The sequence below is a fragment of the Chelonoidis abingdonii genome, chromosome 15, assembly GCF_003597395.2.
Source record: "Chelonoidis abingdonii isolate Lonesome George chromosome 15, CheloAbing_2.0, whole genome shotgun sequence".
Lineage (NCBI taxonomy): Eukaryota > Metazoa > Chordata > Testudines > Testudinidae > Chelonoidis > Chelonoidis abingdonii.
This window is the reverse complement of record NC_133783.1, coordinates 56,270,571-56,342,659: the sequence shown is the minus strand read 5'-3', so window position 1 is coordinate 56,342,659 and position 72,089 is coordinate 56,270,571.

The following is a 72,089-nucleotide window of genomic DNA, read 5'->3' as shown; positions in this document are numbered from 1 at the left end:
AAGGGACCACTATGATTATCTAGTCTGAGCTCCTGAATAAGACAAGGCCATAACTTCTAGTTGAGCTACAGCATTATTATGTAGATACTATTATTAAGATACTAAGTCTTCATTTAAAGACTTCAAGCAACAAAAAAAATCCACTATATCCTTAGGTAAATTGTTCCACTGGTTACTTGCCTGAACTATTAAAATCTGCAATGTATTGATACTCTGAGTTATTTATCTTCAGATTCCAGTTATTGGACTTTGTTGCGCCTTTACTTGCTATGTTAAAAGTCTTCTAGTTTCAGAAGTCTTCTCCCCATGCAGCTACTTAAAAACAGTGGTCAAGTCCCTTTGTAGCCTTTTCTTGGATAAACTAAAAAGTTAGACTTTCTTTAGTCTCATTGTAAAGCATGTTTTCCTGACCTAGAATCATTCTAGGAGCTCTTTCTGAACCTTTTCCAACTCGTCAACATCCTTTTTAAAGCATGGGCACCAGAACAGGACACAGTATTCCAGTCGTAGTCTCCCTAATGTCATGTGCAGTTGTAATGGCATCTCTTGACTTTAACTCACTATCCCTCTGCTTATACACTTCAGTAGTCTGCTCAGCTTCAGGGGGCTGTTAAGATGATTCAAAGAAGGGGGATAGAAGTATGGATTAGCGATTACAGAGCTTTAAAGAGAAACCATTCTGAGGAAGAGAGAAAACATCTGCAAATCAGGAGCAGCATAAGAGTTGTCAAATATGCAGTGGGGACCCAGTGCCCCCTAGTGGAATCAAATGAGGAGGATGTGGCAGAGGAACATCTCATGCAAATAATTTACACCCAGAGAGGATATCAATAGAGCCAAGGAAGCTGAGGAGAGTTTGATAGAGAGGACAGATCTGGTGGAGCGTTACAGTAGAGTGATGGAGAGCAGAATATGGGCCCATGTATGAATAGATGCTCATGAACCTGAATTGCTTTTGCAAGTCCAAACAATAGCTTCAGAAGTTTGCAAAGGCTCATGCATTCTGAAACACTAATGTAATTATTGCAGAGTTTATAAAACAATAAGCAAGTGGCTGTTTTGGCTGCCAGCTGAGGACAGAGGTTGGGGAAAAGCAGATACAAATATTCTAGAGCCCAAATACCCATAATGAATTGTTCTGCTGACCAAAGTGATTGGCAGGAATTGCAGCTGGCAGCATTAAGAGGCAAAAGGGGGCAAGAGATAAGGATGCATGCACACTGCATGTGTAATTGAGCCTTTGGTAAATCTTTTATAACTGGTGCCAAAGAGACACACTTGGAAGGGGTGTACCCATGTCAGGGGTATGGGATGCCCTTATCAAAGAGCCTCCAAGGACAAATTTATTCATTATGAATTATTTGTTCAGGTTCAGCAAATGTATTCTCTCTACTGTAGAAAATAATAACGGTGCATATTTTATGTCATGTTCTGAAATAACCCCTCTTTTTGGGGATGAGACACCCCACCATTTACAAACAATCCAGTGACGGTGGACATTTATCAAGGGTAAATGTGTTAATCCTGGCACAGTGCTGAGTGCCCTTTAATTCCATGGATTCGGTTTATGACAATATCAAATGGCAGTTTAAAAAATTAAGTCTGATACTCCATCCTTCAGGTGACGCAGAGCCATTTTGCCATTAGCCATGCCACAGGGGAGCCAGGAAAGAGTGCGACAGGCTAACAGCAGTTGGCTCTAAGGAAATCATATAGACCACCCATCCAGGTAAGATGAAGCCATGCTTTCAGCTCAGAGATAGTCCATAGGGAATGGGAATAGACAAGACGATACTTTCAAACACTGTAATGCTGAAATGAGCTAATGGCTACCAGCAGGTGAATCCAAAAACACTCACAAGACCTCAGTAAAGGCCAAGCATGCTCCTTCAGAATCAACAGAAGGAGCAATCAAGTCCTTTTGTCTGTAAAAATATCTAGGTTTCATCTACACTGCATAGTAAGCCTGGGCCCACGGGGGACACACCTGAAGAGTAGGTGTTTCTAAGCCTGCACTTGAGCAATCCACACTCTATTGTAAACCTTGGCTCCCAACTGTGTTGAAGCATCCATACTGCACTATGCAGACCCAAGTCAGAGCTTTTGCCTCTGGGGGCGTATCCCAGGGTTCCTAGTGCCCTTGTCAACTGTAGCCACTCTAGGACTTCATTGGTAGTAGATTGTGGGAGAACCTGTCTGTCCATCCTGCCTGATGGAACCCTAGGAGTGGTTTGAGCCTGCCAATACTTCCAGCTGAGCCATTTTTAAATCCTAGCAACCAGAGTCACCAGCATGGAGCCCAACCCAGTGGAAGAACCTCTCCAGCTCACACTGTCAGTCCTATTTCGGGACTCATCAGGCAGAGTATTTGAGAAACACTGGCGGACATTTTGACAGTGGTATTTGAGCTACTGAAAGCACCTGTCAGAAGGGGGCACTGGCACATCAGGTGTGATCCCCCGATGCTGCTCATGCCTATTGCCAGAGTCACACATTCCCCATACATAGATCTGCATTTCTGGAGAAGGGTCACAAGCAGATTGATGGGATCACATTGTCATACAGACTGGTATGACCAGCAGTGGCTCCAGAACTTTTGCATGAAGAAGCAGACTTCCTGGAGAATTGTCATTATCTTGCCTCTACCCTTCAGTTCCAGGACACACATCAAGGAGGCCATGCCAGTCCAGAAGCAGGTCACTATAGCCATCTGGTATTCACTCTGCTGATTGGTTTTATCGAGATTCTCTCCTGTAACTCATCTCAAACTCTTTCTCCTTCCCCAGAGATGGGGGGCCTGCTGCCCCAGGCTGCTGGTATTGTGTATTTTCCCTGCAGGGGTGGGAGGGCCTTGCAGGGAAAGTGAAAGAGCACACTATTGTCTCACCATAATAAAAAAATTACATTTTCTAATGTTTCATGGGGGCCTGGCTTTACCTCAAGGTCAAAAAATTATACTTTTTTAAATAATTAGCTTTATACTGTTCTCACAAAAACACTGGCCACTGCAGATGTCCTTTGGAACAACACTGAATGCCATCACACATCATGGTAAGATACATATACAAAAGTCAACTGAAATCATTTATAAATCCCCACCGCTTTTCCCAGTGTCATAAGGGGTGTTTTCACTAGCTATAGGATTATGAAACCAGGGAGGGCAATCTCTAGAAAACATTGCAATTTCTGGAGGTCCCTGAGTGGAAGTGTAAACTTTTGTTTCAGGCCATCATCCATGGACACCAAGGAGATTTTTAGGTATCTGATGACTGACCAGCACATCTCCAAATGGAGGGGCCTCATGGGTTACAGAGGTGGCCCTAATAAGTATATGCTGCCTGGAACGTAAAGCAACCATCTGGAGTTCCTACTCCATGAGAAGTTTGCATTCATCACAAGCCAGCAATGGGTGAAAATTCATGCTAAAACCAACGAGATGCTGATTTAGTATGGAGAAACAATGGAGCCCCTTCACAAGCATCCTACATCCATGGACAGTCTGACTGACTGCCAGCCATTGGGATGCCTAACACAGACAGGTGGCCACTTTCTGCTGTAATTGGGACTCATTTCAGCCAGCTATGGACCCAATAGGCAGTCTGGTTTTGTTTGGAATCATTACAGCTAGCTTTTTTTGGGACACAGTTTACTGGCAGAGCAGGACAGTGTGGGTGTGGCAGATGGATAAGGTTCATAGATTCATCAATTCCAAGGCCAGAATGGTCCATTGTGATCATCTAGTCTGATCTCCTCTGCAACACACATCAGAGAACAAGCCCCAAATAATTCCTAGAGCAGATTTTTTGGAAAAATATCCAATCTCAATTTAAAAGCTATCAGTGATGGAGAATTCACCATGAGCCTTGGTAAATTGTTGCAATCGTTAATTACTCTCACTGTAAGCTAATTACTCACAGGTGCACTGTTTAGCAGGGATGGGCACATGATGCCCCAATCCATGTCTAACAATCAGTGAATAACTAGTACAAATTTAATCATCACTGTTTGTCTAACTCCCCCTCCGCCCCTCATTTCCTGGCATCCATAGTATCACAGGGAAGGGGGGTGAGCCTAAGGGAATGGCATGGGTTACACCATGGATGGAAACACAGCATAAACCTAGCTTGTATTAATAAGTGAATAGGGCCATAAGCCAGAAATGCCTCCAATCCATATATTAACAAACATGGCAGCAGAAATTTACCAGTCTATGACTCAGGTGGCTCTTCCTTTTCTGCTGGTTTTGCTGCGGGCTGCTTCTCAGGGCCACCCCCAAACAGTTCCTCTGGGGACCCAGGATGTGATGCAGCTGTTCCAGAGGCATAGCCTCCTCCATGACCAGTCTCAGCACTAGGACCACTTCTTGCCCTTCATCCGGGGGTTGGCTCATTTCCTCCGATGCTGTCTGTTATTTATAATCTCTGCTCAGCAGATTGCTATGTATCTTTGTGGGCTCAGTGATAACTAAGGTTTCCAGCACCTAGTTGGATTTCTCATAAATGAGGCAGGAAGACAGGGAGTTCCCACAGGTGCTGTTGGCATTCTTAACTTTGTGGTAGTCTGTTTTCAGCTGCTTACTTTGCTTTCTGCATTGTTCTATGTGCTGTCCAGTGCTGATATAGCTTTGTAGACATGATTTCTTGTGCTCTAGATGAAGATAACTGTCTTACTTTCCTTACACTAGAGGTTAACCGGAAACTGGCTGTATTTCTCTGACCTGTCAGCAGCATGCTTGACACAGGACTTTCTGGTTAATGCCGACCATAGCTCACACATCTAAAGGTTAACTGTGTTTCTAATTGAGCAGTCCACACGGAAGTGAAGGGTTAAATGCTGAGCAGCTGTATTTGAACCAGGAGGTTATTTCCAGTTCCTGGGAGTTGAGTGGGAAGCTTTGGGCTGGAAGGGCTGGCAAACGCAGGCCCAGGGACCTGTTTGATAGCGTTGGCAGACTCTCCAACTTGAGTCTGATGACTTGGACTTGAGCTGCATCCACACTGCAAAATGCCTGGGCTTGGAACTGCACCACACTGAGACTTGGACCCTGGCCGAGTCCTGAGGGCTTCCAGGTCCAAGTTAGACAGATCTGCGTAGGAGATGATTGGGCTTATATGTGAGTCACAGCTTGGATTCCTATGCAGAGTAGGCAGACCCCTAGGGGCTGGATGCCTACCGCTCAAGCCACTAGGTCTCATGGCAAGCTGTACAGACTGAGGAGTTTCCTTGGGAGCAAACACAGAGGCAAGGATATTGGTGTCAGGCTGTATGTGTGAGAAGGAGAAAGCCAAGAGGACCTATGAGCTTTACTCTGAGAGGAAGCAGGAGGAGGTTTCCTGGGCCCAGAGCTCACTAGAGTGGCAGTCTTGGGGATTGTGTGTTTCTATTGTCTTCAGGGGAACGTTGTGTACTTTTGTAAATAGAAAAGATTATACCTGACTCATCTCACCAATGTGTCATCCAACCAGAAAAAACGCTGTGAAGCCCTGATGTTTGGATAACCGCCAAACAAAAGGGACAATAGTACTTTGAACTACAGCTACATCCCAGGACTACAGAAACTTTATTGGCTACCAGCCTGCTGACCTGAAAGTATCCAGCTTGTAGGACTGACTCACATTTCAGAGAGATGATCCCACTTCTGAAAATCCCAGAGTTCCAAGCAGTATTTGCTACTCACATGTTCTGATGAGCTCAATGAGAGGGTTTTATGCATGAGGTTCATTGCTACTATATATATAATCATGAAGCATTTCTCAATTTTTAGTTGAATGTTGAGACCCATGGATTCTGGATGCTTGGAAAATGCCCTATTTTACTAATCTCCTCCATTAAAAAAAAAAGGTAGTAAAAGTAAGTTTTTCTGTGAATTTCTATGGCCTTTTTATATGCCTCAAGGATTTTTCAGGTTCTTAGGAGTTTTAAGTGTTTGAGGTTGAGCAAAGAACTGTGTGTCCAACAAGCTGAAAAACCATAAAGGCAACAGCAAGATGTGTATAAGACAGATAGCTGTGATGGATAGTTTTTGTGAATACAAAAGCCCTTGTTAGTTATCCATATGTCTTGCCAAATGTCTTTGTTGATGAAACATTTTTTCCTGAAGCTACAGATGAAAGGTTCCTCACTGCTTCACATATCCTGCTTTTTACAATCCGCCCCATCAAAATGACACACAGACTAGTTCCCACAGGAGACAGTTGAAAGTATGAAGTCAAAGACAAAGATGGTGTGGGAAGAGAGAGAAACCTAGTACCAGGTAACAATCTGCTCTCTCTCTCCAGGTCAAAAAGAGGACAGATCAGGAAACTCAGAAAAACAAGATCTGAGCTATGAACCAGAACATTGTGTGCAGTGAATTCAGTTTCATGGACATGGCCTGGAATATGAAACAGCAGAAGGACTGAGGAAATGTTTCCAAAGTTAGCCTGGCACCACCTTTTAATTGTCCTGCCTATAGAAATGGATGAAAAAAATTGATAGCATTGCCTGTTATTAAGAAAATGGAACTGATTATGAACCTTGCTCAGCCGCTTGTGACAAAGAGGAGGATGTTAAATGTGACTTGTTCTCATTTGCATAGTCCAAAAAAGCAGACAAAGGAGGGTGCAACCATGGGCAATTGTTCTCACGTTTGTTTCAATTATTTTAGGCTGAAATAGTTGGAGTAGTGGCTCTCAAACTTTTACACACTGGAGTTCCTGGATTCTCCCTCCAATCTAGCCAGACTCTAGGTGGGACCTCCACTCATATGGGAAGAACAAGTTTGCTGTGACCTATCCCTGGAGGTTTGTCCATTACCCTTGCATTGAAAATCCATATAAGAAAATAGAGTGAAGTTTCATGAAGCTGTCATGCTGTACTGTGAATAAATGAGCTCACTTCAAAATTAGTCATTGTAGCAAGCAAAGTAGCTGGAAAAGAGAAGGGTTTGAAAGCTTTAAGAGTCGAGGCAAAGACTAGCATAGAACTGGACTCTGCTGGGAGTAGCTGAGTATTCAGGAAGGGATGGGGCAGCAAGTTACTGACCACACTCCAAGATGACAGGCTACATGTTGTCTTAATGGCTCCTCTTGATTAGGATCTTATTTCATAGGTGCCATTAAATACTTATTTTTGTGATGGCCCTGACAAATTTTTTTGGTCCAATCACTCCCATCCCTGAGGACATTCAGATCCGGATTCAAACTCTGTAGTTTGGCCACTTCCCCATTTATTTCATTTATATATGTCCTGGCTATTATACACTTCTAACAATTGCCAGATTCAATATCAATAATTGTCATAAATCACAGGCACTAACAAAAATATCCCAGTGTTACCAGAAGCTGAGACTGGGATAAATGCCTGAGCAAACAGCTGAACCTTGCACTGTAACCCAAAGGATTACAAGCCCAATTAGGTTCTGATGAGCCAGCAAGGGAAGCCAGTTCCAGAGTCAAGGAACCTGCCTTGCCAACAGCCTCTGAAATATTTAGTCTTGCAGCTTGTTGAGTGCTTGGGTGCTCTGCAAGAAGGAGGCCCACACACACAGTGAGTTATTTGGCTTTAATGAAGGGAAAGTGACACATCCGCAACGGGGACTCCGGGCGTTGCTGTCACTTTGGCAGGGAACCCAGCACCGAAGCTCAGCTTGACCTGGGTCGGAGTCCAAAGGTGGTACCGGGAGCATACAGCTATATAGACACAATACAAAAGCAACTCATACATATGCAAAAAGGGACTTCCCACAGGCTATGTCCGCCCCTTGGCCAAAGGCCAGGGACTGTCCACGGGCGGTGTACACCCTTTGGCCTAAGGCCATACAAACTGGTTTTAACCAGTTAAAAGCAAGTTATAACTGGCATGCCGTGTCCTACAATGACTGGCCACTTAGCAAGCAGGGGCTTTCCACAAGGCCGCCGAGAAAGCGGAAATACCCTAGCTAGGCCATGACACAGTCTTCCGCAGTCCCCTACACAGCTGATATCCTCTCTTGGAGGGTGCATGAGGAAGACGGTTAGCCTTTACGATAGCGAGAGCCAGACTATCTGGAGCCTTATACATTAACACAAACATCCTGAACGGCATTCCAGTGCCAATGAGCCAAAGGCAGAAGGTGGAGCATAGATGCAAGAACTTAAAATGACTGGCACCACTAATGCTACATTATATATTAGCTGAAGTCACCTGGTGGTCTTCAAGCATTGCTCAGATTGGAAGGCATGGCAGTAAGCAACCTAGAGATGGCAGAGATAAGGGAAATGGCCATAATCTGCTAGCTAATGACAACTGGAATAAGGGACTCTTCGTCATTGCTCCTTTTGATACTTCAGGAGCAGACAAAGGTCCAAATGAACCCCAGTGCAGTCTTTCACACATACACATTTTAAAGGAGGGATCAAAGAACAGGACCATGCAGAAACCATGCACAAAAGAGCCCAATGAGAAAAAGAGGTATTTCTCAGTTATACTATGGGAGATCTTGGGAGGAAAACAGAGACCATTAGAGCAACCTCAGCCACTCTTTTCGTAGTCCACAGGCAAGTCAGAAACACTCCATGACGAACAGTATTAAAACTAATTCTGACATCTGATAGCCTCTGTACTGACAGCTGACCACTGTCCATTGCCAGAAGCAAGTCATCAACCACATACGCTAGTCTCCGCACCATACCTAGGCTTAGATGCAGACTGACTTTAAACAAATACTTGAGAGAGAGCACAGCAAAGCCTGTTTGCTTTGCACCTTGTCACTGCCTAAAGTCCTCTGGAACATGGAATTAACCTGCTACAAGATGAAGGATTTCAGTGGAACCTTGTGAGAATATTGAAGTGGGGTTTGTAGCAATATGCTTGATGAAAAATAATGCTTATGCTGTAGGATGCAGGGATCTCAAGGAAAGAAAGGTCAAATTTTGATCCATTGCTATGTGCAGTTCACACTGGTTGACTTGACATTTAAAAACTCTATCTTGCTAGATGCAGAAGTGAGGGGAGCGGGAAAGTGTCCCACATTTCATAGCAAAACAGCACATGCGGACTGTTGGATTGTCCCACTCCAATTTCCAGCTTGAGTTCTATGCATACAGAGCTTGCCAGCTTCAGAAGAGAAAGTTATATGAAAGACACAGCTCATAGATCAAGACAGGCAGGATTATAAAATGTTTTCAATATATTAAAGGGACTGACCCAAAACCTATTAAATCAGAAGGCTTCCATTGACTTCAATGGGTCTTCAGTCAGGCCTGAATTCTATGGATATATTTCTTGTTTTTAAAAGGCAAACAAATAGCAGCAGTAGCAGCAGCAATAGATTATGATATTTAGAGATGGGCAAATGGCTCATTTCCCCCATACTATTTGCTTGGATGAGAAATTGGTCAGGCTGTGTTCATTACCCACAAATGTTCTAGCGAATATGCTCACAGGCAGGAATGGTCCTGGAAACAGTGGATTTTAAGAACATATGCATAAATAGTTTCATACTGTACATTTGGAACTCAAAGATTCAGGTCCTCAGCTGGTGTAGTTCCTCTGCCACCAAGACAGCTATGGCAACTTACATCAGCTGGGGAATCTAACCCTGAATGATGAGAATTCACACCACCCACTTGATCCTCCTCCGATTGCTATCAAAAGGTGAAATTCCTACTTAGAATTCCTTGAGTCTAAGAGTCCGGCTCAGAGCACAGGAACATGCTGCCTGACCCAATTCTGCATTGCCTTGTACTTTTTCTAGCCATATACTCCTATAGAGTGGCAAAGTCATATGCTGCCCACAGCAAATTCCCTAGCCGTTAAAGGCCAGTTCCTCTCATGGTGTAAAGTTGCATCAATTCAGTGACATTAATGAAATGATGCAAAAACACACCGCTGAGGCTCCAGCCTAGTGTTCATTGTCAAAATTACTTGCCGAGAACTAGTCACTCATCTACAGTGGGGGAGGGAGGCAGAAAGAGAGAGAGACACAGACAGCAAACAGACAGAATAGGGGGGAAAGGGGAATTCTTACTCCCTCTATCTCCCCAACATGGCTGCATAAAGGCTAACCATGCTCTAGCTTAGTACGAGGCCAGAGCTGCAGAGTTCAAATCCAAACTTTCCCCAAATTGGTGGAGAATAAAAGACTTTTAGGTACAGCTCAGCCTATTAGGCAAGAGGGTAGGCAGTGTTTGGATCCAAGGCTTTAGTTTGGGCACTATCTCTAAACTGTCTTAAAAAAATAATCCTTTATCCTTTCAGACCTTTGGATCTAGATGTTAGTAGTTATTACCAGTAGTAGCATCAATGAATAGTTTAGGCATCCAGGGCAAGAACTTCGGTCATTCTGCACCCAACACATCTTGGAGTTTCTGGGGCGTTGCAAATGAGAATTCATGCCATCTTTATGCCCCTCCACATCTCCATTCGTGGGGTCACCAGATGCCAGGTCAATTCCAAGGAACAATATAGAGAAGCCTTAAGGCTACTCTAAATTGCAGTAGGGTCCATGACAGGGATTAGTGAGATGTTGCAGCTGCCTGGCCACACCCCATAGGCTCGCAGCAAAGTGAGGGATTGGGTAGGAGCTGCTTTGTGGACACAGAAGACTGGTGGCTTTTGCTTTCCAGTGGAGCTGAACCAGTGGTAATACTAATAACAGCTCACAGGATCAGCCCCATTATAAGCACAAATGTATGCTGATCTTCCATTGTTTACCATAAACACTTGTAATCCTATCTGCCATCATCCCTCTCTCAAAAGCACTTGTGTACAATATAGCTAAACAGGGTGAAAGGGTCTCTTATTCATTCTTTCTTCCAGCTGTGGCAGACTGTGCTCATGAAAGTGAAAAATAAATATGTTCAGTGCTTAATAGCAACAAGCAAAATAATGTATCATTCTTCTGAGCATGGGAGTATGCTCGATGTGTGGTAACAATGCTCCCATTTCGTTGCTGTGGCGGGTATTCCAGTGCTGTATTTATTATAGCAACCCCAGAAGACACTATTCCTGCCAATGAGAGTCAGCATTGTGCTTGGAATAACAATTTCTTAATAATGTGGAGGCAAGTTAATAAACAGATGTTTACTTGCCTGAGAGCTGAATTCAAACTGCACAAGTAAAACGGAGCTAAAAAAGGGCTGGCTGGTTCTAGAACTCCACTCACACATCAGTCTGTTTGGGGACAGCACACCCAACCAATGAAACACAAGATGGAAGCATGACATCATGAGAAGCATTACATCAGAATACTTACACAAGTCAACCTTATATTCAGAGCAAATTTGTAGCAAATACTGAGAGATGCTGGCTTTATCAATGAACAATTCCCTGGAGTGTGACTTACACCAGTGGTGCTCAACCCATACAAACTACTCGAGGACATTAGCATTTTTCTGCAAGTTTACCACTGTTGCAATATCACGAGTGCAGCTCTATGGCAGGGGGCTCAGTGTAGATTGTTCTGTGATATTTTTTAACCACAACCCTACTCAGAACAGATCTAGACAACACTGTGGTTAAAGCACTGATGGCCAACACCAACTGTGTACACTAGTGATACTGGCTTAACTAGATACACCAGTGGCAAGGCAACGATGGGAAATACTAGTACAGCGAGCCATAGATGTCTCCTATGTTACCAGCTGTTGCAAAATAAGACACCTAACAGAATCCAGGGCCCGGCATGCAAGTGACGAAAACAGTGACTATAACTCCATAGTGTATATATCTTGCAGCCCTTACTCAAGTGAATAAGACATGAAAATAGTTTCCGTGACTTTAATGGGACTAACTAGGTAAGTGTTGTGTGATCAGCACATAGGTCCTGAGCCAGCAAGGTGATCCACTGGAGGCAAAGTCTGGCACCCATACACTGCACATTGACTTCAATGGGGCTCCACACCACAGGAGGCTTCAACTTGTGAAGATCCCATTCCAGGATGAAGGTGTAGTCTGTTAATCACACCGGATCTTAAACAGCAGGCGTTGCTTTTCCACAAAACCTTTCCACTCTGACTTGACCCTATGGCATAGCAGTTGTACATTAAATGGCTGAACCCCAATGTTATTTTAGTGCTTTTTAATTGCTTTTTCTTCTTAATAGAAGGTGAAGGGTGATAACTTCTTCATTGCAAGGAAAGCCAAAACAGACACATTATACAGCAGAACTGCGCAGTCTGAGGCCTTGACTTTGCTCACAGCAGTAGTCCCACTGAGGTCACTGGGAAAATGGATCTGCCTGAAGTTAAGAACTTGCATAACCGTTTGTTGGACAGGGACAGCGAAGCCTGACCCTGCAATGAGATCCATGCAGGATGGCCCCTGTCTGTGTCTGCATGGAGCCCCGCTGAAGTCAATAATGGAACTCATTTGTAGGATCAAGACCTTAGGCTGGAAAGTATTGAGTTTAGCTTAATTCTAACTGACCCTACTTACTGCTTTTTGGGGTCCTCTGATAATCCAGCAAACCTCTTAGCTCCCCATCTGTCTTTCCCAGTGTGCCTTCAGCTACACAAGTACTTGACAAGTCTCCAGTTTTCCCTTTTCACTTTAACATTAAAACCAGAGTTGGTTGAAGACGACAAAAAAAATCACCAGCAAAATTTTAGCTGAAAAAAGTTTCTTCTCTTGTAATGAAAGATTCCCGACCAGCTAGTTAGAAAGGGGAGTGGGGGAAGTGGCAGAATTACAAAGAAGTGGGTGTTGGAAAAAAAGATTTCAAAACTTTAAGCAACAAAACAACTATCTCACAAAATATTCCAACCAGCGCTAATTAAAAGACGAATTTTAAACCAAGGTGATGATATTATTTTGTATCGCAGTACCATCTAGCGACCCCAGACACAGAGTTGGAACTCATTGTGCTCAATACTGTACAAATCAGGGTGGGGGAAAAAAAATACACTTCCTGCCCAGAGCAGTTTAAAATCTGAGGAGAGAAGAGAACCACTCCTCTAACATGGGACACCAAACCCTGATATTAAAGATCTCCTGCTCTGACTGAGTTAGCTGAGGCACCTGTGACGCTAGCTAGGACACCAGCTGGCAACTTGCAAAAATATCCCTATGTCTTGATGAAATTTATTATTATTTACTGGAATTGCAGTAGTGCTCAAGGGATCCAACCAGGGATTAGAGTCCCATTGTGCCAGGAGTGCTACAGAAAAACGAAAAGATGGACTGGGCTAAACAGCTTCCAATGGAAATATAAGATGAGGCAACAAGTGAACGAATACAGGAGTGCAAAGTAACAATGTGGTGATTACAGTCAGCATGATAAACAGCCACAAATCTGAGTTTATAAGGAGAGTATGACAGACTCTTGGCAAAAAGGACGTTCTGATTCTGGGTTAAGCGGAGGCCAAGCAGAACTTGCTCAGGGTGAAGCAGGAAGGCTGGAGGCCCTGTTAAAGATATAGTTCAAGAAAGGCGCAAGGGGCTGGGGTGGGGGAACTTTTCTGAACATGTCAGCATGATTACAGCAGTGCTACTGGAGAGAAAAACTACTGCAGCTGTGATAAAATCATTCGCACATTTCCAGTTCATCACCATAAAGTAGCTCTTCAGTGCTTGTGTAATTTGAAGCAGAAAAGGGAAGACCAGCACGAAAAAAGAAAAATCACAAAGGCACCAAGTTACTATGTTAATGTCTGGAGACTGAGATGTAGCTTAGCAAATGTTAGTGTAGGGCTCATCACCTCTCTCACTCACATTTTCACCTTTCAGCTGTTGACTTACCCTCATTTTAGCACAATGCAAATAAAAACAGTGAAGTTCTGCATTCTTTAATGCAGCCAGAAACTCCCCTGCCCTCCCTCCCCACCCCATATTTCACAATACAGGCATTAAAATGGGTATCAGTGTCCGATCTCTTGCTTTCACAGATATCATTATTGCTAAATATTTGTACCAAACAAATATTAGAGACATCAGCTGAGATCAGAATCCATTGTGCCAAGCACTATACAGACACACATAAAATGACAATCTTTGTACTAAAGATCTCACAGATCAAAACAAACAAGTTATTGGAGGAAAAATGGAGCCACATGAATTGTCCCCAGGACACTGGCAGAGCTGGGAATAGAACAAATTCCCAATCCAGTGTATATCCACTAGACCACACTGCCTCACATAGACACACAACTTCAGTAAACAGACATGAAATAGGCAACATTTACCAGTGGTATCTAGAGCCGCTCAGATATGACAATAAAAGTACCAAGAGAGACAGAGAGTATTTCTCTATTCTGCGTATTTCCAGATACTTCAACAGGGTAACATGGTAAAAGTTGGCTACTTAGTGGATATCAGTGTGTCTGGCCTTTGTACCATCACTGAATTCAAGAAGTTACAAATGGAAAAAACTTAGCACCATGGGGTCATTAACCTGACTGGAGCCTCTGTGCACTATTACAATAAAAATATTAAATAATGCTAGTTTGAAAATCTGATCCAATATTAATAATATTAATTAGGTCTTCCAGTCTATCTCCCTGCCAGACTGGGATTTTCCTGTACTTTGTGTTCTTCATTGACTGACTTACCAAGGGTTTCTTGGCACATCTATGCCTCCTCCTGCTTCTCTCTCTCTGCTCTAACATAACAGAATGTCACAGTTTTTTAAACAGTTTTTGAAGGTGATTTTAGGGGTTTCTTTAGAAGACATTGACTTGCATGTATGCCGTTCAGCTACCAACCCCAGCTTTCTGTGGCCTATGATTTATTATGACACCTCCAAGAAACTCCACAAAATCTTTCTCCCAGTGGCTGCTGCTTTCCTCAACACTCTACCTCTTCTGTCTGTAACTGCACGTTCCTTTCTCTTTGGCAAGGTAATAGTGGCTGTGTCGTGAAGAAGGATGTAGATACCTGTGAATGTGCCTGGGGTCAAGGGGATATATACTGTAACCCATCTGAAAAGTGTCATGGAACATATGACACAAATGGAAATTGTCTTCTAATAAAGGCAGAGCAGAAATGAACTCACTACCTTAGGGATACCACAGATGGTCTCCAAACCTGGGGTGAGAGGGTGGTGGTTGGACAAGGTTCTACTTTTCAGGATTCACTGGACATTTCTTCTGAGAATGTGTGTTCCTATTGAGATCATGGCTGTCATGAATTCATGAGGGCCAAGCAGGTGGATTCTTGATTTAATTTCCTGGCTGCTGTCTGATTTCTTGGCTGCATGAAGATTAAGGTTTGTTGGTTTTCTGGTTTTGTTTTGTTTTGTTTTATTTTTATTAAGATAACTAAACTGGAGCAAATTCTTCCTGGTCTCTTCCACCCTCTGCAAACTGAGTTATAATCACTTATACACAGAACCAACTCTCTGATAATAGTTTGAGTGGGCTAGAAGCCGGATGCAATTCACATTAGCTTGATCCAGCAGAGGTTTGCTGTTTGTCTTTGTTTTTAATCAAATGAGGAGAATGCAGCTGGTTGGGATGGCTTAGTGGCTCCTGTGAGTTTAATCTGGCCTTTGAGATGTTTATTCTTACAGGATTGAGATACAGTCATACAGATGGAGTTCAAAGTGGTGTGGGATATTTCTTCTATGCTGTGATTTTCTGTGGGGCATGCAGGAAGCCGCCACTGAGCCACTTGTGCTTTTGGGTCAGCACTAGTTGGTGAAGAAAGCTCCTAGTGCCTGTCCTTACATTTGTGCAAAAGCCAGGTACAATCTGTCCCTGTATTAGCCTGCAAACGGGAAGTTGTTGCAGCCTCAATTTAGAACTAACTGGAACTCCACCAGGTGTAAGGTAAGGCAAGAAGTGAACGCACTCCCAGCAAATTTAAACTGTAAAATAGCCATATTAACTCTTCATTAACTGAATCCTTACTGCATATTCAGTGCTAGAGATCAAATAGCTTCTTTCTCTGGAACTGCAAGTGGAATTCTGGTAAGGCCAGTTCAGCCCTTCATTTTTCTAAAGGGGAGAACACTGAGTTCCATGCAGTTTGCAACAAACCCACCATCACATACTGCTTGCTGTGGACGCTCAGACCTTTCATAGAATCATAGATTATTAGGGACCTCAGGAGATCATCTAGTCCAATCCCCTGCTCAAAGCAGGACCAATCCCCAAATGGCGCCCTCAAGGATTGAACTCACAACCCTGGGTTTAGTAGGCCAATGCTCAAACTACTGAGCTATCCCTCACCCAAGAAGGGTAGAAGCCACGTGCTTTTACTCCACAGCCATAGATCTGTACCCCATGAGGCAGAATAAAGGCATTAACTTTTAACCCACATTCTACTTCCCAGGCCCAGTGACATGCAGCTAACCAGTACCAATTCTATCCAATAGGAGGCAGTGGTGCATGCACACACATTCTAGCCTGATCATTTCAAGTATATGACAGGATAATCTGTGGGTTGTTCATTTATCATGTACTGTGCCTGCCAACAACCTCTAAGCTCTTGCCAAATATGTAAAACTCAGAGTGAAAAACAAAACAGATGAAATCAGTGAAAAGGCTTTTGAACCCCTTAAGCAGAAATCCCCTTCATGGCTGGGTGCGGCATAGCAGGCTCTCCTCTTCTGGCACCCACTGCCAACAGCTGCTCTGGTCTTTTGCTGGGAGTCTGCCTCTTCTCGTAACTCAGCTCTCTGGCCATCTCACATTTAGTCCCACCCCTTCCAGGGTAACAGACAGTCCCACAAACAATGGTGCACTGTCCTTATATCACATCTCCAGCCCCCAGCTCTTGAGGTTTCACATAGGGTGACCAGACAGCGAGCATGAAAAATTGGGCAGGGGATCGGGGAGTAATAGGCACCTATACAAGAGAAAGCCCTGACTATCAGAACTGTTCCTATAAGATCAGGACATCTGCTCACCCTAGTTTCACACTACCTTCCTCAGTGGGCAGTAGGGCAACCTAAGCCCTCCCTCTCATCAGGGTCCCAGTCCAGGGATCCTGTAGAAAGCAGCCAAGGTCCATCTACTCAGACCCCTTTCTTCCACCCTAGAACATTTCCTACCTTGGCCTGTTTCTCAACTTTTCCCACAGCCCCTTCCTGGGTTTAGTCCTCCATAGACTCTTCCCTCCTCCCAGGCTCTGACAAGTTGTTTTCTGCTCTCCTTCACAGCTCTACCTCTCTGGTCTTTCTCTCAGCTCTTACAAAGCATTGACACTTTGAGTTTCTTCCCTACTGTCCCTTCTCCTACTCTGTAGCCTCAATTTCAGTCTATCCCAAAGGCCATCTGCCAATGGATTTGCTTTCTCTCAGACCCACTTCCCAAGTCTCCTCTATTTTTGAGGCCCTCAGGGCTGGTCCCAGATTATCAATTTCCTTCAAAACTCCTCCCACCAACTGAGCTCTCTCAGCCTTTTGTGCAAACCTTCTCACTCTCTTAGCTGGGTCCAGCTGTTACTCAAGGCCACCTGATTCCCAGCCAGTTAGGAACAGCTGCCAGAGTAGCTGGTCGTCACAGGCAAGGCTGAGCTTGATTCCCCTTTAAGAGTCAGTCAGCCTGTAACACCTACCTATCACATAAGAATATTCCATAAGAAACCTCTCCAGCTGGAAACCAAATTTATTCCAATACTCACTCAAAAATAAACCCCATTGAACCCCTTTTCACAGGAAAAAAAAAGGCCTCTTGCACCATGCCCTTAACCTCAGCCACCAAATCCAAGCCCATTAACACTGCAAATCTTTCAGCTAGAACTTTAGAAAACCCTAGGCCCTATCTGGATATTAAAGATGCTATTGCACCTTGTGTGCATCTGAGTCTGCACTGCTCCCCTGTGCACAATAATTCAGAGTGCTGTTCTTTGATTGCTTACCTCCATCTGCTCTACCCCTTCTCAGTGATTGCATTTCACTGGTGGGTGAAGTGATCTCTATCAGTCATAGTTTTGGGAGTGCTTTGGGATAAAAGATATTATATAAAGTGAGCTATTACTGGAGCTGATTGAAAAAAATATTAAACAAAACTGTTTTTCTGTCAAAAAAATGTTGTTTCACTGAAACAGAAATGTTTCATGGAAATGTAGTTTGGAAGGTTTTTCAGGTCTGGGATGGAGTGAGGGACGAGAAAGAGAAATAAAGACATACACAAGCCTTGTGGTTAGGACACTTGAGGGATATGTGAGACCAAGGTTCAAGTTCCTGCTGTCCCTTATTTGGAGCAGGGACTTTGTGATGTTTTGAGGACTGTGCTGGAAATGCATCAAACTATCACTTTGAGAGTACGTGGGGGAAGGGAGCGGTTCCTGGTCCTGCTGGCAGATAAGAGGCCTCTGAGGGAAAAGGTGATCCAAATCAGTCTGAAAGAACCAGTCCAGAACCAGGTGGAGTGAGTTGTGCCCCTCTGACTTAAGGAGCAGCCTGCTTGCTCTCTCTCTGTGTTTGATTATTGTGTGTTATTGTTCAGGATTTAAAAATAAAAGTAGTGCTACAGTGCAACCTTCCAGCGAGAATATTTGTGTTTTTATCTAACTTCTCTGTATGTATGCAAGGAACACAACAGACTTGAACCCGAGTCTCTTGCTGCCCTAACTTTTTATGTCATGGTTTATTGTGAAAAAATTTGACAGGTCTCAGTTTTGTTCCATGTTCAAATGAAAACAAATTCCAAAATGTTGAAAAGTTTCTTGCAATGGAGCTGCTGTTTTGCATCCTGCCTTAATTATTGCTATTTGATTGGTCTGAGCTATAAGGAGGAACTTTGGGTTTCTTCTTTAAAAAAAAAAAATCATAAGAAAAGCCAGCCAGAAGAGTTATGTTAACAGTTTGCTAATGAGCTGAGAAGTTCTTAAAGAATCCCATTACACTGAAAAAGGGACTCAGAAAACAGCACCTATTTATCAGGTGGAAGAAATAAAAAAACCTCTACTCCTGTTTGAATGTGGTAACACTGCATCATCTGGGTATGCAGGCAAGGGGTCTTTAAATCTTGCTTTTAAAAATAGATCTATTGAATTTGTTCCTCCAAAGGAAGAAAAATTCTTGCAGAGTCAAAATTCATTGCAAATGATAGGCTTCTAAACCAGTCCAATAAATGCCACACAATAAACCAGACAGTTGCTAGGTACCTAATAATTTCTTATATCTTCATCCTGTTTACCACCACACTATGATGACATCCAGCAGCTCCTTACTGAAAAATCTGTTCGGTAATTACCAGACCAGCTCTTCACATATATTACACTTAGATAGCAGTCTCTCAGCCTTCGTTATCATTTTTTTCCCTTCTCCCCCGCCACCCTTCAGCTTAACTGTTACTTCTTATTTTATCTGGAAATTTCAGTGACTGGTGGAATAAATTTATCAAACGGCCACATTTTGAGAATGCTGATCCAAAACAAAAAGAGAATGGAACAGGAGGATACTAGGATCAACAGCAGCTAGGGGCAGGGACAGATTAAGTGGAAACGGGACTGGCATGTACAAAAATAAGAGGAATCCCAAAGCTGGGATGTTGTTTTATAGGTTGGGGCTTTCATGTATGTGAGGCTTCTTCAGAGAATGTTGGAATCCTCTTGGAATCATTGAGTTCAGACTGGTTGATGCATTCAGGTCTTCTTTAATCTGCCACTGGTAGCAACCCCCAAAAGTAGCCTGGAAAGATTTTCTACTAGTTATCAAGGGAAATAATAACAACTGACTAATGTTAAGACCAGGAGACCTCTGTAAACTGATTTTCAGCCGTTTTAAAAAGTTGCTTCACATGACTCTTACCTTAGAATGTGTTCAACATCCAAAATATCTTACTGGAATGGGGAAAGAAAAATGTACTTGAGTAATGCCCTAAATTATGACAAACTGCTGCTGTAATCTGACCCTGTGGATGAGGCTATTCCTAATGCAATTGGCATTCACATGGGAAAGTATTTCTATTCAGAGCTCACCAGGATGCTTCTCTTCAGACTACACTGGGATCTGAATGCACACTTACAGAAAATACTTGTCAGAGGGAATAGAAGTAGGTTCTTGCTTCTTAAAAATTGTATCTTAAGGACAAAATAATACTTTAAGGCATGAATGGTCAAAGTTGAAGCACCCATTTGAAAATCTCAGCCTACATAGTTTTCCTTGCACTTAGGATAAAGTAACATCAGTACTGCATGAAATCTTATACTCCAAAGTTGCTCTGAATATTAGTCAGACACTCTAGAAACAGAAAAACTTTTCAATTACTATTTTGTAACAGATTCAAAATACTTAACTGGATTGTCTGCCACAAAATTTGCATCAAGGCCACCACTTAATGCATCCATCTGGTGGCTCCTGGGATCTTTCTCACCACAGAGGTCAGAAAGAAGGTGCTTAGAGATGGGAAAGTGATCATTTATGTATCCTTGTGGCCTTGTTGCAGCATATGACATTGCCAAGTGGGAGAGTTGGGATATTTTAATATTCCAAGCACTTGGATTGGTGTTGGATGCTTAAGGTAACAATGAAAAACATTAAGCAGCAACGGGACACACAGTGCCAGATGAACTGAATGCACTTCCTCCATAATAAATTCCACTTGTACCTTACCACCTGCCATTAAACAGTAAACCATTATTAAATGAACTCATAAAGGGTTACTGTCAAAATACTCATTATGCAATGCACTTCTCATCAATCTCTATATTCATAAACCATTCACTGTTTAAAAACTACATCCCAAAATAATGCCAGCTGGCATTGTCACCGAAGAGGAACAGCCCCCTATTCCCAGCGAATTAAATCCTCAGGCCTTTAATCCACCCCTGGGTAATAAACACATAAGCCTTGCTACATTCTCTAAAGATCAACAGTTCTGAGTTGAGGGAAAGTAAGTAGCAGTGTTGAGGGTTCTCCTCCTCTGTAGAAGCAGACTCCACCCGCTAGACACGTTTAGCTCTAGTGGCAAAGTTGATCTTGCTTTCAATGAACCATGGGATGTTTGTTGGGTGAGGAGGATGAAGAAGCACCAATGCCTCTCCCCCCATCTTTTGACTTTTGCAGCTCCAGAGCACCACTCTTCCCAATTAGACATCCCTGCTGCGGAAAGCCTCACTATGCCCTCTGGTAAACCACTCATCCACCCCCTAGCATTCTCCCCCACCCCATATTCTAGCACTTCAAAGATTTTTTAAACTTTCACAATCTTGAACAGTAATATGTACTCAAGACCACTGATATGTGTCTTTTGCTTCGGCCAAGTTGTTTTAGGCGGGAATAGCTGTATATTTGGTTCAGATTACGTTGCTATCTGTCTTAAAAACAGGAGCGGCGCCAGGGTTTTTGGCGCCCTAGGCGGGGGTCCTTTCGCGCTCCCAGTCATTGGTGGCAATTCTGCGGCGGGGGGCGTCCTTCCGCGCTCCTGGTCTTTGGGGAACTTCGGCGGTGGGTCCTGGAGCCAGTGAAGGACCCGCCGCAGAATTGCTGATGACGACCCACAGCACGGAAGGACCCCCCGCCGCTGAATTGCCACCAAGGACAGGAAAATGTCGCCCTCCCAAATCCTGGTGCCCTAGGCGACCACCTAGGTCACCTAAATGGAAGCACCAGCCCTGCTCAAAACATAATGTACAGGGAAAAATGAAACAAAGCCCATCTCCACTGATTTTTGGACGGGAAAAAGTGTTTTTTTAGCAAATTCACGTCAATGGTGTTTGACTCTTTCCTGCTTCTTTTCTGAAATGTTCTAGCAACTTCGTTTCCCAGAAGGAATGCTTATCCATAAAGCAAATATTGCACTGAATTTCAAACTGCAGTTGCAAGAATCCACCCTTACATCCATCCACGCAGAGACCAGAAACATACTATGTGCAAAAAAGAGACATAGGACTGAAATAGATCAGACCGATGTCCATTTAGTCCAGTATCCCATCTCTGATGGTGGCTGGTACTTCCAAAGAAGGTGCAAGAACCCCTAGAGGACAATTGTTGACAACTGTGGGCAAATCTACATTTCATTAAGGGAGATGGAAACTTCTAGGGAGCTGGGCCCATGAGAGAATGGAAGACCGAACTACAACTCCCATAAGGCAATGTGCTGATAGGAAAATGCAGGTTTGTATTTTCTCAAAATGATTTGAAACTAAATGTTTTGGGTCATTTCAACAAAACGAAATATTCTGATTCTGGTCAAACTGACCCAAACCAAAATATTTCATTTTGATTTTCCTAATGGAAAAAAAAATCAAATTTTATATTGGAAAACCTGACGCGGGTGCAAGTTTGCCAAGTCTTTTTCCAGCAAATAAAAATTAACAGCAGAGAACGAAGCAGAATTTTCTATTTTTACTGTTCTTTTCATTTCCTTTTGAGTGTGTTTATCTTGTTTTGCCTTATAGGAAACAGGATCAGATTTTAATAACAGCAAGAATGACAGCTCCAACCCATCTCAGCTAATGTCGTCTATTTTTTCCCAAAAAGGGCAATTATTACCATCTTTAATACCATCTAAAAAATTGTGAGACAAGGGGGAGTCCCTTCTAAAAACGCTCTCCATCTAAAAGAAAGGGAACAAGGGGTTTTGTTAAAATAAAAGCTTTGCTTAATGTTTTACATGTTAAGTGCCTAAAGTGTTTTCATTCTTTTTTCTGTATCTTTAATAAAATGTTTAAATGATTTTCAACAGTGTTTGCCATGGTATGAAGCAGGCTGAGACTCTGTATACTGAACCCAAACCTTGTTTAACACGGTTTTAGGGTCATGTTAACACCTTTGACTCTGTGGGCCCTTTTATTTCATCTAAATTAATATAACACTACTCACAATAAATTGCTCATGTACAATCAATCTACAGGTTTTTAGCCAGAGGAAATTCTTTCACCAGTAATGTTGACTGACATTCAATTTGAGAAAGTAATGATTTGTTTGTGAAAAATTTGTGAAGAAAAAAAGACAAAATGCACTGAATTATAAATAATTTGTTATGAATCATTTACCCACGTGTACTTTCTAACACCCTCTCCTATTTGGGATGAATAAAGGTCTTTATTGCCCTCACTAACCTGACGGTTCTAAATGAATATGAAACTCTACAATCATGAGCCATTATGACTGTTGGACACGGGATTTTGCACTGAGATTACACTCATAGTATCACATTATCTCCTAATGACAATGCTGCTATTGAATGTCCCCAGTGGCTGATCCACTCACATACGCTCACACAGGCAGCTCTTGCAAAAGATGTTATGACCCGGTCTAAAAGCCATAAACAAGACGCTGCTAAGCAAACTCTAAGATCAAGGACAAAAGCAGATAGGGGAAAATAAACTACATGTATAAAAATACTGTGCTTGAAAAGGGCCCGGGGTGCCAGGATATAAAAGGAGAGGGAAATGGTTATAAATATAACCACCTATTTCAGGGGCATTATAATTAAGCACAAGAAGAAAGCAGCAAAGAGATGCTGAGAAGGTCTTAGAGAGAAAGACCCAAGAGGCTTTCAGCTTTACATTTTCAAATATAAACTAGATTTTATTATAAATCAATGGGATAGGTTTAAAATCCAGACATGATGGCCAGATGTAAATGCTATGCTCTAGGAATTATTTTGGGGAAATTCTATGGCCTATGCTATATAGGTCCTGGACTTAGAAACTATAAATCTGTGAAATCAATGGGCTCACATCAAAGTAGTGCAGTGGAGAATCATATAACTACATTTTTTATCTTTTAGTGGAAGGCTGCACAACAACCTGCTCGCAGCTGTGAGTGATTTAGGATGTCATCTGCAAACACATGGAAACATATTTCTTATTTCAGCTCAATCACTTGTATTTCTCCCCCTCTCTCTTTATATCACGGGAAGAGGAAATAATACAAATGACTCTTCCAAATTCTTTCAAATGACTAGAGTAATGTGTTAGCTCAAAGATGTTTTTTAAAAAGGCATCATCTCTCTTCCCATCACACATGCTAGAAGATGTAATGGGGAAGCATGAGGATGGGAATGTGTTTAAAGGCCACAAGCTCTAAATGGTTAAATTATTTAATGAACAGTTTGTTATGGTTAGTGGGAAAACTCTAGGGAACCATAATGAATTAAACAGCCTCAATATGTCTGACTGAAGTTTAATATACCCTGCAAGAGAAGATGATGGTAATGCAGTCTGCTCTAGCTAAAGGGTGAATTGTCCCTAATGGTGCTGGGAGGGCTGTATCAGCACACCTCTGGGTGGGTGAGTCACTGGCAGCCAGGACTGATCCTGGAACTTCTGGATTTTAACTGGATGAGCCTCCACTGCCAGAGCTATAAGATCTATGGCTAAAACAGCCTCATCAACTTCTGTATGTAGCCCAGCTACCACTAGAGGGGACAGACTGCCACACTGAGATGTCTGTACAGGGGGAATTGTCTCCACTTGATTTACCTGGGCTGAATCGCCTTCTACATATTGTAGAGGAAGAATCCATACTAGGCATCTTCTGTGATATGGCATCAGCAGGACCTCAGGCAGGACTCCTAGGTTTCGTTTGAACAACTCATCAGCCACACCAGAGAACAGGAGGACAGTTGCTAGTGACTGTAGTTAACAAGCTTATGTGAAACTAAATATGGTTACAGGGCGCACCTAAAGCTTTGCCCCAGATCTGCTACTTCCCTGGATGGTTAAAAGGTGGATCTGGAGCATTCTGCCTAATGGAATCCATGGAGTACTAGTGTTTGCAAAGGATTTGAACAAAGAAGAATAGAGTCCAGACCAGCGACACATATTCCTGGTGCTTTAAAAGGGCCAGTTTCACAAAGCTGAAAACTATTATGAGCCAGATTAGCTAGGAGGAAGAATTTAATCAGAAAAATGTGAATGATAATTGAAAATTGTACAACACTTTACTAGATGCCCCAAAATCCACAAACCCACTATCCAGGAAGAAATTTGCATTGGTTAAAAAAAACTGGTTTTAGAGGGAAAGTAAAGATAGACATATTTTTTATATATGATAAGTATATAACAAATAGAAGAAAGGGGAAGTTGATAGAAATGAATATAAAACAGAAGATCAGAATTGTAGAAAACTGATAAGGGAAGCAAGGGGACACAAAAACAATAAGGAGTCAGGTGGCACCTAAACGTCTATGGCCCAGCAGAGATAAGGACAATAAGTTGGAGTTTTTTAAGTATGTCAGAAACAGAAAGAATCTTAACAATGGTATCTGTTACTAGATGGAAATGGTAGACTAATCAATAATAATGCAGAAAAGACAGAAGTGTTCAATAAATATTTCTATTCCATATTCTGGGGGGGAGGGGACAGATGATGTTGTCAGATCACGTGATAACTCTTTTTCCATTCCACTATCATCTCAGGAGGATGCCAAAGACAATAGCTACTAAAGACAGACATTTTAAAATGAGCCAGTCTAGATAACCTGTATTCAAGAATTTTAAAACAGCTGGTTGAGGAGTGAACTGGACCATTAATGTTGATTTTCAATAAGTCTTAGAGCACCAAGGAAGTTCTAGAAGACTGTAAGAAAGCTAATGTTGTACTAATATTTTAAAAAAGGTAAACAGGATGACCCAGGTAATTATAGGCCTGTCAGTCTCATATTGATCCTTGGCGAGATAATACAGCAGCTGATATGGGACTTAATTAATGAAGAATTAAAGGAGGGTAATATAATTAATGCCAGTCAACATGGGTTTATGGAAAATAATTTGATATCTTCTTGTGATGAGATTATCTTTATCAACGAAACTTGCAATGTTGATGTAATGTACTTAAACATCTTTAAGATTTGGTACTGCATGGCATTTTAATTAAAAAAGTAGCAATATATAAAATAAATATGGCACACATTAAATGGATTAAAAGTTGGCTAACTGATATGTCTCAAAATATAATTGTAAAGAGCGAACCAACATTGAATGAGTGTGTTTCTAGTGGGGTCCCATTGGGATTGGTTCTTGGCCTTAAGCTATTTATCATTTTTGTTAGTGACCTGAAAGAAAACATAAAATCATCACTCATAAAATTTGCAGATGACACAAAAATTGGGGAATTGGTAAATAATGAAGAGGACATGTCACTGATACAGAGCGATCTGGTTCGTTTGGTAAACTGGGTGCAAGTGAACAATATGCAGTTTATTATAGCTAAATGCAAATGTGTACATCTAGGAACAAAGAATGTAGCCCATATTTACAAGATGGGGGACTCCATCTTGGGAAGCAGTGACTCTGAAAAAGATTTGGGTGTGGTGATGGATAATCAGCTGAATGAGCTCCCAGTATGATGCTGTGGCCAAAAGAGTTAATGCAATTCTTGGAAGCATAACAGGGGAATCCTGAATAAGAGGTTATTTTATCTCTGTATTTGGCACTGGTATGACTGCTGCTGAGATACTGTCTCCAGTTATGATGCCCACAATTCAAGAAGAACGCTGATAATTTGGAGAGGGTTTAGAGTGTGATTAACCATTGGAACAACTTACTAAGGGTTGTGGTGTTTTCTCCATCACTGACAATGTTTCAATGAAGATTGGATGTTTCTCTAAAAGATCTGCTCTAGGAATTCTTTTGGGGAAGTTCTCTGACCTGTGTTATACAGTAGGTCAGACTAGATCACAAGTGGTCCCTTCTGGGCTTGGGATCTATGAATTCCCCTCTCCCATTGTCATCGGCCTTCCTTTGCTGTCACAAGATAGGATGGGATTCATGAAGGGACTTAGGTATTGTAATGCTGAGTGTCACAGCACCTACAAAAATAACAGGAACACCACTGTGATCCACAAAGCTGAGTTAGGTGCCTAGGTGCCCTATACAATGAACAGGGAGAAGTAGACACCTATGAATGCAATCCAGCACTCCAGGTGGGGAGCCACCTAAGCTATTTAAGGGGAGGTGCCGACAACAGGGGTGTTTGCTAAGCCTCACCCGTAACTCAATGATAGGCATCTAAAAACAGGCTGCAAGGAGGCACCTATGTCTGTTTAGCAATCCACAAATGGGAACCTGCTGTCTGGAGTCAGGTGGCTAAGATGCTTTTCGAGGGAATGAGTTGTTCCACACACAGAACTGCTGGAGGAGGCAGCCACTTTCTAACTTTTAGCCCACTGGTTACAGCACTGCCCTGGGATGTCGGAGACGAAGCTTCAATTCCTCCCTCTCTGCCGGGCGGGGGCAGGGAGCGGGGAGGAAGGATTTGAACAGGAGTCTCCCAACTCTCACAAGTGTGCTCGATCCACTGAGCTCTAGGATATGCTGCTGGGGGACTCCCTCAGTCTCTCCTATGGAAGCTCCTGCACATTCATTCCCATTCTCTCTCTGTGGCCCAATGACTCATTGAACTGAAACTGGGTGTCTCATCTCCCATGAGAAGGCAGTCGCCACTGGACTAAACGTTATAAGACGGGCTCTTCCTCCTGGATTTTGAGTGGGGCCTGATGTAGTAGATGTCCTCTGAGCACACTTACCGGATCGGGCCCAACTTAGGTGGATAAACACCTGTCTCTCCCTGGTTTGTGAATTGCTTGGGCTTAGGCAGGGGATAAACATCTAGACATCTAGCGGGATGCAGCAGTGCACATGCCCAGAGGCAGGAATATGGGCCGCTGGGGAACTTTTACTTGGAAAAACGTAGGCACCTGAAGGGTTCGGCAGGAGTTTTGTGGATTGTGGTGTAGCCAAAACTGAGAGTTAAGTCTGGGATTTAGGTCCTTTGCGGATCTTACCCATAGTTCCTCAGCAGTGATGATTTCTGCATACTGAGTGAGCACCTCTGAGAAACGGGGCAAAGCAAAGGACACCTCGTGTTCTCTACGATTTTGACAGAACGGCTGCGGTCTTTGTTCCAGCTCAGATACCTCCTCTTGCCCTCCAGTCTCATTAACATGCACAAAGCTTCAGAAACACAGCTCCTTCTTCAAAAACATTCACTTCTCTTCCAGAACTGTGCCGCAGAGAATCTGTGCAGCACACACTGAATCCCAGCACAGCACACGTAGAAATATCTGGCCAGAACTGTCAAACCAGAGTGCCTAGCATTAGGGCTCCTAAATCCATAATTAGGCACCTGAATAGGAGTAGCTTAAATTTCAGAATTACTAATAGCCTACAAATTACACTGAAGTGGGGGGAAGAGGGGGGCAAGTGGTTCACAGTGATGTATCTTGGTGTTTACATTTTGATTTAGAAGCCTACACTTGGTTTGGGCTGCTAATGAATGGAAGAGCTTAGTAGCACTCAGAAAAAGATTAGAAATGTATAAGACTATTGAGAACATCCATGGCTACCCAAAAAAAGGATAAATATGATTTTAAAAACAGGGATATAAATGCTCATGCTTCAGGATACATGCCAACTTCTAAGTGAGAGGGATAGAAAAAAAATCCCTTAAAAATTGGCTTATATTGATTATTAATAGCAGCGACATTAATTTGATTTCATTTAAGTTTTGAAAAACTACTTATTTCCAGATCATATACTTCAGTGTCATTTTATTATACTTTTATCCCGATTATACTGATGTGGAACAGCAGCACTGGAAAACTAAGCATGGGTTTCATAAAAGTATTTGGGCACCAACTCCCATTCAAATCAATGGGAATTAGATACCTAAATACCTTTGTAAATACCACCCTAAGTTACTTACCCAAAGCTACACAGAAAGTCTTTGGGCAAACAGGGAGCCAAACCCCATTTTTTTCCGTTTACATTATAGTAGCCCGTAAAGGCTTCAACTAACATCGGGATTCCATTGCACTAGGCGTTGTATGAACACTGCTCCAAAGAGCTTACGATCTATAGATGAGAGACAAAGGGTGGGAGAGGAAACAGAAGTGCCATGAGGTGAAGGCCTAGATCCTCAAAGGCATTTAGGTGCCTAACTCCCATTGAAATCAATGGGAATTAGGTAAATTGAGTTGAAGTGACTTATTCAAGGTCACACAGCAGAGCTAGGCACAGAACTCTCATCTCCTAAATCCCCATCCAGTCCCTTAATCAAACGACTACCCTCCTTCTCAAACTCACTTAAAACTTGGAAAGACTAGTTGAGGAAGGTGTTTTGCAGCATTCACCCAGCTCTGTTTACCACAACAGACGCTTCACAGCTCAAAATAGTCACCGCATATATTATAAATCAGACATTTTATATGGAAGGCAACGTGTGATGAAAATTCAAAACGAGGGACACAAAAAATATTTGTGCAGGGAAGTAATAATGCTGTGATACTGATTCCTTTAGTGTAAATAACTATATTACCTCAGCTGTGAGTTTGTATTTCTTGTGTAAGGGGACAGTCTTCTGTGAGGGGGACAGAGATAACTTTTGGACTGAAATGAGTGACATCTCTTGACATAAGGGACAGTTGGCAGATATATTGTAAACTCTTTCATGGGCCTTATCTTGTGAGACATTGTTTTCCAGTAGACTAGTTCAGAATAAATTAGCAGACAAATTTGCTATAGTAAATAAAATAAAAGTTGAGACTTTTCACTAATCAGTTTTAACTATGATGGAAGGAACTAAATATATTTGTGAACTTAAATGTTATAAGGCTGAATCCTGATAAGGAGTTTTGGAATTATTAATCTGTATTGCTGGCTAGAAGAATTTTTTTTGCCCTTTGGCTACTAATGAATGGAAGAGCTTAGTAGCATTCAGAAAAAGATTACACATTTATAAGGCTAATGAGAACATCCATTGTTACATAATAGAGGATAAATATGATAAAAAAATAAGGGATACAAATCTTCATGCTCCAGGGCACAAGAAAACCTCTAACTGAGAAGGTTAGAAAAAATAGTCCTTATGAGTAAGTTATTCCATAAAGACCTGAGATGAAATCCTGGCCTATTAAACACAATAAGACTCCACTGGGGCCAGGATACTATCTCTGATCTTGACCATTTGTGCAACTTCCAGTGGCTTTAACAGAAGCAGAATTCGGCTTAATTATCCGCCATAGAGTTTCTTATTCCTTTCTCAGAAGCATCTAAAAGTGGCCAATGTTGAAAATAAGCTACAAGACTAAACAGACCTTTGTTCTGGTCTGAAATGGCAACTCCTATGTTACTTTCCTTATGTTCATATTCAGGAACTGAAATTTGATGTGGCCTACTGTGAGTAATTGACGAGGCTGATGCAGTTTGTCTTGTTCATGCAACTATTAAAATTCTTGGAATAAAAGGTGAGCACAGGACAACCGGTTCTGTATCACCCAAATAACTGAATCATTCTATATCTTGATACTGTACCAGCAATGGGTAGTTCTTGATTTATTAATAGAGAAGTTCAAATGGGCTTTAGCACTGGATTCACACAGCTGCTGTTCGTTGGTTTGCCTTAAATTTCTTCACATTATCATCAAAGCATCATCCTTGAATATCCCCAGTTATGCACCTACTGCATGTTGCTTGATATTTACCATTACAGCTGATTGACACATTGGAAATACAGTTTTCCTGGCTGCACTGCTTCCCAGCCATCTGTCATGATGTTCCCCAAGGACTATATGAGTGCTACAGCTTGCTGTCACTGCCTGTTCTTTCTTTCAACGTTCTTCCTTCTCTGACTCACATAGACACAACTCCCTGTCATTTCCTCCCTGATGTTCAGTAATGCATCTGTCTCCAGCTACCTGAGGCAATAAGGGCTCAAACGGGGCTCCAAGTGTGGATCACACTCATACAAGTCTCTTCCCCTGTTGAACAGGGAAGACCCAGCCACGTGGTTGGCTGTCATAACTCAGATATCAATGCTGAACTTTGCTTGCTTCACTCAACACCTCTCTCAACCATTGGAAATATAGCCTCTCTAGTAATACGTGGAATTCATGCTATTTGCTGCTTTCACTCACTCCCAATAGGAATCAGGATTACACAGTTTATGCCTCCGAGCATAGGCCAGAGTTTCTCAGCTCTCACTGAGTAGGATAGAAAGCTGGCAGCTCAGCTCTAGAAGACAGGACTGACGGGGAACGATGCTTTCCAGATACTCTGGTGGAGATACAGAGCACATCAGCTTAGCCACTCCATGCCTTGATACTTGGTGTATAGAGTATTCTCCATGCTGTTTGCTATTGCTATGGTATTTGAGCAGCACAGAATCTGAAGCGATGCATTAAATTAAAGCGCTTTCTTTCTCCCCTCTGTGTGTCTAAATCCTCAGCTCTTTCTATATGGAGAGAGAGAAGGGGAGACAAATCCACCTGACAGATGAGCCTTTTTATGTGATGCTAGAATTCAGACAAGAAATACTATGTAAAAATCATGTTCAGGGTCTGTATTAAACTGATAAAAGACAGAGTTCGAGGTGATGTTATAATAATACAGTGTGTTTCTGCCAGGCAGTCCCTGAATGGATGGAAGGCAGCAGGGAGATCCTGGAAGTCAGGAGGCGGGGGTGTTATCTGTTAGGCCACGTCTATACGACGCGCCGTATCGGCGCGTTACAATCGATTGCTCGGGGATCGATATATTGCGTCTCATCTAGACGCGATATATCGATCCCTGAGCGCGCTTACATCGATTCCGGAACTCCACCAAACCCAATGGAGTTCCGGAATCGACATGGCGAGCCGCTCACATCTATCCCGCGCGGTGTAGACGGGTGAGTAGATCGATTTTAGATAATCGATTTCAGCTACGCTATTCTCGTAGCTGAAATTGCGTATCTAAAATCGATTTTTGCGCGTCGTGTAGACCTGGCCTCAGTGTCATTTGTGTGACTTTGAAGCAAATCATTTAGGGTGTGATTCTCAAAAGACCCTAAGGGAGTCAGGTGCTCATTCCCACTGACTTAAATCTCCATGTTTAATGTCTGTGTCCCTCAGTTTGCCCTTCTGTGAAATGGGGTTGCTAATATAACCTTTGTAAAGTACTTCGGCATCTATGAATGGAAAGAGGGGTTAAGTGTTATTTTTTTCTACTTAGGGATCTCAATGCACAATCATTCATGAATTAAGCCTCACAAAATGCTACAATACACAATTGTGTATTAGGCAAGTATTACTATCTTCATTTCACAGGCGGGGAAACTAAGGCACGCAGTTGTTGAAGTCACTATTATTGGTTGTCATGGTTTTTGGGTGCCCAGTTAGGTCTTCTGACTCGTCAAAGGAATTCATGTGGCCAACCCTTGCATATATGCAAAGTCCTGCTGACATCTGTTGTTGCCAAATTCCATATATATGGAATTTAAAGAAAATAAGAAAAACGGGGGCAAATACCTGTGACAGAAACAATAGTTCGCATTTTCTTGAAAACACTTTATACTGCCAGGCCTTTATTATATCCTTTGGCATCCACAGTGATATTAATCCTGTCCAGCTCTTAAGGCTATAAAAATAGATTCATAGCTTCAAAGACTAGAAGGGACCATTGTGATCATCTAGTCTGACCTCCTGCATAACACAGGCCAGTTAACTGCCCCCCAAATAATCTGTGATTTAGTCTAAACAGTGATAGATCTGAGCTGTGATTTAGTGCTTATGTGATTTAGTCTAAACAGTGATGGATCTGAGCTGCAAGTGTTGATTCTCAGATCTGGAGCCAAACTTTTTCAAGGTTCCTGGGTGTTTGTAACTGACGTTTTGCTTTGGTCCAATACAGTGTGAGTCAGGGCAATAATGCTGGTTGGCCATAGCTAAGAGCAGAATTTGGGCCAGAATCCATTTTTTGTTTTTGCAGTTCTTTCATACCATTCTTCCCTTCTTCTGTCCTTTTCCAAGAGTCATTTTCTCTCAGTATCCCCTCCATTTTCCAGATATTCAGTATTGCTCTGGGGAGATTTCTAATTGTCTTCCCTGCTTCTGCATTTGTTGGTGCTCTGTGACTCATCTGGTGGCTAGCACACACATCCAGATACCCAGGTGGCTATGTACATGTTGCAGTGTGCTGCAGTAGAGTATGCCCAACAGATAGATTCTCAATCTTGCCTGTTCTGAGCAAGTCTGCCTTGTGCCAGGAGGTTGATTCTTGCTCCAGCTATACAGCTGGTACAGATCTTTATGATACGTTACTTGCAGTATATTATTCGGCCACTAGCTATCTCTGTGTGCTGCACGGATATTGAAAGAATACGTGATCCCTGGTAAACAAGAGAGACAAAACTGGAACTCAAGCTGTGTGGAAGGCTGTTAGTCGATAGCTGTTTTCTCTAATATATTTATAAAATGGACTATGATTCCATAAATGATGAAAATCTCCTTTTCTCCCATCACCCTGGGCCCCTCTCTCAGGTGAAGACAGGATCTCATCTTTACTTTGGAATTTAATGACCATTTTTCCCTCAAGAGGAGATAACCAGAGCTGGAATACCAGAGGGTTTTTCAGGTCTTGATTCAAATGCATGAACCTAATGGCTTATACGATAGATAGATAGATATGGATCAGTGAGAGCATAAATATTATTTAGTTACGAGGAATTATCCTGACATATAAAGGAGGTATATGGGGGATGTTGTCAGGTTACATGAATCCAGAAACAGTCTGTTGCAAACAAAAGACATACATCAAATGATTACTACAGTGACAAGGTGAGTGAGGTAGTGTCTTTTATTGGACCAACTTCTGTTGGTGAAACAAAGAGGTTTTCAAGCTACACAGAGCACTTCTTGTGCTTCCTCTTGGGACCAATATGGCTACAACAACACTGTAACTAACTATTACAGTGACAGAGAACCTTGTAGGTAGGGTGACCAGATGTCCTGATTTTACAGGGACAGTCCTGTTTTTTGGGTCTTTTTCTTATATAGGCTACTATTACTCCACCCCCTGTTCTGATTTTTAGCATTTGCTGTCTGGTCACCCTACTTGTAGGTAATCCTAACCAGGGATTGACAGGAATCAGGATACATTAATTTGTTATGTATATATGAAAGCCAAGTGACGTATACAAGCTATTAGGCTAACACATTTCAGCCAAGACCTAGAAAACCCCTGTTCCAGTTGTGGTTCTCACCTCTTGAGGACAAACTGTCATTGCATAATCACAACTAATGCTCTAAATGGGTACCAATAGAACTGGAGAGAGAGCCCAATCCTCCATCAGTATTTTTACTCCATTTTGAAACCTACTGAAGAGATTTCCTAGGATAATTCATTCAGATTTTGTTGAATGAGAACATTCACCACGGAATCTTAGTGCAGAGTGTCCAGCTATGAAACTTAACAGGGAAGTTATTAAGTATAACGTATATTCTAGCAATGCTTATAAAGAGCCCTTCTCTGACAGTCAGATAGGCCCTGATTCAGCAAAGGACATTCTTAACTTTAAGCACATGAGAAACCCCACTGATTTCAATGGGCCTTGACACATGACTCACTAACTGGTTAAAAGACAGGAAACAAAAGGTAGGAATAAATGGTCAGTTTTCACAATGGAGAGAGGAAAATAGCGGGGTCCCTCGAGGATCTGTGCTGGGACCAGCGCTATTAATATATTCAAAAAATAATCTGGTAAAGGGGGTGAACAGTGAAGTGGCAAAATTTGCAAATAATACAAAATTACTCCAGTTAGTTAAGTCCAGAGCTGACTGTGAAGAATTACAAAGGGATTTCACAAAACTTGGTGACTGGGCAAGAAAATGACAGATGAAATTCAATGTTGATAAGTGCAAAGTGCTGCAGAATAGAAAAAATAATCCCAACTGCATGCACAATATTGTGGGCTCTAAATTGACGGCTACCAAAGAGATATTGGAGTCATCATGGATAGTTCTCTGAAAACATCCACTCAGCGTAGCACAGCAGTCAAAAAAGCTAACGATGTTAGGAAACATTAGGAAAGGGATGGATAAAACAAAAATATAATGCCACTGTATAACTCCATGGTACACCCACACCTTGAATTCTACATCCAGTTCTGGACACTCTACAGGATCATAAAAAGATATATTAGAATTGGAAAAGGTATTGAGAAGGGCAACAAAAACAATCTCTCAATATGAGGAGAGAGGAAAAAAAATGGGATTGTTCATCTTAGAAAACAAATGACTAAGGGGGGTTATGACATAGGTCTATACAATCATGAGTGATGTGGAGAAGGGGAATAAGGAAGTACTATTTAGCCCTACACATAACATAAGAATCAGGGGGTCACCCAAGGAAATTAACAGGCAGCAGCTTTAAAACAAAAAAAGGCAGTACTTGTTCACACAACACACAGTCAACCTGTAGAACTCCTTGCCATGGGATGTTGTCACGGACAAAAGCATAACTGGGTTCAAAGAAGAATTAGATACTTTCATGGTGGATAGGTCCACCAATGGCTATTAGCCAAGATGGTCAGGAACTCAACCTCATGCTTTGGGTGCTCCAGCTGCCAGATGCTGCGACTGGATGACATGGGATGGATCACTCCACAATTGCCCTGTTCTGTTCATTCCCTCTGAAGCATCTGGCACTGGCCTCTGTCAGAAAACAGGATATTGGGCTAGATGGACCATTGGTCTGACCCAGTTCTTATGTTATGTTCTGATGCTTAGAGTTAAGCATATTGTCCTTAGTGGAACTACTAATGTTTAGCATATGCTTAAGTGCTTTGGTGGACTCAAGCCTTTTCCTCTAACCTGAGATTTCTGCCACCCTTATTCTGAATTTTTTAACACTGAAGGTATAATATTAAATGAGGATATTTATTAGAATGTATATCATGTCCAAATACAGCTCTGCAGTTACTTACAAATCTAGCAGGAGCCATCTCTGACCTTTTACTAATTATTCTATCTTGCCATTGAATTTCAAGGAAGAAGGATGTCTTTAAAAATAATACCTCCTGGATGTTTAAGGAACAGCAAATGCCACAAGGTCGTCCATTTAATAGGCTGGCATTAGCATACCTTTCCGAGGACAAACGCAGCCCTCCATTCAGCACCACCAGTCAGAGGCCAGATGTGCATATCTCGCAATGACTGTGAATAATTTTTAAATTAAAAAAAAATAAGCGATTGTGATAGAAACTTTAATTGAGATTTAAGGCCTTTATTCAGGAGCGTTCTTGCTTAAATGCCATGAAATCTCATTGACTTCAGCGCAGTCTCACTGTATGTAAGTTAGGTCAGAACTCTGAGCATAATAATTGCTGAAAAAGCATAATTGCTCATCTAGTCTGGTACCCTGCCTCTGACAATGGCCTCTCTCCTTTGACCCCCTCTATATACAAATACTTGATTACCCAAAACTATACTTGACCTCAAAGATAGCTTCCAGAAGATAAGTATCCTCTTTAGAGTATCACAGGGATGGCCTCCCCCACCCAATCTTAATTCAAAGATAATAATAAATAATAATAATACTATAATCATGGATCCAGTCCTCAGCTGGTGGGTATTGGTAGCGTTCCCTGCATTTCAACAGAACGACACTGATGTACACTGGTTGGGGATCTGGTCCAATATTTGGAATTTGTGATTTTAAAATTACTTTACGGATATTTCCTATTTAGCATTAATTATTTGTATGCAATAGCACCTCGGAGCTCCAGTCATGGACACAGACTCCATTGTGCTAGGCCAGGGGCGGCCAAACTTTTTGGCCTGAAGACCGCATTGGGTTTTGGAAATTGTATGGAGGCCCACCCATCCCCCACTTCTGGCCCCCTGACAGCCCCCTCAGACTCCTGAGCCATGCAAACCCCCCTGTTCCCTGATGGTCCCCCTGTGACCCCTGCCCCATCCACTCCCTCTTGTCCCTGTCCCATGACCCCCCCCCCAGGAAACCCAGCCCTTGACTGTCCTGCGCCACCCCATCCAACCCCTCCTCTCATTCCTGACTGCCCCCCTGGGATCCTTGCCCCATCCAACCACCACTTCTCCCTGACCACCCCCAGAACCCCTGCCCCTGACTCGCTCCCACCTCCCTATCTACCCCCTCTCCTTCCTGACTGCCCCCCAGGGACCTCTGCCCCCATTCATCACCTGTTCTCCATCCTCTGACCACCCTGACCTCTATCCACACCCCTGCCCCTTGACCACTACCCTCAACTCCCCTGCCCCCCGGCCTCCTTACTGCACTGCAGAGTGACTTCAGTTGTTCGTGCTTTTGCGTTGGCTGAGTTTGTTAAATGTGCACATGCAATACAAAGCTAGAGTTATAGTGCTCAAAGTTTCAACACTAAGAAGTTTCTCAGAAGCCCAGAATTGTGTTAAAGACACAACTATAATCATTGCTTGCATCTATATTTTCATAATTGAGGCCCTGATTCAAAGTCCACTGAAGTCATAAGTGTCTTTCCCTTGGCTTCATTAGGCTGTGGATCAAGCTTTTGGTGAATAGAAATTGCTTGTTGGTTGAGTTTATCCATAGTAAACGTCTGCAATGGCTCAGCTTTTGCACTGAGAGGGAGAGAGCACCGAGGGGCCATATGATAGGAATCGAAAGGCACCACTGACAGAGCATAATAGACAGCATAGTCAATACTATGCGCACAGTGTAGAGAACCATTGTTTGACTTAGATTAATGACTAGGAGGAAATGAACAAATAAGGGGAAGGTATTTTGCAAGAAAACACTATGGCTAATATTTTCAAAGCTGCCTAATGGACAGGAATGCCTAATTCCCACTAAAATTAATCCCCCAGGCAGCTTTGAAAATCTCAGCCCAAGGGTCTGATCCAAAATATATTGAAGTCAATGGAAAGACTCCCATTTAATTCAGTGGGCGTAGGATCAGGCCATAAATGAGAAAATACAGTTTTGTTTTGTCTCAGGCTCTGTGTATTTGGACTTTACTTTTGTTCAACAATAATAAATGGCTGAAATTTGTGAAACTAAAGGAAACGACTCCCAGTTCTTTGTAGCTGTGCTGATTATTACCGAATTTCTCTGGAATTACACCTGAAGTTTCAAAGGGAATTATGTACATAGAACCTTAATTGAATTATTGATCATTTTAATCGCATTTGTCTTGGTGTCTTGAACTGATTGAGCTATTCCAGGGGATTCTATAGACAAAAGAGTAAGTCATTCAGATACATTGTTCTAGGAATGAGAGCAGAGGACTTAGAATAGAGAAATAAGATTCAGAACTCCGTGGATCTATTTATGGGTCTGTCGCCAACTTCCTGCATCACGATTCACTTAGGGCACCAGGTTTTGTACCACTTTAAATATATTAGTTTAACAATGCAAGTACAGAGATGCAGCTTCCTATGTGGACACAGGTATAATGGTCCTTATATAAGCAGGGTTTGTTTCTGGTTTCTAAATAGATATAGTTAAAATTGTTCAAGAACTGGGTGTGGGGCAGCCCTTAACCCAGTGGTTCTCAACCCGTGGGCCACTCAGTTTTGTGCTCAAGTGCGTGGGGTCCGCCGGGTTCCCAGCTGCCTGGTGCAGAGAGCTCCACGCTGCCCCCCTGCCCGGTGCAGAGAGGTCTGGCTGGACTGCACCACCACCCAGCTTGGCGGTGTCTGGGTCAGGGCTGCTGGCCCACTCTGCATGGTGGGAATCTGGGGCCGGGGCTGCCAGTAGGCTCCACAGGATCAGACAGGGTCCGGGGCAGCCGCCTGGCCCTGGAAGCTCTGGTTCTGGGGCAGCCACCTGGCCCCACAAGGTCCGCGATCCGAGGCAGCCGGCCCACAGCTAACTCGCCCCTCATTGTGGGGGTCGGGACTGCCGGCTGGCCCCACAGACTCCAGGGCAGCTGCCCAGTCCCACAAGCTTCAGTGTCTGGGGCAGCTGGCTGGCCCCATATGGCGGGGGTTGGGGCTGCTGGCTGGCCCCGCAGGGTCCAGGACAGCTGACTGGCCCCCCGAGCTCTGGGATCTGTAGCAGCCAGCTGGCCCTGAGAGCTCCAGAGTCTGGGTCAGGGGCAGCTGTCTGGGCCTGTGAGCTCTGGGATCTGGGTCAGGGGCAGACAGCCCACCCCGCATGGTGGGGGTCGGGGTAGCCAGCCAGCCCGCATGGTGGGGTCCACGGTCTGGCGCGGCCACCTGCAGGGTCCAGGGTAGCTACGCGGCAATGGTCCGGGGCAGCCGGCCAGGCCTGCAAGTCCAAGGCGGGCAGCTGGCCGCCCCGCGCTGTGAAGGACATTGGGGTCGGGGCTCTCTGCCACCCGGCCCCTCCCTGTCCTGGTAACGCAATGTGTAATCTGTTGAGAACCACTGCTTCAAACTGCTCTTTGTTTTCCCAATTTATAAAATGAGGATAATAAATGAGTGAGGTTTAACTCACTCTTTTTAACATATTTAACAGTTCCCAAGCAAGGACAACAAACAGCCAACCAACAAGTTTAGGACTGCAAGCAATGAATGCTAATTGGCAACTCTGTCCTTTCATGTTCTAAACATGCAACCAAAGAGAATTCTCCCTCTCAGCTTGATTACACAGCACTTGACTGTCTTCATGTCTGGACCAGAACGTAAATTATAAATTAATGAGATGCTCATAGGCATTATCATTGGAGACAAATATGTGGCTCAAACAATTTTCTGGAGATATGCAAAGAAAGCTGAGAACCGAAAACAATAAATCTTTAACTCCACAATTGCTTTTGCCACCAAGTCATGGTGAATCAGTCAATTCTCTCACCTGATCCAATTAGCTCCTGACATTACACAGGCTGGAAATTCTCCTCTTGACCCATCGGTATTTACTTAGCTAAGGAGCTAATTATGGGTAGAATCTTACACCGACAGTTTTAAACATTTTAATGAGCAGATCTGCGGCAAGCATCAGACTGTAATTCTTATGGGCACTTTGGGCCAGATTTCAAGCCGCAGAAATGAGCTGGATTCTGCTGGTTTGGAGGAGATCTCGGCTTGTGTAAAGTAGGGTAGCTGGATCTGGAGTCAACATCCCCACTTCGCCCCGGCATAGGGGACATGTCATGGAAGGGGGAATGGAGAGAGGGGCAGTGTGGGACTCCGTCTGCCTATTCAGAACTGGCATATGGTCCCATGGGGACCATTCATTGTTACACAAGTTATAAAACTATGCCTTTTAATTCACACTGAGTGAACACAGACCAGTCCACTAAATCAGGGAGCAGTAAGTGGCTCCCTAAGGGCCCTCCATTTTCCTATGCCCAGCAGATGTTGGATGTGGAAAGAATCTGCCCATTTATACACAATTAGAGCCGGCTGGAAAAACTTGAGAAGAACCATTTTCTGTCAGAGAATGCAGTTCCATCCACATCAACATACTTTGTGGAAGGACATTGGTTTCACCAAATCTTAGGAGATTTTGGTGAAACAGAGTTTTGATAGATCTAAAATTGATTTGAGGGGAGGGATTTTCCTTCCTGTGAGAATTTCAAAGTTTTGGAGGTTTGTTTTGATTTGGAATGAAGCCAGATTTCAGAATCTTGACATACTTTAAAGAGATATAAGTTCCATCCTACACACAGTCCTATACAAAATTACTTTCATTTATAACAGGTGGGCCTGAGGCTGCAACCTGTACCTGCAGGATTGCCTGTTTGACCCATGATGACAATGCCTAGGAGTGATTGTGTGAGTGATGGTTTGAAAGATCAGAGACCAAGATGAATTCAAATTATTTCCCAATACATATTTTCCGCCCCACCCCCCGCTCTGCAAGTCACATCTGGGCTCTTGCTGTCCTTTGCCTGTCCATCCCAAATGCAGCATTGTTTCCTACAGCTCTGACCATCTCTTTGTGTTTTTGAAATTCTGCACTGGACTTCCTCGCTCTCCACTCCACTTTCTCTTTCTCCCACATAAAGAAGCAAATCATTAACCCTGCCAGCCAGCCTGAGTATCCAAGCCAGCTGCTATGCAGATGCAACAAGGGACTCCTTCCTTAAAGTCCATGCAGGGGCTGAGAAGGAGCTGTGTGGAGACTATTGCAGCCCAATGGGTAAAGAACCCTTCGTGTGGGCATTAATGCACCATCCCAGCAAAGACAGTGTGGAGGATTAGCAGATCCACATAGCAACAGATCTTCTGAGTGTATCCCAGAGAGCCATCGTTTTCCTGGGCCACTGATTCCTTACCTTCTCTCTGAGTACCCTCTCACCTCTACCAACTCACCCCGCCCCCATGGTCCCCTTAGGGGACCATGAAGACCAAAATTATGGATCTTCAGGATTTTGATGACCTAAGTATGTCGGGAATACTCGTTTTCATAAGTTTTTCTCTTTTCTTTGCAATGATTAATTTATGTTTGACATTGATATTTCCTCTCACCTCTACCACCTCACTCCGCCCCCATGTCATAACAAAGCCCTTACCATTACTTTTCCCCCCAAGAAACTTCTAAAACTCCACCTTTTCTCTCCACAGGTAAGAAGCCAAGTCACTTGGTGTCTGTTCACAATCAAGTAGCTAGCTAGACATCTAGGTCACATGATTTACCCCCACAAATAATTGCAGAGGCAAAACTGCACCTGCAGTTATTTCCACACACAAAACCGCAAGTGCAAAAACCAGAGGCTTGATTAACATCAGGCTTTAGACATTCAGGCTTTAGACATTCAGGCTTTAGAAATGGAAAAGGCCTATTAGATGACCTGGTCCATTCCCCTTCCAGTGCAGGATTGTTTCCTTCCAATTCAACACCCAAAGGGTTTCAGCTGTATGTGTAGGAAGAGAAACTATATTCTGGGAAGTACTGTATGGAGCAGCAGTCACTCAGCGAACAAATGTATTTGTTCACTTTTAAGCAGCTCAGTGAGAAATGCAACAGAGGACTTTTCAGCAAAGAAAACCATGACAGACAAACTAAGCCTCTCTCTTTGCATTGAGTGGCAAGTTCAAAATGAGTCTTCTGCTCTTTTAGGGTATGTTTCCACTGCAGTTAAAAACCACCAGCTGATTCCCCCCCTCCCTCTTCTGGCTCAACGTGCTGCTGCCAGGACCGGTTCTAGGCTGCCCAAAGCAAAAAAAAAAAAAAAAAAAAAAGTGTCCAGAATGCCACCCTTGAAAATACGTCTCCCCAAGCACGTGCTTGGTTTGCTGGTGCCTAGAGCCGGCCCTGCTCCCACCTCACCGGGTCCTAGAGCCTGGATTCCAGTCTGAGCCTGAATGCCTACACCTCAATTAAACAGCTCCTTAGCCCGAGTCACCGGGCACATGCATTGCAGTGTAGACATACCCTTAGTGCTCACTGAAGGTTATTCTTAATCTTTCTAATTAGCTCACTTCTGCTAAGATCCCTCAAGGCATCTGCTTGTTCCACAAGCTCGATATTTCCAGAAACCTCCCTCCCAACCTGTTTGAGAGTCCCACTCTGCTGGCTCCAATCAGGAGTGTCTCCTGGGGATCCAGACATGCTGAAGTGCCTGATTTGTGCACCACAGAGACACTGGGCCAAGCAAATCCCTGGTGTCACTGGAGATCCAGACAGACTGAATTTGATCCATTGTTTGGCACATGTAACCCATCTCTAACTGTGATGCACTGATGTATTTGCTATGCTGTACTGAGCTCAGAGGGCCTTGCTCGGGTTGTACTATTAACAGAAAAGTGTGATTCTTATTCTGAGTCAGTAGAGTTCTTGAGGCTCTCTTACAGAAGGGAGCATCCCTACCAAGCCCAAAGAAATGTGGACACTTGGCAGGCGCTAGGCACAAATTATTGCACTGCCTTTCACCAAGGAGGTCTGACCTTCCCCTCCTGGCCCGCCCCAGAGCTCTCCTACCACACTGGAGGCAGAAATGTGAGGAGAATTACTTAAAACCAGGACAACTGCAGCTGAATCAATTCCAACTTTTCCTTCGATAAGCCTGGGTGAGGAGAATAAAATAGAGAAGCAGGCTCAGGATATGAACACATATTTTTAATACCCAAGACAAGTGTGTTTGCCAGTGTTTCCACTTCTACTTCCTTTCCTTTGCTGACCTGAGAAAATCAGTCCCATTTCAGACTAGAAGGAGGCCATGCAGCACATTTACATTGAAAAAAATGACAGTAGGCAGGGTGTAAATTGAGGCTGGGGGAAGGGCAGGGTACTCAGATGTTACTAAGGTGATTGATGCATTAGAAAAGCTTGGATAGATCGACCAGACAAAGAATCGTCTTGCTCACTTTTAACTCATTTTCTGTCTGCTATCATTTTGATACTACTGATTTCCAGTTTCAGAAGGACAGATTTTTAAAAGTATTTAGGTGCCTAAATATCTTTAAAATATCTGGCCATTACTCCCCTCTCACTGACTATCTATGTAGTGGGGGGTAAACAACCTAACCAGTTTTCAGCTAGAGCGTGATGCATTTAAAATCAGGAGCATATGATGTGGTTGCCTGTGACAGCAGGAGACGGACTCAATGACCCAGGAGTTCCTTTCCAGTCCTATCTTCCTATGTGTCTCTTCCCAGCTGTGGGCCAGGCATGTGGACAACTGAAGCTCTACAGGCTCTTTCTTAAATTTTTGCTGAAACCAATATTTACTAACGAAGGCCTGAATGCTCAAATGTAGCTCTGGCATAAACAAAGTGACTTCAGTGTGTTAATGAATTCATTAATATTTATCTTTTCTTGTCTGCTATTTTGTCATAGAGTGGACAAATGGGCTTGTGTTGGTCTGAGATCTCCATTCAAGTCCTACCTCTGGCACTAACCTCCTGTGAGAACTGGTCCTGGTCACTTAATTTTCCTGGGCCTCATTTTCTTCCACTATAAAATGGGGATAATAAAACTCAGCATACTGTTCATAGAATCGTAGAAGATTAGGGTTGGAAGAGAACTTGGGAGGTCATCTACTCCAACCCCCTGCTCAAAGCAGGAGCAACCCCAACTAAATCATCCCAGCCAGGGCTCTGTCAAGCTGGACCTTAAGCAACTCTAAGGATGGAGATTCTACCACCTCTCTAGGTAACCCATTCCAGTGCTTCACTACCCTCCTAGTGAAAACGTTTTTCCTAATATCCAACCTAGACCTCCCTCACTGCAACTTGAGACCATTCTCCTTGTTCTCTCATCTGCCACCACTGAGAACAGCTGAGCTCCATCCTCTTTGGAACCCCCCTTCAGGTAGTTGAAGGCTGCTATCAAATCCTCCCTCACTCTTCTCTTCTGCGGACTAAATAAGCCCAGTTTCCTCAGCCTCTCCTCATAAATCACGTGCCTAGTCCCCCAGTAATTTTCATTGCCCTCCATTCTTCTCTCTTCAATTTCTCCACATCCTTTCGGGGGGAGGGGTGGTGGTGCACAACCCGATGCAGTACTCCAGATGTGGCCTCATCAGTGCCGAATAGAGGGGAATAATCACTCCTGGCAATGCTCCTACTAATGCAGCCCAATATGCCGTTAGACTTCTTGACAACAAGGGCACACTGTGCACTCATATCCAGCTTCTCGTTCCCTGTAATTCTCAGGTCGTTGTCTGCAGAACTGCGGCTTAGGAAGTTGGTTCCCAGCCTGTAGCAGTGCCTAAGATTCTTCGGTCCTAAGCGCAGGACTCTGCACTTGTCCTTGTTGACAGGGCCGGCTCTAGCTTTTTTGCCACCCCAAGCAAAAAAAAGAGCACTGCCCCCACCATAACATCACCCCGAGCGCCACACTGCCCTGCCCCACCAAAACATCTCCTCCAAGTGCCGCGCCATGCCACTGAAACATCCCCCCTGAGTGCCGCGTCACACCGCCGAAACATCTCCCCCGAGCGCCGCACCGCTGAAACATCCTCCCAGCGCTACCCCGCCAAAACACACCCCCAGTGCCGCGCTACCCCAACGAAACACCCCCCTGAGCGCCACGCCACCGATACACCCCCCGAGCGCTGCGCCACACCACGCCATGCCGCCAAAACAAAAACACCACAACTAAAAACCTCAAGCGCTGTCCCGCCAAACCAAAAAAAAACAAAAAAAACCCCACAAGTGTCCCCTGCCACGCCAAGATTGGCATGTGCTTGGTCGGCTGGTACCTGGAGCTGGCCCTGCTTGTTAAACCTCATCAGATTTCTTTGGGCCATCCTCCAATTTGTCTGAGTCACTGTGCACCCTATCCCTACCTTCCAGCCTATCTACCTCTTCCCGCAGCTTCGTGTCATCCACGAACTTGCTGAGGGTGCAATCCATCCCATCATCCAGATCATTAATGAAGATGTTGAACAAAACCGGCCACAGGCCAGACCCCTGAGACACTCTGCTTGATACTGGCTGCCAACAAAACATCGAGCCATTGATCACTACCCATTGAACCTGATGATTTAGCCAGCCTTCTATCCACCTTATAGTCCATCCATCCAAATCATACTTTTTTAACTTGCTGGCAAGAATACTCTGGGACACTGTATCAAAAGCTTTGCTAAAGTCAAAGTATATCATGTCAACTGCTTTCCCTCGGTGTTGAGACACTTGGGCTCTCCAGCAATGAGTACCATATAAAACCCTAACAATAAGACTTCTTCACAAATACAAACCAGCTTTTATTCACCTTTGTGGGCAAACTGTCAGAGCTGACAGATCCCTGCCCAGTCCTGCTCTGGAGATTAGGTTACATGCATATTGACCATAGTGGACTTTATATTTATTTTCCTTCACTAATTGTCTTTATTGTATCCTTGATTACCATTGTGCCTAACAGTGTCATGTAATAATGAAAGTATTAACGACTTGGTGGGAGGTGTGAGAGAACAAGTTCAGACGAGGGGTATGCTGGGATGCAATGAGCTAGGTAACCTGTGCTGGGCTAATATTGAAATTATACACAAAGCTGGAGTGTAATAGATCCAGCTAAGGCTGTAAATTGAGATACTGAAAACAAGTCCAATCCTGTTGCTCTATTTCCAGGTCAAATTGGCTCCGATTTTCGTTCCTCTGCAACAACTTGTACTCCCACAACAAACCTGCACCTACATTTGCAGGTGTCTACTTATGCACAGACTAATTTCTGCATTTCAAATAGTGTAACTTTTGCACCCACACATGATTAAGTGTAAGCCAGGCTGTGTGGTGTGGCTCTCTGTCCCCCCTCTAGTGGCACCTAGCCCTGCTAAAGACTGATGAGTTTGTGGCAGTCTTGGCTAAGAATCATGTGACTTTGAGCTCATGCAGTAGAGGCTCCTACATTAAGCTTCAGAGGTCCCAGTTGACGTGCCAATGTAACATTAGCATTTTCAGCAGGTATTTGCACCTCCAAATTGCAGGAGCACCAACATATATGTGTGTGTGAATGCACACAAATTTTGTGCATAGATAAAAATGTATCACATAACCTATAGGAAACAATAAATCTATATAGCTATTAACAAAAAAAAAAAAAGCTTATTATGGCCCTGATTCAGCGCATGCTAAACTGCTTTGCTGAATAGGGATAAGGTTTATGTCTCATCCTTAAGTATGTGCTTAAAGCCCACCAATAGATGTGGCAGTATTAACATGGATGCTTCACCTCCCCTGCCATGGTGAAGCATCAGGCAGAGTAGTCACTATTGTCTCTGGGCGGTCTCTCCAGATCTGAAGCCTCAAAGAGGGTTCTAAGGTAGTGATGAAATCTGTGTTGACACTTTCCCAGAAGCAGGGGGTCGTAATTGGCAAGATCTTTGCAGAGAGACATTAACAAACTCTACCAGCAGTTGACTCCAAAACTTGTTTTGCTGGGCATTAGGAACGTGGGTACCGTTTGCATCTAGTGAAGTTACGTTCTCTGCAATGCTGCCTGAAGCTGCACTGATTCACACTCAGCAAAGGGGGCAGTTCCTTTCCTGCCCTGCGACATTGGTCCAAATGTCATTGGTCTTTTCTGCAAAGTGGGATGAGAACACCAGACAGCAGATGGTGTTGTAGTCTGAAATCAGGAGGTGGCACTGCTGGTTAATTAGATAGACCATTGATTGTCCTGAACAGTTCCTCTGGCCAGGGCTTGACAGAAGTAATAGCAGAGCAAGAGAATAACCTCAGCCTTCTTTGTTGCAGTATGAACTCCATATGCCACTATTGACTGGATTCAAAACCATTCTTTCTCAATCAGCACTCAAGTCTCCTACTCCCCCATTTCACCAGTCTTAGGTCATCCCTTAACAGACGGCAGTTGTAAGGGGCCCGATTTAAAGGTTAGTGACTGAGGAGAAAAAGTAATAAATAAAAGCAAAGAATTTTCTCCAAGATGCTAGTGCAAAATAGCCCATAGTCTGGCTGCTGTGACATCCTTGAGAGACAGAAAAACTGCTCAAGTTGTGAAGGAGGAAGGAAGCCGCCTCTGGAAAATATTTTGTTTGCAACAAAATGTATGGGGCTGGATGTAAGTGTAATTACAGGTGCCCTCATTAACTCATGCTGAATGAGAATGAGTGCCAAGGATTGTGGCCAGCTCTCCAACGTCCACTATTTTTTCTGATTTTGAAATATGGCAAAATAATCTGCTGTAAATGTACAACTGCAAAGCTCAGCATCAAGTCTGACAACAGCTATTACTGCAGTTTAACCATACCAGGGCGTGGGGGGGGGGGGGTTCTTATTTCATCCAAACCAAGGCACCCATCTCTGAAAGAGAGCAGGCTGCACAGTCTCCATCATGACAGACACTTCCAAAATAAGCTAATTTTTAGATTTCATCTTAAAAGGCCCCTTATATGAGTGCCCTGTTTTTAAAACGACAACTTCATTTTGGGAGACACAGTCCTAAGACATGTCCGAGCATCTCTGTGTTGTCGAAAGGCTTGTTTTGAACTCACCCCTACATTTCAAGGAAAAACCATCATCAGCCAAGTGAGGCCTTGGTGTTTCCATTAAACTCAAAACGGTGCCAGCTATTCTTCTGCTGAGCCATAACTAGGTAGCAGCAAAGAGTCCTGTGGCACCTTATAGACTAACAGATATATTGGAGCATGAGCTTTCGTAGGTGAATACCCACTTCATCGGATGCAAGCTCATGCTCCAATACGTCTGTTAGTCTATAAGGTGCCACAGGACTCTTTGCTGCTTTTACAGATCAGACTAACACGGCTATCCCTCTGATACAAAGCTAGGTAGGTCCTCTTTATTTTACCCTTTCTTTCTTCTGCCTCATGCTACCTGCAGTGATTCTAGTCTAGTAGCAGCAACACGTCTGATAGTAACTCCTTACATTTGAAATTCCAATTGGCAGTTTCAGAAACCTGCCCAGAAGATGAATCAGAGACTTGTTAGTGTCTCTACCCCAGTGGTATCTATGTATTTCATTAGCCTTTATCCCAGGCCTGTTGACTAACTCCGGTAGTAATCGGAAACGCTACATATACGAAGGATGCAGCTAAGCACACCGCAATGTGAAATTGCACACATAAATATTACCATAAGTGCAATATAAGCAGCCAACAATATTGGTAGTGAGGGTATGTGTACCCAGGGAGTACTTCTCCTTGTCTGGTGCCTTGCCCACTGGACTATGCAGCACCTCAACCAAATTCAGGAAGTGCTGAAACTTGGTCCAAATTTTCAAAAGTGACTGGGTGCCTCAGTTTTGGGGTGCTCACCTTGCAGAGGGCCTTATTTCCAGCAAGTAAGTTCAGAGCCCTTTCTGAAATTGTTGTTTTTTCTCCTCCTTAAACCATCTTTCCAGCTTAATTCCCCAATCAGAGAAGTTAAAACAAGCATCCAAAAGTTTATCTGAACTCAGAATCAGCACTTTAAAGTTGGGTTGCAGCCTAAACACTCAAACTTCTGAGGTTCACTTGTACTTATTAGATAAAATACACTTGGCATTGCCTGTTGTTGTGGGCCAGAACTGCAGGCCACTCTGAGCTCTTACTGCAGCACTACTCAACCCCTAAAAGCATGTTTTTGAACAGATTTATCATATGCTGTAGCTTATAATTAGATATACCTGCTGTGAGGGTTGAATGAGCAGAGCTTTTAGCAAACATCATTCTGGAGTCTAGTTCTGGGGCTGAGGGGAAATTGAAATGACGAGACGTGGCCTTGTTAAAATAAATGTTATAGCAAGAAAAATTGGATGGAAGCAAAAACAAGCCAGTGACCCAGAGGGGTCTATTTCAGAAATTACAGTGAGTGCAGAAGTCAGTAATAACAACAGAGTCTATATGACTGGGGGGACTTACTCCTGTCACTGACTGTTTTCTCTAATTATATTTTCCTTTAATGCACAGTATTTTACTGCCTTAGCTGTTGTATTGACAGTTGCTAACATCGCGGATAATGACTGGTGAGCAGAACTCCCAGAACTGTCTATGGTTCAGACTTCCTCTTAATGCAGTGTATTTAGCAGAAACATGCAAAATTATTATTACTGATTATATTATTTACTGAGTAACAAAGAGGGCACTTGGGGATGAATAAAGTGGATTCATGGTCCCTGTCTTAAAAAGCTGGCTGGGGTTAGAATGAGAACCAATGGGAAGTTTTTATTGGTAGGGTGAGGGAATCACAAACTACTCTTTTCCTGACTTTAGGGAATGTCTATAAATTCCCCAAAGTCAGAAAAGGTTTTGTTTTGAAAAGTGTAATTAGATAAAATAATCAGAGACAGGAAAAAGTCCCTCCAATCATAATATTTGTGAGGTGGGGGAGGAGGCCTTTCTCTTTCTGAGCTCTGGCCAACAGCACAATTACAATGGCCAAATTACCTCAACCGAAACTCTACCTATTATTTTACTAGACTGAGCAGACAGAGGGGGGTACCAGAAAGCCTGTTCCCATGAGATTCCAAGCCCAGTGTTGAGGAGCTGAGGATCCCTTGGACACAATTTAGAAAAGCACATGAATTTTGTACAGTGCATCTGAACCAACTCGTTAGAAACAAGTGCAGTGAAGGCTGTATCTCTTTTCTCTGCTCATACCAGTCAGAGATCAAAAAAGCCTATTAGATCATCCAGTGCATCTCTTTGCAAACTCAGGATTTTAAAAAGGATGCTTTCCCCTACTGTGGTCCTTGTACCATACCCAATTTCCGTGGAATCTGCTCATCTTCTATGTTTCCCAAGATAGGTTTAAACCACCACTTGTTTCTTTTACCCTCTTGTGGAGGTCTCCTGATGGGTAGAATCTAGCAGAGTATAGTTTGCATCCACTGACTCTGGATTATGGGTTCGGCATGCACCCATTGCATCGCTCTGCTGCTAGCACAATACCCTTTATTGTGTATATGGGATGATTTGACTCCATGAACTGAGTAAATCTGAACACTACTGGTATATCATTTAATTGCTTGAGTGTATGGTCAGATTTTCTGATTGATAGCAATCCTGCACTCACAAGAACATTAACTGTTTGCCCTTAGAACTTCTTTTCCAACTTCAGGTTTTGTGATTTTTTTTTTCAGACTGAGAAAAGCAAGCTTTTGTGGGTAGGTGAAAGGAGTAAGTTCAAGCTCCTTGAAATACTTGTCTTCAGTAAGAGCCTATTTGTATGGCATGGTTTTCCTTGTCAGGTTCACAACAGCTGTGGGACTTATTAAATGAGTTTCATGTTGAATATTCAACAGATGACTGGCTAATCATCTGGAAGGCCTCTTAGGAGAGAAAATGTGTTTTAAGAAGCAAGTGTTTGTTAGGGATTGTCTATTTAAACATAGGCACCAACTCCATGGGTGCTCCAGCGCTGGAGCACCCACAGAAAAAAATTAGTGGGGGCTTAGCAACCATCGGCAGCCAGCTCCCCCTTTCCTCGCAGTGCCTACCACGGATCAGCTGCAGCAGGTGCTGGAAGGGAGGGGAGGAGCGGGGACAGAACGTGCTCAGGGAAGGGTGGAACAAGATTTCATGGCAAGCAGTGGTGTCAATCTACCCCACAGTAGCCTCTTGTGCATTATGTGTCCATAGGGATACTGCTGACACGTACATTGCTGACATGCACTAACAGTCTGTTAGTGCACTTTGATGTACATCCGTTTCAAAGCGGGTAGATCAAAGTGCACTAGGGAACTTTTAAGATGCGGTAGCAGAATTCATAGTTCATACATGACACACAAGTGCAGGGTAGATTTTCACCTCAGCTTGCTGCAAATTAAATGTTTCTGTAGACAAGCCCCACCAAATATATGAAAAAGGTGCAGTCACCTCTGAGCTAAAATGGAGGTTCTCCATTTTTTCCACAGAGTAGCCTAGATCTTGATGCAATGCAGCATAACTTTGTTGTATGCCAAATAAAGGAACTTGAGTGACAAGACTGGAATTGAACTGAGTTCTTGGGGAGCCAAGTGGAAGAGGCCATGGGGAACCCCAATAGGAGGCAAGTGGATGGATCTGATGCTACATCAGGTAAGCCTCTGCCCCCACTTTGTATCTTGTCTGTAGCAGTGGTGATGGGATAAGCTTGTCTAAACGTGAACAAGGAATAGCCTGGAATAGAGCAATTATCTTTATTCACAAATCCAGAACTAAGTAACAGAAGATCCTTCCTGAGGGCTGTGGAGGGCCTATTCTGACTCTCTGGATGTAGAACAGGGCTACAGACTAGGACAAATGATCTGGGCAAACTAAGACGCAGCTCAGACAGGATAGAATTATTACTCTGTCTTCAAACAGGCCTTCAGCTCTTTCCCTGACCTCCACCTCTCAACAGATCATCTAGTCCAACCCCCTGCTCAAATAGTCCCTTCACCCTCTTTAAGTCATGGAGGTGAGGCAGGAAGTCTTTCTAATCAAGCCTGTCTGCTTTTCCCTTGAAAGTGTGTCTCATGACACTGGGAATCCATGGAGAACAAAAGATTCCTCTTCCTCACTGCCAAGTTGGCAGTTCTCAGGGGGGCAGGGGAAGGCAGATTTTGCACACTCTGGTGTCTGAAAGGTGTGACATGATCATCCACAACGGCATGGGACTCAGTGGGAAGACCACAGCTGCCTCTGGGAGTGGAGGGATTCTGTAGCTTCCCTTACCCTGAAAGTGTCCTATCAATGGGTGAGTACAGCTAAGTGGTCCCTGTTTCACTTTGAAGATCCTTTTGCTGAAAGAACAACAGAAGCAGGGGTTATTTTAGGATTGGGGTCTCAGGGAGAGCGGTTGATTTAGAGTTTGGTTAAAATTTGGCTCATCATCCAAGTATTTAAATGCTTAGACCAAACCTATGCAACCCTGGAGTTTCAGTTGTCACTAACTAGGACTCTTTCCCAAATGAGCAGCGAAACTTGCTAGCTGCCTTTTGTAGATGGCCCCTGAAAATGAGGCTGGATTAGACCCAGCAAAATTTTCCATTCACAACCACTTTAAATGCATGGAGAAGATTGGACAGGGTTTCTACAGCTGGCAGACAAACAAGTCCCAGCCAAATTGTCCTCCATGAATAAGAACTGTGGTTGAAATAAATGCAAAAACGGAAGCAGAAAAAAAAAAGTTATAGTAAAAACCAAAGCTGATGTATTTCTCTCTCTCAGGAAAAGTAAAGATCACCACGTTCCCTACTGCAATTTGTTAATAATAAATCTAGTTCGTTTTGCAGCAGAATTAATGAGCCTACCTACAGCATACAGAAGATATTCGCAGTACAAATTGCAATAGTTAATCCAGAAGCCTCACTAAAGACAAACATCAGGCATAGTATAGCTACACAGACCTCATTATTTTAATTCTTGTTTCGGAAAGAGGGCAAATGGGCTAATTAGGACACTCTTCACCAAGTTATAAAGCCCTTAGCAGTATTTTGAGTTGCAAATAGTGATATGAGAATATAGACCCTGAAGTTTAAATTCTTACATAAACATGTCCCATCCCTTTGGAGTGGCTGAATTGGGTTGGAAATCTCACAGAAAAGGATGTCCCAAAAGAATTCCATTAGATCAGCAGTTCTCGAATTGTGGGTTGTGAGCCTATTTTAATGGGGTCGCCAGGCTGGTGTTAGACTTGCTGGGGCCAGGGCTGAAGCGCGAGCCCCACCACCTGGGGCCAAAGCCCAAGGCCTTCAGCCCTCGGTAGCGGAGCTCAAACTTTGGCTTCAGCCCTGGGAAGGGACTGAATCTTGTGGTCTTTGGCTTTGTCCCCTACCCAGGGCGGTGAGGCTCAGGCATCAGCTTTGGCCCCCCTGCCTGGGGCAGCAGGCTTGGATAAGCTCACACGTTGGTCCCCCTTCCTGGGGTCGTGTAGTAATTTTTGTTGTCAGAAGGGCCTTGTGGGGGCATGAAGTTTGAGAGCCCCTGCATTCGACCATCTGGACAGGCCAAAAAGAGGAAGGAAGATCCTATCCTTAAGGGTATGTCTATATTGCAAAACCCCCCCCCCCCATCAACTGACTTGGGCTCGTGCTAGAGTGCTAAAATTAGCAGTGTAGACATTTCCACTGTGGCTGGAGCCTGGGCTCTGATACTCAACAAGGAAGGAGGGTCTCAGAGCTCAGGCTCCAGCCTGAGTGGAAACATCTACACCACTATTTTTAGCCCCATAGTGTGATTCTGGGTAAGTTGTCCCAGTCTCAGACTCGCTGCCATGAGGGGAGGGTTTGCAGGGTAGACATACCCTAAGACATCAGATCTGATCTGGGGGCAATTCTGAGCTCTGCCACAGACCCCCTAGTGGTGATCTTGGGCAAATCACTTAATCTTTCTGTGCCTCAGTTCCTTATATTTAAGTGGGGATAATAATATTTCCTTCCCCTCTCCCCCCTTTGCTTCTTTTGCTTTCTACACTGTAAGCTAGTCAGGACAAGCACTCTCTTTCTATGACTTAGCACAACGAGGCCCCAAATTTGACTGACGGCTCTAGGCACTACCCTAATATTGATAAACAACAACCCTAGAAAAACCCCAGAGGCTATTTTGTCTCAGAAATGGGGCAGTCCCCAGATAACATAGAGCTGGCTTCTATCTAGACACTCCTTTGCAGACCCCAGCATGGGGACACACTGAGGGTGTCAAAGGGGCATGACTGAGGCACGTCAACTATTCTTAGCTCCTGTACTGGCATCTAGGGCCATAGCCAACTGGTGCACTTTAAAGCAGCTGCAAACCTGCTTGACATCATGCTACCAGCTGGTGTAAAACAAACTCCTTTGCCCCTCATTGGTTGTGCCCTGCAGATATGGGACACAGCTGAGAATCTGGCCCTTCTTCATAATTTTCAGATGTGTTAGACCAACTGTTTGTCCTTGCTGCTAACACTTGCGTTTATATGCATGAAACTTGCAAGATGTTTAGTCCAAGAGTGTTTAATTCAGTATAAACTCTCTCTTGATACACTTATGATTTTAATACCATTAATCATAACACATTAATGATCTCAATACCATTGAGAGGGTCAATTAGAATAAATTGCTGGAGAATGCTCAGAATGCTTAATCTTTTAAGTACCACACATTTTGTACCACACACAGATGCATCTGACGAAGTGGGTATTCACCCACGAAAGCTCATGCTCCAAAACGTCTGTTAGTCTATAAGGTGCCACAGGATTCTTTGCTGCTTTTACATATTTTAATATTCATCACTTATGTTTTACTGAAATGGGGTGAAGTGAAGCTCATACTGAAGTACATTTGGAACCAAAATGGCTTCTTTTGATCAATTTCTGAGAAAGAAACAGGCCTAAAACTATTTAATCTATGGAAAGAAAACCCACAAAAAAACAGCAAAAAAACCCAACAACCCCACAATCTCCCCTCGGAAAAAAAACAAACAAACCAGACCACACACTCCCATAAGTTAGTTCTTTAGGTCCAACTAGCATGGAGTCTTTCCTGATTCTGCTTCCATACTTCTCAAATCCAGAACATAAAGGTTTCATGTTGGATTTTGTCAGTATTCTAGACTAGCACTGATGAACTTGCCTGTAGGTTCCAGTCAATATGGAATCTTCACTCACTTGGTCCCATAAAACTGAACTGTACAGAATACTGGAGAACAGATTGCTCAGAATGATTTTACGTTGGCAGTAGTGGCTTAACAGGTGCATGGTCATCCAGGGGCAGGGATATTGGGAAAAATAATTCCAATATTTTTAAGAACTCACTAAAAACCAGTGTTGCGGTAAAATGTGTCATACACAAAATACTCAGTGGTGCTGTACAAAAGTGCTACTGGGACTCATTTGGGATGATCTACATAATTCACTCTTGCCGTCACCTCTCAGAAGTAATGCAGCCATCTTAAACACATGATGATAAAACTGCTATACCACAGCATCATAATCTCTTGCTATAAAAACCACAGGGACCTTAATTATTCAACTTCAGACAATCTGTACATTTAGGACCAAATTGTGAACCCCTTTCTCACATGGATCAGTTACTCCCCCAAGTAATCTAAATGAAACCAAACAGATTATTCATAGGAGCATTAGCTCATGGATTAGAATAAGGCATTCCCAACCTGGTCTATATTCATTCGTTAGTTTCCAACTATTATCTTGAATATAGCACTGGATCTACTCTAGTACCTTTTATGTAAATCTGATTGTCTTTTATTTTAGTCTTTGTAACTTCTTGGGTAACAAATTACATTTAGTAAAGATTTTATATAGAAAGTCTTCTGTCAAGAGCTTTTTAAATTGCTCATCTAATCATCTAATTAGTTATAAAATGGTACCAGGGTGGGAAGGGGAGGAAGCAACATGTATAAATCATGATGAAACTTTTTACGGTAATCACAATTTTGAAAACATTAACTACTAAGATAATCACTGCTCTTATATAAAATACACCAAAGCACTGTACAACCTTAATAATACTTAGAACAACCCTTCTGGAAAACAGCATGAAAATCCTACCCTCCACATCTCTGAATAAATAATATTGCAATAAGTTTATCACTACCACAAAAAACCTGCAAAATTTAATGTAGCAATTGAAAATACCTGTATGGTTAGACAGTATGGTTAGAAAAACAATTTTCAGGCTAGCAGGCCACACGTGGTAAACAAAGATATTTCAAACGGAAATTGCACAAAATGTGTTAAACTTATTCATGGCCACAGCAGGTTCAGAAAATAATTAATTTCAAAAGTTTTTTTTCCACCCACCAGGAACATTTGATTTCTAAACAAATGATCAATAGCAGTCTCTAGCCAAACTGAAGTGCTTGTACAACTTCAGACAGGTAATTACTTACGGCAATTGTATGTGGAACAGATGCATCAAGGGATGCCGTAACTTCAATCTCTCTCTCTCTCTAGATATATCCTTCTTACTGGAGCATTTCTACCCTTTCGGTTGTAAAAGAGATCAGGATTAAAGCGCTGCAGATACAATATGTATAGAATCTATAGGCCCGATACACGTTTTGGACATCGTGGTTTTCAAACCATTACCGCAAAGGATGGAGGAGAAAGCTTACAAAACAGAGGTGCAGTTTTGGTGGGGGTTAGAATAATACTAGTGAATGATTAGCACAAATAGAAGTTAAGCTGCAGCATCTCCTGTCACTGAAAGAGAAAGGCACCAGCATGAGATAATGATATGCTGAAACTGTAGGCAGAATAGTAGCTCCAGGGAGAGCAGTAACCTATCAGCCCTTCTCTCTCTGACTCCCCTGTCATTTCTTTCCTCTTCTCTTCCCAGTCTTCTTTTTTTTAACCACCCCCATCCTCCAAATCTCTTCACTGACTCCTTGTTTTTTGCTGCATGAAGTTTAAACATCCCTTTGGTACTTTCAATACACAGTCTGCCTAGCCTGATTCCTTATCTCTAAGGCCTTGTTTTCACTGCCTCAGACCTTATATTCTGCTCAGTCTTCTCAACTTTAGTCTCCTTCCTGAACTTACGGGATACATAAATCTTGATGCTGGCCCTCAGCACAGGAGTGAATTTCACCCATATCGCACAAAGCTTCAACTTCCACCTTCAAATCCCTTGTAGAAACCCAATTGCTTCAGCTCAATGTCCATATATATGAGCTATATTTCAGTGCTCTCTACTTCTCGTTTGCCCTGTTTTATTTTAATAGGGTCCAGCTGTGCTGCTCTTTGATTAAATAGTACAAAGTCTCCTGACGTAAATGGGACCACTTACGTAGTACAGTTTTCCTACTTCGAGTAAAGGGACCATAACTAGGGCCAGAGAGCTCCTGAGCTTCACACACACGTGTTTAACATTTTTGTACTGTTTGAAAGCTCACCTTTCTGTGATTTTGTCATTTCCTATTTGTCGTCTTCATATTCCAGGGCACAAAGGGCAGGCAGATACCCAAGGTCTACTGATTAGGAAATCCAATGACATTCAATGGAACTTATGTAACTAAATCCCTAGGCCCTCTTGGAAATCCCCAGAGCCGCAAGGATCAATGAGGAATAATCCTTCTCCAAACGAAAGCACCAAAAGATGCAAAGAGCAAATGCTGCAGGCAGGTGGAATAGTGACAGCTCAGTGCATGGCTAGCTGATGGCTTTGAAGGCCCAAGTAAAGGGGAGCACATAGCTGCAGTGCCCCAGGAACAGGCCAAAAGCTCAGGTCTGACCCTGGTTTTCCTCTTGCTCCAGGGAAAAACAATCCGCACGAGTCCTATACCTAGCACTGATTATTTCACCCGCCCACCAGTTTGACAACACTAGCTGATACACCAGGTGCCAGCCTTTGCTGCAGTGACAGCTCAAGTTATCTACACTCTAGTTACCCATCTTGAGTTAGCTGAGCTCTACTGAGAGTGGCTGCACTGCCAAATAACTTTCCCACAGCTCTGTCTACACTGGTGCTGCATTCACTCCTGTGTTGTACTGAGACATGGGCACATCCCATGGTTCTTAGCACTGTAATAAGATGATCCACTCTAGGAATTTTTCCCCTGTGAATTGAGGGAGCACATCTGTCCTTTCTGGGCACACAGGGGGAATTGTGGGAAGGTCCCGGAGGACTTGCAGCTCTCAAGTGGTGCCAGTCAGCATCCATACTACAGAGAAGTCATGTTAGCAGCTGAGAAATTGTGTGTTCTTCAGTTTTACTGTATATCTTCTCTCAGGACAGCCAATGTGTGATAATAGTACGACCACACTCAAGCCAAGGCTCTGTGCATATATGGGACTCGAGTTATAACTCAAGTTAATTATGCAATGAAGACAAATCCTAGCAGATTGAATTAAGGTTCTGTCCCCTCCCTGTCCCCTTCCATCTATGCAGAAACTAGAGTAGTGGCAGTCATGGGATAAAGGAAAGGTCCTCCTATGGATCAGTAACCAATTAATTATCAGAGAGTAGCTGTGTTAGTCTGTATCCACAAAAACAACGAGTCCAGTGGCACCTTAAAGACTAATTTATTAAAGTAGCCATATTTGAACAAAAAACTTCAGAAACAGACTTCAAAGAGAAACAGCAGAACTAAAATTCATTTGCAAATTTAACACCATTCATTTGGCTTGAATAGGGACTGGGAGTGGCTGGCTCATTACAAAAGCATCTTTGCCTCTCCTGGAATTGACCCCTCCTCATCTATTATTGGGAGTGGACCACATCCACCCTGATCGAATTGGCCCTGTCAACACTGGTTCTCCGCTTATGAGGTAACTCCCTTCTCTTCATGTGTCAGTATATAATGCCTGCATCTTTAATTTTCACTCCATGCATCTAAAGTTTTTTACTCATGAAAGTTTATGCCCAAATAAATCTGTTAGTCTTTGAGGTGCCACCAGACTACTTGTAGTAACCGGTTAAAAGACAGGAAACAAAGGATAGGAATAAATGGTCAGTTTTCAGAATGGAGAGAGGTAAATAGTGTAGTCCCCCATGAATCTGTACTGGGACTTGTCCTGTTAAACATATTCATAAATGATCTGGAAAAAGGGGTGAACACTGAGGTGGCAAAAATTGCAGACGATACATAATTGCTCAAGACAGTTAAGTCCAAAGCAGACTGTGAAGAGTTACAAAGGGATCTCACAAAACTGGGTGACTGGGCAACAAAATAGCAGATGAAATTGAATGTTGATAACTGCTAAGTAATGCACATTGGAAAACATAATCCCAGCTATACATACAAAATGACAGGATCTAAATTAGCTGACATCACTCAAGAAAGAGATCTTGGAGTCAGTATGGATAGTTCTCTGAAAACATCCACTCCATGTGCAGCAACAGTCAAAAAAGTGAACAGAATGTTAGCAGCCATTAGGAAAGGGATAGATAGACCAAAAATATCATATTGCCTCTATATAAATCCATGGTACAGCCACACCTTGAATACTGTGCAGTTCTGGGTGCCCTATCTCAAAAATGATATATTAGAATTGGAAAAGGTTCACAGAAGGGCAACAAAAATGATTAAAGGTATGGAACAGCTTCCATATGAGGCGAGATTAAAAAGACTGGGACTTTTCAACTTGGAAAAAAGAGATGACTTAAAGGTGACATAACAGAGTGCTATAAAATCATGAATAGTGTGGAGAAAGTGAAAGTGTTATTTACCCCCTCACATAACACAAAAGGCAGAGGACACCCAATGAAATTAGTAGGTATCAGGCTTAAAACAAACAGAAGCAAGTTCTACTTCACACAATGCACAGTCAACCTGTTGAACTCGTAAGGGGATGCTGTGAAGGCCAAAACTATACAGGGCTCAAAAAAGTATTAGATAAGTTCCTGGAGGATAGATCCACCAATACTTATTAGCTAAAATGGTCAGGAATGCAACCCCGTGCTTTCAGCGTCCCTAGCCTCTGACTGTAGAAGCTGGGAGTGGATGACAGGGGATGGATCACTGGATGATTGCCTGTTCTGTTCGTTCTCCCTGAAGCACCTAGCATTGGCCACTGTTGGAAGACAGGATACTGGGATAGATGGATCATTGATGTGACCCTAGATGGCCATCCTTATGTTGTTACATGGAAACTGCATTTCTTCTCGTACTGTTACCTGAGTTATAAGTAGTGAGCTCAAAGAAGCAAGGATGCTGCTCGTGTCTCCACACTCCCTTGCTTGGGCATGCAGCAAGGGTAATAATTTGACCCTATGCAAAATGTGTCTAACTACCAAACTTAAGTGCCTTTGGATCCCAACAATTCAGACAAATAGTGAGTGCTTTTAAAATATATCCAGCCAGTAGAGCAGGTTGAAGTTTATCCATTCATACTTTTTCTGGTGGAATATTGGGGTTTCAACTAAATTAAACATTTTTGCCAAAAATGTCCTCCAACCTTCAATTTTTCATCAGAAAACTAAAAACCAAAACTGTTCTGCTGAAAACCTAAACATTTTCTCTTTTTTGACTGCCAAGGGGTCTGGGATTGGAGAAGTTGGGTAATTTTTGACAAAAGTAGAAAGGTTCCCAAAACTTTTTGATGAGGTTTTTTTTTTTCCTTCCATTTTTCTCTAAATCTTAAGTAGAAAAACAATCACAAAACAAGCCATTTTCTGGCCAGCTTTAATTTCCAGAGCTAGGGTTTCAAATGTGACATCAGATTTCATGTTTTTGCTTCCAAATCTAACTTTAGTAGCAACACTATGACACAGAATCAGGTTTCTTTTCCCAATTAAAAATAAAGAAGTCACCTCTATGAATAATTATTGCTAAAAGTTAATACAGAATTTAATTTGCGAGATGTAGAAAATATGCAGATTGTAAAAAGGACTAAGCTGGCTTTTGACTCCTGAAACTTTCATTCTTCTTTCCGTAGTTAAAAATCACACATTCCTGACAAATAATTCTTCACTGAGTGAACTCAGATATGCACCACTCCTGAGAGAATGGTACTTTTCACTAAAAGAGGATACATTTTAATGAATTGGATAGATTCAGTTATCTCTAGTGTTTTTCTGGAGCTCATGATGATCCCAGGTGATGAGTCAAAATTTGCATTTAAACAGAGGCTGAATACTGTATTGAAAAGGCATCATGCTCAAAAGCTCATAAGTAGGGTTTTTCTATTATTTAGTCTGATTGAAATTTATAACAGCTTTTACATGTTCTTGTTTAAGGGATGGGGCATGTTGTTAAATGACCTAAACTGATAGCTGTATTTTTGCACTCCATATGCTAAAAACTAGTCCTGATACCCACACTCTGTGGGCTAGTTCCTGGACCCCGTTCCACCCTGGCTTATACTGTCAATTGGGGACATGCCAAGAATGTGGTTATTGGAGTGTTTCCTGTAGAAATGTTTCAGCCAGGTAAAAGTTAGAGCAGCCTAGAGACTACTCTAAGTTGTGCTAAGGATGGAAGTGGGCTGTGGCCAGCCCCAGGATGAGGGGCATAAGTAGATCTTGACCTGACTAACAGATCGCTGTGTGCGTGCATGTCTGTCTACTGGATAAATCCTGAAGGACTCCCTCAGTTTTTACTCTGCCAAAATTTCCCATGAAATTAATGGGATTTTTTTTTCTTTCTGAGTTACATTTGTGTATGAGACAAGCAAGGATTTCAGGACACAGTGCAGTATTTTAATGTTATCTCCCAAAGCATATCCCTCAGCTGTATTCTCCAGCTCAGTCACAATGAAAGTGTTGGTTTTACTTACCCTACAAAGTTCTTCAGAGAACTTTCCTTTCAAAAAGCAGTGAAAATTCCCAAAGTCAGGTTCTTAATTGAACTGCTCTTCCATCTTTTAGATTTAAATGTAAAATCAGGGTTCTGACTCATTGTGTACATTACCCATAGCATTTGGGCGTTTTTTGAAAGCATAGTGGAGTTAACCTTTAGGTCCTGGTGAAATTCCATCTCTGGTAATTATTGATTACCTAACATTACTTCTGGAGTTTCAGGTGAATACTATATTCTTTCATTTGTGTCCTAAGCTGTGCATTGTTAGGCCATTACCTTGCAAATGGATTCACAATTATAGACTCTTCTGTCTACGCAAAATACCATTGACTTAAAGTATCATTTATTTAATACTATGACTTATTATTTCTAGCATATTTGAGAAAGGAGGGCATTGGGAACTTCTGACCTGCTGTCCATTAAGGAAAAGCTTTCTTTGAGTAAAAAGCTATAAAAAGGGATTTTCCCATAAACTAAGACATTTTTGCTAAGAAACCAGCAGAATTCCCTTCTTAATTCCATCTGAGATGCTCTTTCTAAACAATTTCCAGAAGAATGAGAGGTTGAAGGCTGCTGAGAAAGAACATTGGTCAGTTTTAGCAACCTAAATTGTTGTGCAGTATAGTGTGTTGTTAAACAACTGCCATGTTCCACCTCCAAAGTGGTAGGAAAGTGAGTATTGTGTTTCTAGGCCAAAAGTTTGAATAGTAGGTACCTAAATCCATATGAAAGCCCCAGGTCAGACAGGTAATCAAATGCCCAACTTAAAGCATATATGCTTATTACTTACGTGTTTAGAGTTAGGCATGTGCTTAAGTACCTTGCAGACTTGAGGTCCAAAAGCAGCCTCTTTGAAAAGGAATTTGTACCCACAGCTCCATTTGAAGTCAATGGAAATTGTACACATTCAGCGCCCATGAAAAACAGGCCCTATTTATTTAGGTACCTGTGTAATTGGGTGTCATGGCCAGGTTGTGAGCAGCTACACCTAGTGATGAGAGCTAGACTCCACAGTCAGGAGTCAAGAGGCAGCTGGCTCAGGATACTGGGAGGTCAGAAGCAGGAAGCAAACTGGAGATCAGAACCACAAGTCAGAGGCCTGGAGCCACGCTAGGCCAGGGTGACAGGAAGTCAAACTGAGGAGCAGGAGTCACAAGGTACACAGTCCAGAATGAGATGGATCCCAGTTGTTCAGACACCTTCCTGTTCCGACTTAAGTAGGGCCAGTGGGACATTCAGTGCTCTGGGACTCTACTACTGAGATGTCCGGGGCAGCGCCTAAAACTGGGGCTGGGCTTCCTGGGTCAGTAGATGTCAGCAGTCTGCAAAGTGGTAGTTGAAGTGTGGCTGCTCCTGTAGGCCCAGGTTTGAAGGCCATGAAATTAGGTGCCTAATGGCCATAGCTTTGAAAGTGATTTTCCATCATGTGTGATGAAAGGCACTAGTTTTAAAATGTAAAATGCAATCAATGAACAGGTTCCTTTGATTAAATTTATCTCCCAGCAGTGGTAGACTTTTTAAGCTCTGTTTTCCACTGTTGAAGTCAGTGGGCATTTGAGTTGATTAAAGAATGACTAAGGATATCAGTATGGGAAGCAAGAGGAGGAAGTTCTCTCAGAGACATGTCACTGAGTGGCTTAGAAGTCTAGCAGAGATGCACACCGTATAGACGTGTTCTAACAGAGCCTGTCATTCAACAGTTAAGGAGACAGGCTGCCTGCTCAAAGAAGACTCCAAAACACATCAGTTTGTGTTGCTTTCTTATCAGAAGTTGTGGAAAAAACATGGACGATGATGGAAACAATAATGGTATATAACGATGAAGGTAAGCGGTGGCAGAGGCCATTGGAAATCCTCAAAGTTTAAGGCCACTTCTAGGTACTTTTAAGCTGCTAGAAAACAGAACAGTACACTTGAAACACTCTGGGGAGGCAAGGAGGGCATTTTCATGTGTGCTAACATATTGTATTCATTACTGACTTACTAGGCTGATATGGTTAAAACTAATAAGGCTTTGATTAATAGCTGACAGAGTTATTAAGAACAGCAGGTTTTCCTCATGTGAGTTACACTGTTAAGCTAATGAATGAAACCCAAGACTCTTTGGGGGGTAATTAGAAGTACATGCCAGCTATTACAAAATCTTCCAGAGACTTATCCCAGTATTAATGAGACTGGAGGGGAATGTTTTCAAAGAGGGACATGCACTGACCAATAAATAGGACATGTCACAATGGAACCATAAGGGCTCTTTAAACCTCATGTCAATTCCAAGGACCAAAATGTGGGCCTCAGCACTTCTATACTGTAATTGTTATGTCTGGTAGGTAGGTCTAATTGTAGGTCTATTAATGGCAATTGCCTTCCTTATTTTCCCGGTCTTCCAAAGTTCTATGAATTGACTGACATATTTCGTTATGTGGCAGCCTAATAACCACATCTACTCATATTGCCATGGTAACCACTTGTATTTTACAGCTGACTAGAGAATGAAAAGTGTGTATTAGAACTTATGCAAGATGCTAACAAAGGAAAACTGAATGATTGGCTCATGCAGTCCAGTTCACAAGGTTTACACTGATGAGGCCACTTTGTCAAGGTAGACATCCTTAATCAATTAGGGAAGTGAGGCGGCTGGAAAGAATTATTACACCACTGGCTGAAATACACATCTACAATGTCTGTTTGTATGCTTAGGTTGCACGTCCCATGCCATCCACTCCAGATGCTGTTTTAGATTATTTTCCCAAAAATATTTTATACATAAGGAGAAGAGATGATGTAATGGTATGGCTTTCATCTATGCTTGCAGATGTCCTGAGTTCAAATCCTGGTAGCACTATGTGTGAAGGATTGGAAAATGATGGCACTTTTTATTTTAACAATATGATGCTATTGTGGAAAAGGCTAATATCATTCTGGGGTGCACCAACAGGAGCGTTGTGTGTAAGACATGAGAGGTAATTGTCCCACTCTACTCGGCCCTGGGGAGGCCCGAGCTGGAGTTCTGTGTTCAGTTCTGGGCATGACCCTTTAAGAAACTTGTGGACGAACTGGAGAGAGTCCAGAGGGAAGCAACAAAAATAAAAGATTGAGAAAACCTGACCAAGGAGGAAAAGTTTTCAAAATACTGGGCATGTTGAGTCTTGAGAAAAGATGACTGAGAGGGGGACCTGATAAGAGTCTTCAAATAGTAAGAAGGACTGTTATGAAGAGGCTGGTGAGCAATTGTTCTTTGTGTCCACTGAAGGAAGAACAAGAAAACATGGGCTTAATCTGCCGCAGTGGAGATTTAGGTTAGATATTAGGAAAAACTTTGTAACTCTAAGGGTAGTTAAGCTCTGGACTAGGCTTCCAAAGGAGGTTGTGGAATCCCAAGCACTGGAGGGTTTTCAAGAACAGATTGGACCAACAACTGTCAGGAATGGCCTAGGTTTACTTGGTCCTGCCTCAACACAGAGGGCTGGAGTTGATGACCTCTCAAGGTCCCTTCCACTCCTACAGTCTATGATTCTATAAAATAAGTGTCATCATCTCTAGGACCGGGACTAAAGTTTCTCAGGCTATTCAGTGTAAACTGTTACATGGCCTTAGCGAGATCTCAGTACGGAATTTGTTTTTTTTTCCTGAAAACTTTCATTCCCCATTTAAAAGCTGATTAATTACAGAGTAGTTTACATCTAAATACATTTCCTATCAAGAAGTTATTGAGCATAGACAGCCAGATACCTACAGGTTTTATTATGATTATTATTATTTCAAAGCTTCTCTGGCAACTAGCAGAATATAATGTCTAAGTCAGTTAATGAGAATAATATTAAATAACTGATGATGCAAATAACGGTCTTTTTAATTTGCAAAAAAAAACAAAAAGAAAAAAAATACAGTTCACTTCCTCCAATATTGCTTTTTGAATTAGATGATGTTTGGTGCCAAATCTATTCAGGTTGCAAAGTCAACTGAACTGAGGAAATGTTGTAATTATATTTTGCTGATTACTTTAGCATTTGTCTCCAGTCTAATCATTAACCAAGGCAGAATCAGTGGAAGTCTAAAAAAAATTTAGATGCATACATCCAAATGTTTTTTTTAAGGTCCCAGAGCACTCATGCACCAGCAGCTTTTGCATTAGAGCCTATCTGATCAGGGCATGCTGCATAGAAGAATGTCATTTCCATGCAGGACCAAAAGAAGAAATATTATATCATTCAGGGATCTATTTTCTTCATCCTCCCTGTAACAGGGGGCCTTACCACATGGGCTGCAGAGCCTCGGGGGGGGCTAACCCAGTTCTGATTACAGGATAAGCCACATCTAGGTTGAAGCAGGTGATCGCAGGATAAAAAAAAAAATGCAAGAAGGTGTAACGCAAGAAGGAGACTGCAGCTTGGTCTGTAAATGCACTGGGAAGTAAGAAGGTTCCTGCAGGGCCTTGAGCCAGCAGGGGAGAAGCCGAAAAGGCAGAAGAGAATAGGAGAAAGTTCTCCAGGCAGGAAGAGCCCTGACACAGCAATGAAGAACCTGTAAAGGCCAACTTGGATGGAGACTGAGAGTTTGTTTGTGTTATTTGGGTTAATGTGGAGACAGACCCTGAACTGCTTGGAGCCCAGTATATACAAGAAGTCTCAATAAATTGCCCCCCAAGAGGGCATTGGTTTGAACTACCTTTGAAATCAGCGAGTTCCTAAAAAGGCACTGCAGAGGCACCCTGGCCATTGTGGGTGAGGAGATGTTGACAGCACGTATTACGCTCCCTCACCTTTGCTGCACCTGAACAAATGCAGCTCTCACTAGCGGGCAGATTCTGAAGACCCCACTCTGTGCTGGAAAGCTTGGTTCCACAGAGGCTTTCAGCATGGAGGAAAGGTTCCCAAGATGGACAGATGACTTCAGACCCAAGGGCTCCCCATCCAGCACCTTTTGTAAGCACTAACTTACTCTGAAAGACAAATGGCTCTTGCTCTCCATGCACTTCCCTCATTGCTCTACGCCCACCATGCAGCTGCCCTTTTTAAGCAGTAGACTGACTGCAGTTAGGAGGGATCATGCTTTAGATTATTCAAAGTTCTCTGTGAAAGCCAATTCTACTGTAAGAAATAGAAAAATGCATGGTCATTGCCTGGAATAGCTTATAGTAAAGTAACAGGCAAGTGAAAGGTGAGGGGAAAGGATACAAAATAAAGGGGGTGGGGCAAGAAGGCTTTGATTTACCTACCACTTGACTGTAGCTGATACTGACTGGTTTGAAAAGTAGACCCAAGGATTTGGGTATTTCCCTAGAAACTATCTGTCTCAGGCACAAAGGACGAAATCCTGAAGTCAACAGCAAAACTCCAATGGGACCAAGATTTCACCGAGTGCCTCAAAGATCTGCTGGTATGGTTCAACCCTTCCCCGCCCCCACCAGCTATGGTTTAACATGCTAAATAGACTGCCAGAGACATTCATGAGAGGATAAAACCCTCAGCAATCCTTCCAGCAAACAGAAATGTTTCTTTCTTTGTTTCTCATCAATGAATAGCTTCGCTGTGGGTGAAGGAGGAAATTGTGTTTCCACGCAGGGGTCAACATCAGCAAATGTTTGTGGTTTTGTTTATTGCCCCCCAGACTTGGCAATTATCATGTAGCAGCTGCTGTTTAATTTCAAAAGGATGCGAGAGCTGTAATTTTGCTTCCAATGAGCACATTCCCAACCCTGTGGTGGACAAGATACCACCAACATTGCAGCCCAGATCAGGTTCCTATTTTTCCTCTTGTTGTTTAGCTGTTCTACATATTCCCAGTAATAAACAGACTGCCTGGTTGCCTGTAAAATATCCTAGGCAACACAGCAGGAGGGCCCTGTAGGACTCTCTCACTGTAAAGAATTACCACTTACGTGACAATTTGCCTGCATTTCAAATGATTAGCTATTGTGGGGCATATCTCACTCCTGCAAATAGTTTTCTTTCAGTGTGTACTGTGCATAGAAAAGGACCACATTTACTTAGGATAAATAGCCCATATTTTTTAGAAAGGCAAAGTGGTTGTGTGGTTAAGGCACTGAACTGGGATTCAGGAAACTGTAGGTTTGATTCCTAGTTATTCCACAGACTTCCTGAGTGATGGGGTTAGTCACTTATCTTCCACCCTTTGCTTGTCTGTCTTGCATATTTAGATTGTAAACTGTTTGCAGAGAGGTTTCTCTCTCATACTGAGTATATATACAGTGCATAGCATGATGGGGGTGTGGTCTCAGGTGTTATGGAAATACCTAATTTTAATATAAATAATTAGTGGTTTCTGAAGTTCATAGAGTTCAAGGTTTAGCTTTTAATGCAGATAAGGACTGAAGAGTTTGGATACCCATCCAGATGTCATCTGAACTACCCAACATGATTGGTCAACAGAGCTGGTTGGAAGGCTTGGGAGACTAAGTTTTCTTTTGAAGTTTCTAGTACTTCTTGCTTCTGATGTGGCTGAAAAAGCATGAAAACAGCCTCTTCACATGGAATTTTGGGGGGGGGGGTGTGCACATCTAATCCTTGTTGTAAGGGCAGCAGGAGGCAACATTGTACTTTCTCAAATCCTCCAATGATGGTGTTATAGGATCAGGATCTTGGTTTATGTATCTGCAAAAATATGGTACTTCCAGCGGTGCAGACTCTCTCCTTCCCAACCCCCCACCCCATGCAAGCATCATGGAGGGGTTTGAATTCAAGGCTGAGATGGAAGAAAGAGTGCTTTCTATGAACACACCACCCTCTTACTTGCAGCAGCTGGTTTTTCCAAAACGCTCAGCTGAGATCGCATCTGAAATCTTGTTCATGCGCTTGGCAACGATATTTTTATTAAATTTGGGAACCTTTCGCTGGACATTTTAAAAAAATAGCCTCCGTTTTTCAGAGGAAAAATGTTCAATTGTTTTAATATGTTCTACAAAAGCGGTTATTTAAAACCTAATATGCCACGTCTGTACAAAGAATTGAGGTGCTCATGAGATATCTAGATCATTACTAAGTTAATGAAATTCACTTTTTTACTCATGCAAAATACAAAAGTTATAAATGATGTGCCCATTGAACTAGCTATTCTGCATTCTTTGATTAAGAAAGGGGCACTAATGTAAACCTTAATGCAGTATGGAACTCACAGTACATATCACCTTAGTAGCTTTTCCTATGGGAAGCTACTTCACTATATAAAGTGATTCCAATTTTGATGTTACAAAACCCTTAATAATAAACTTATTGTCATTAAGGCAATAAATATTGCACTTCATTGCACTGCAGTAAGTCTGATATCCTCACCACAAAAGCAAATATTATAATACAAAATGACAGCCACTTATGTGGAAATATACTATGAGCTAAAGAATTTATTGTTAATTTACATTATGCTAGTACCTAGGAAATGACCTATTTAGAAATTGTTTTATTAAATCCATCCGCCCTGAAACAAATATTCTGCAACTGGTCAGTTTCTTGCAATTTTTGCAAACTTATTCATTTTGAGGAGCATCTTTAAGTCATCACTTTTGTTTCTGTGGTTTCTAGGGGGCTACAGAAAAAGCCAGAGCCAAAGTAAGGTGCAGCATTCAGCTTAGTGGCTTTCTCCATCCATCTGGTTATCTGAATGTGACAATAACTTTTAGACATCACATCCGATCAATTCCAAAACGTCAGGGCATGTTCTCAGCTTCAGTGGACAGAACCCTATTGATTTGGGTGAAAAGCCGTTAGCACTTGAAAACATGCTCCTTGTTCTCTCTCTGGAGAGCTGCATAACACCCAGCCAGCAGTGGGGAGAGGATGAGGAAAGAAAAATGAGGAAGGTTTCATGCATTCCTCTATCTTAGCATGCTGTGTCGTCAAGGCCTGCTCCATGGTAACAGTGGGAGGGAGACAGAGCATGAGCATATACACCAGCCATTTATGTGTTCCTTCCAGTCTGGCGGGAGGGAGGGAAGAGAAGAGGCCGCACACAGAGCCTTTGGCACAGGGTGGGAGGGAAGGGAAGGAGGTTTGGGAGGGTGTTACAGTCCATGGCAAGGGGGGAATGGGATGGGCGGAAGTGGAGGCACACTCATCAGCTTTAACTGGGTCTGGGGTTGATGGCAGCTGTTAACAGGTTCCAGCATAAACACCACAAGTTTCATTCTTCACATATAGTGTTTTTCTGTCAAGATATTTTTTCGTGTTGCCATCTCAACCAGTCTTGCTCTCATCCATATCTCCTTGGAGCCTTCCTGCTCCTGCCAGATTTCTTTTCAGTCAACCGAAAGGGGCCATTTTCAATGGTGTCCATTGTTTCTGCAGAGCCTGTTGGCTGGGACAGACTTCACCGGGGAATTCATCGCTGTCCCATCTCTTCTAGCCTCCACTTCCACAGCTACATCCTCTGTTGCTGGGGCGCAGACAAGCCAAGAGTCCCCAAGCACCTTCGCAGAGGGTCCTTAAGCCTAGAAAACAATCTGCACTGTATCAGAGGGGTAGCCGTGTTAGTCTGAATCTGTAAAAGCAGCAGAGAATCCTGTGGCACCTTATAACATACAGCACTCTACCTACGTGAGTGACCGGCTGTGCCACCCGCTAGCGTTAAAACTTGCAGACAGCCACTTTAGTAGCCATCCGGACAAAGATTAAGAGCCTGATCCAACTCTCATGAAATCAATGGGAGTCTTTCTAGTGATATGACTGGAAGCTGGATTGGCCCTCAATGCTCACCATGGACTAAATAGATCTAGATTTGCCGTGATTCTTTACACTTCACCCTGGGCTGTTGCACCTCAGGCAGCCATGGAAAGAGGACCTCTTCCATAACTGCCCTGTTGGCAGCAGCATTGTATGGAAGACACAGAACCAACACAACTTCCAGTCATCCTAACTACCCCGCTTCCCTGGCCAGCACTATTTGCTCTGGGTCTGCACTGGGCAGCTGAGAGATGGCCCAAGGAAAGAAAGCTGAAGTTCCTTGTGCCACTGCAATAATGGGTCTTTCCTTCCCCAGGAGCCTAGTGCTAATGTCTGCACCATCTTCTGACAGCACAGAACCTTGAGTGAGTCAGGCCAGGAGCTTATCTGTGGTATCTGCCATGATTGGCTTAAAACAACAGCATGAGTCAACAAAAGATAGCTATACAATTTAAAGGGAGGACCATTTGTGTCAGTCCACTTCTACTGCAAAAGACAGGTTTAAAATCCGTTCCAGTGCACTTTGAGACTAAGGCTTTGCTTATAGTTCAGCAGATTCTCTTTTGTTCAAATTCTGGAGGTGTAACTAGAGCTCCTAGGAATACAGAGCAGGTAGAGTGATGGGCTATGCATAATGCAAGCAGGAACTGTGCAAGCTTCCCTAATGCACCTCCATTAACACACTTGAGTCTTCTTTTCCAATCCTATACCACCCTCATGACCAGGAAAATCCATTACAATATTATAGAAAAGTCAAATTGAATATGCAGCTTGAAATCAAACACCTATTTCACACATGGCAAAAATTGCCTCTTCTACTGAGAGCTCTTTGTGCACAAAGAATGAGCGAGAGACAGTAGGATTGCAGTGGGGGAGCTGAAAAGAGTGGTCATTACATTTGCAAATCTGAGAGTGGGTATTTGAGATTTGCAGCCTGAATAATGTCAGAAATCCAACAAGATGACAGCTTTTTGGCAGCACTGCAATATTAGCTGTCTAGCAAAAACGCAATCACCACAATTCTGGTGTCATGGTCAAACAGTGCTAATTCATTTCAAAGACCAAACAAACAACAAAGCAAAACAAAAGCAGAAGGTTCAAACAATATAAATTCTTCAGCATTTCAGACACAACCCCCTGCAAAAAAACCCTCAAATACGTTGTTGCAGGCAACTTCTGAACTTCCCAATTCAGTGTTGCCATTCTGGCAAATTTTAGCAGGAGAATCACCATATTTTTTATTTCCCTGAAAGCCCCAGCTTTATATGGCGGTAATTAGGTGAGAATCTCAACTTTCTTTCAACATAGAATAAGCTTCCAGACTTTATGGAGGGCCGGCTTTATGACCCACGGGGCCCAACTGGAATACTCAGCAGCAGTCTAGGGGTCTTTGGCAGGATTTCGGCGGTGGGGGGGTCCTTTGGTGCCGCTGAAAACCTGGAGTTTCAACCAGCTCTAATACTCATAAAACATGAAAGGAGTTAATGAAAATTTCCAAGCCAGTGTTGCTGCAGTCTATCGTTTTTCTTCCTTAATTAGCCATGCAAGCAAGAGAATATAATACTTAGTAATTACATAGAATTTGATTATTATCAAAATAATATATTGCTTGGAGTCCCCCATCAGGATTGGCACCCCATTGCTTTAGCCATATAGTAAGGACAGTCCCTGTCCTGACATGATTGAATCTAATTGTACAAGACAGCCACTGGAGTTGACAATCAGTACAATGTAGAGAGAGCGACAGCATAAGGGTAGCGGTGATAAGATTGTGTGGATATGTAGGCTAACTGGTTCACAGTTTGAGTTTGACAGTGCTACCCCAGGCGACCCCCACCTTTAGGTTTTGTAACGCTTCCCAAGAGTGGATGAGCATTATTATCCCCATGTTGCGGACGCTGTGACTGAAGAACAAAGAGGTTAAGTGACTTGCCCAAGTTCACATGGTACATTTTTGGTAGAATCAGGAATAGAACCAAGATCTCCCAGTGCTCAAGCCAGATTCTTAGTTCACTGGACCACAGCTGCAACCTCAGACTAGAAATAAGACACCCATTTTTAACAGTGATAGTAATTAACCACTGGTAAACTTCTGCAATTGTTGTGGTAGATTTTCCATCACTGAGATTTTTTAAATCTAGATTGGGATTATTTTTGTCTAAAGGATGCTGTAGTTCAAACAGGAATTACTTCAGGGAAATGCATCTGATGAAGTGGGTTCTAGCCCACGAAAGTTATGCCCAAATAAATTTGTTAGTCTCTAAGGTGCCAGAAGGACTCCTCATTTTTTTTTCTATAGCCTGTGTTATGCAAATGGTCAGACTGGATGGTCTATG